Source organism: Eurosta solidaginis, chromosome 4 (assembly GCF_040869045.1).
Source record: "Eurosta solidaginis isolate ZX-2024a chromosome 4, ASM4086904v1, whole genome shotgun sequence".
Lineage (NCBI taxonomy): Eukaryota > Metazoa > Arthropoda > Insecta > Diptera > Tephritidae > Eurosta > Eurosta solidaginis.
The window spans coordinates 54,988,437-55,060,525 of record NC_090322.1 but is presented as its reverse complement, the minus strand read 5'-3'; the positions used below and the strand labels follow the sequence as shown (position 1 = coordinate 55,060,525).

Sequence of the window (72,089 nt, the reverse complement as noted above, 5' to 3'; positions counted from 1 at the left end):
GAACGGAAAGTGAAATTAGGTACGTATGATAGGTAGGTATTTATAAGGGTGAGTATATCAAGTAAGTATCATTATTGTATTATTAGTATAATTCCATTTGACGTAACTATTTATTTAATTAATATTTATATTAGGGTCCCATGTCCTCAACAGAGAATATGGAGCAGTCCCGCTGCAAGGAGCTGTTGGGGGATGACAATTTATGGGAGGGACGCAACAAATTAAATGGGGTTACACTGAAATGACAGTCCTTGGTCGGGAAAGATCCCGAGTCGCTGCGGTACATAGAACCGACTGCCTTGGAAAGCGTAAAGGGAAGTGACCTCTAGTAGGTCACATTCACCACTTACCACAGTAGAATTTGTTAAACTACCACTGTCTGTATTTATCATTTAACAATTATTTGTACACTTTTAATTCAGCTATGTGTTCAGAATTAACATTTTTACACTCTAAAACTACAATCAGTGTATTTTGTGTGCTTAGATTATGTTAAAAATTGTGTTAAAGTTTTTGGTGTGGTGGAAGTGACCTACTAGAATTTTGTGAAGCTCGGCTGCTTTCCACTGAAGTTCGCGCATGCAACATCTTTATTCTTCGATCAGTATTTGCTAGTACTACTATCGCCACGAACATTGTGTACAAGTACAAGTGTGTTGACTTATCTGTCAAGCATTCTGACAGGTACTCGCTGGATTCGGAATGACAGCGAATTCAAAATGGAAAAAAAATGGAAAAATGCGCCGAATGATTGAAAAATTGAAAAAGTCGATACGATTGGTAGTAAAAATGTTGTCGTTGAGACCAAAAATGCGACTCTAGACCTGAGATTTCCATCAGGTGAGCGAGGCTGTTTGTAGTTTTGACGTTTATCGCTTAGTGAACACACTTGTATAGGTACACTATGGCCACGAAGCGAGCAAAACTAGCTAACGCGCACAGCTGTTCGTTTTCATCACTCACTATCAAAGTGCAGTGCTTTAATTACAAATGTGATGTGTCCATATTCTAAAAAGCGGTTAATATCCGACATAGATAACAATAAGTAATATAGTAATAAAATATTGGCCCCTATTTTGAGACAAATTCGATCTTCGACTGTGGTCGAAAGAGCATATCGAGCGAATTTTCATTCGGTATTATGACACTCTTTCTATCAAGACGTGCCATTGTTTGATAATTCGATAAAATTAACCGTTCAGAAAAGCACATTCCCATCATCTGTCAAAAAAACGAAATGCCAAATTATTTATTACGAAGAAAGAGCCCATTACTGGTACTTAGCATTGGCTTCACTTGATTTGAGAACTGTCACTCACAGTTCTGTTAAATGAACAATGCATGTTACTGATTACTCAAAACTTAGCAACACTTAACTTGACTTAGCCCCTATTACTGCTACTTAGCATATACTTGACTTGACTTGGCGTAAACTTGACAACTTAGCCACGATTATACTCCACTTGGCGCATACAACCTGGCATCATAATCAGCGTAGAAATTTATTTTTAAATAAATGTCAATTTGTATGACAAAATGTCAAAATGAAATGGAAACAAACAAATGGCATCTCAAAATGTAAACGTCACTTAGAACTTACATAGAAAATCAAAATTCAACAGACTTCTAAGTCAAGTTAAGTGTTGCTAAGCTTTGAGTAATCAGTAACATGCAATGTTCATTTAACAGAACTGTAAGTAACAGTTCTCAAGCCAAGTCAAGTCTATGCTAAGTATCAGTAATGGACCCTTTAGAAGTCTGTTGCATTTTGATTTTCTATGTAAGTTCTAAGTGACGTTTACATTTTGAGATACCATTTGTTTGTTTGCATTTCATTTTGACATTTTGTCATACAAATTGACATTTATTGATTATGATGCCATATTGTATGTGCTCATTGGAGTATAATCAAGACTAAGTTGCCAAGTTTACGCCAAGTCAAGTTAAGTCTATGCTAAGTATCAGTAATGGGGCCTTACGCCAAGTCAAGTCTATGCTAAGTATCAGTAATGGGCCCTGAAAAAAACTTAACAAGCCAACCTAATATAAACGCACGCAAGTCATTTTCAGTCAAAAATGTCTCATGCACATACAACTTGTATGAGAGCAACCCAAACTGAATTTGCTGCGTGAAAACCTAACTCGATTTCCAATTTTTGTTATGCGTGACATTTATAGCGTTTTCTTTTCTGGCTATAGTGTTACGCTTTTTGTGCGCCGCGAAAGGGTTCTAAAAAAACACGCAACGCCTTTACGGGGTATTTCGTTCTTTTGTGAAAATTGTTGCCTGCTCGCAACGCAAAATCAGTACACTTTTACCCTGTATAAAATGACGGTATGGCAGTGCAACTCTGTGAAACTCTCAATTCGCTCTTGAGTCCCGCATATACTCTGTTATTATGAATGCATAAATCACTTACCCAGATTGCGCATTCACGAGTTCAAAATTGCTTCGTTCTGCGCAGCTACGTCACAGTTGACTGTTTGTGCGAATGAAAAAAAGAGCGAAAAAACAAGAGCTAAAGGAAAATGACGTAAGAATTGCCCATAAAAAAGAGATGATCTAATGTTTACATGCGCAATGCGATATCTTCTTGTGTGATTTGTGATATGAGTGAATATGGTGAGATGAAATGTTCCTTGTATGCACTATAAATCATAGTACAGGTCTACAAGTAGGATATGTAGCAGCACGCACATACACAGCCACGCTCACCTGATAAAATGCTTGTTCTTGTTCGTATTTTTTGTGGATGTTATTTGGCACTGTTGTACTTCTTAGGTCCAAGAAAAGTGTAGTAGCTGCTAACGAAAACTGCGTAAAATATTTATTTAAAATTACAAAGAAATATCCTTATTTACTTTCAAACGAGCACTTAATTACATATCTCTTTAAATCCATATGTTTTGGACAATTTTAATTAACAAATTGTGATACTTTATTACCGGGGACGATTGCTAAAACACGACCAAAACCGTCGGGGGAGGTATTAATTGACGCAGTTTTGCCTCGCTTCCAATAATTCGAATACTTTTTCGCCTTTGGACTATTGATAACATGACAAAACGCGTCTCTTCATTTCTCTTTCCACATTTTTGGACGGGTTATTGTACTAGACCTCGGTTTAAAACTGTTTTTCGCGGAGAACTTTTGAACGGGTACAAAAACTTAGCACCCGTGTTTGTATTCTTAATACTGGAATAACTACGCGTCCTCGGATACCCCCATTCAAGACTTTTGTATAATTTTCTGTAGGACCCATATATGTGCACTACATTTTCATACTAAATTCGTTCAAAAAAATTTACCATCACAGCAACCCATATCTGATATTCCGCTCCTTTTTTTGTTTCCCTGCGTCGCTTTCAACGACAGCAACCCCGGTAATTTTGACACTTCGTTCAGTGTCAAACGCATGTTCCACGCACGTTCCTCTGAGCTCCACAATAGTTTGACACTGACCGAAGTGTCAAACGGCACTGTGTTAGAAAGAGGAAGGAATTGTTTCCTTCTCATACATATCATACTTGTAAACCTGTACTATGCTATAAATGTTGACAATTTTCTGGGGTAGGAATAACACTATTAAGGCGTTGCCATTTACTTAGGCAACAATTTATTTCAGAAAAGAAAACACTATTAGATTTGACGTTTGCACACATGCTTTGCAACGCAACGCATGCTTATTTGGGTTGTGGCAAAAAACGCCGGTTGTTTGCGTGCGCTAAAAAACCGCAGTGCGTTTTTATTAGGTTGGCATGTAAGTACTGGAACTAACCAGAAGTATAAAACGCTGAAATGAATTTCAACGCGTAATTGTAGCTTTCTAAACATTGTAACTTTCTGAACATGTTACATGTAATAAGAACTAAACTTCATAATGACCATAGAAGCGTACATGGACTTGCTATCTAGTAAAGATGAATGGCTGCAACAATGCACAAGAGCCAAGTCTATTCCAATGATTTTGATATAGGCAACAATTCTCAGATTTTGCGCTAGGGATTGTCTCAACTGAGCATCGGGCACGAGAATGAACTCGGAATTTTTTCCGCCTGATCCTTTCTGCAAGTTCATTTTATTATACACGGATTTTGTCCAATTTATGAAATCAGTCTTCCAAGCAGTTGTTTTGTATTCACGACCTTGGACCTATATGTAGGGTTCTTAAATTATATTGACTAAATTATTTTTAACTTTGTTATTATGTTCCTTTGAACTTTGTAATTTTAATAAGATGGGCGTGGGTAGCTCCGTTGACGTTGTAGATGGGTTTTGGGATATGTATAGTATTCAGTGAACATCTAGGAACGCCAGGGAGTATATTAAAAAAAATGGAATATTTTTAAAAATCGACTTTTGGCCAGATAGATTGATCAAATACCCCACCGTGCAATGGTGCGATGCCATAACCATACCATATCAACCAGTTGGTTTTTGGTTTTTCGTCATATCCATTTTCTTCTTATGAAATTTTCAGATATTTTAGGTTAAGGCACCAATAATCGATCTCAATTGATATGGATAAGTAAAAATATTGTAACAAATTTTAAGAAATTCCTGATTATTTTGCAGCTTCTATTAACGTTCGAATCTCTGAACTGTCGAATAAATTACTCAAATGTCCAGTATAACAAAACGTTCTTTATTTAGAATATTTTTGGAGTAGTATTTCACAATTATCGCGTACTTCACTAAATTGTATTAAAATCAAACTGATTGATTAACGCTTCCACCACGCTGTTTTTATACTCTCATTTAGCCCTGTTGACCTATTTCTCCTAAGGTTAACACTATTTTCACACAGACGGCTTATTGAATAATAAAGGCATTTTTCTACATTAAGACGCTTATTGAGCTCAATCTTCCCTACAAAATTCGAATCTATAATTATTTCATTAGTAGCTAGTCGAATGCCTAATAAAGTCAAAAGCACAATGCAACTCTGTTGGCAGCGTTCTGCTTCTTAGTTTTTGGTGTGTTCAGTGCTTAAAAATGTCATTTGTCAAAGTAAATGTCATTGTCTGCATGGCGGAACGATACAAGGTGGCCGCATCGAACAGCTGATTATAACCTTTTTTTATTTGATTTGATACATCAACTACCGGCGCAGTACGATTTTGACATTTGTCCATCGAATTTACAAAAACAAAGTACATGGGATTTTTTTTATGTTTGTAGGTATGTCACCATGCTGCCACCTTGTATCGTTCCGCCATAATTGTCTGTCATATAGCATTGTCATTTTATTCGCTTGACATTTCATCCTTCATACTAATCGAGCAGTTACTTCTGTGTGAAAGCAAAAAATTTACGATTTCATTAGAAGGTGAAATGAGATCATTAAATTTCTGTGTGAAAACAGTATTAGACTTGCACGAACATGCCTTCTGGAACAGTTGTGTGTCATACTTGGTTATTTAGCTATACATGTGGTTTAAGTTTTTCTTCTAGCTAGATGCGTGTGTATGTGTGAGTAACAGCTTCTGCTTTAAGGGCCAATTAAACTTCCTTAACCCTAACGCCATAGTCATAACCATATTTTTACTTACCATGTCAAATTGGCATCAGTTATTGATGCCTTAACCTAAAAATCGTGAAAATTTCATAAAAATTAAGAAAACGCAAAAAATTACAAACGTGTACCACAAAAAATAAGTCTGTTAGTCAAAACGTATCCGAAACAATAAATAAAATCTACAAAAAGTTAATAAATTCTCATACTCAAATATTTTTAGATTATGGATATGGCGAAAAACCAAAAACCAATTGGTTGGCTATGATATGGTTATGGCCTTAGCGTTATGGTATAGCACCATTAATCTATTACTTTGATTTCCATAAGGTTGGTTCGATCATATGGTTACGGATAAGTCACCATTAATTGGCCCTTTAAGGTGATGATAGCGTGCTGTATGATTGTTTCCTTTCTCGCTTCCCAAGGCAGTCTATGTACCGGAGCGACTCGGGATTTTTCCCGACCAAGGACTGTCATTTCAGTGTGACCCGATCTAATTTGTTTCGTCCCTCCCACAAATTGTCATCCTCCCAGCAGCTCCTTGCAGCAGGACTGCTCCATATTCTTACTTCGGGAAGGCATCGAGTCCAATCCGGGTCCGTCTCCTGACCCCGGTCCTGAGAAATGGTTTTGCTGCATCTGCCGGAAAAGAATCTTTTTAGGACGATCATACTCTGTTCAGTGTGTCTCGTGCAAGGGATGGTTGCATCGGACAGGTTGTTCTGGGCTTGATCCCAAAACCCGAAGTCCACGTAACTTTTATAAATCTTTTGTGGCTCCTTGCTGTTCACGCCCAACGACGTCCCGTAGTCTACGCCTAAGCGCCCCCCACTACCTTCCAGCAACCCCGCTGCTCAGCAAGCCACAACAAGTACCCGCTGCTGCTCGCGCCCCACGGCGCCAACAACTCAAACAGCTGATACCACTCATAACTACTACCTTCGTAGTAGAGTTGGTAGCAATGCTCAGCATCAGCCCCTGCCCCCGTTTTCTCCCCCCCCCCTCTTTTCCGGCAGAAATCGTGCAGGTCAGGGAAACAGACTCTTAGTCCCTACCTCCGTTTGCTCCGTCTGCCAGCACAGAATATATAGGTTTGCGACATCCGCCCAATGCAGCTCCTGCCCTGGGTGGTGCCACTTTCCTAGATGTTCTGGTCTCCGCGACGGCAACCCCCCGACGGGTTTCATCGCGCCATGTTGCCATGTCGCAAACCCAAATCATCCAGGTACCCCAATGCTTGCTCAAGGACGCCCAGTCCCAGGGCCACAACAGCAATTGCGTCCTGGCCTTCCACAACCCAGGCGTAGTCACCCGTCACTTACTCCCAGAGTGGCGACGTCTCCCCTTATGCACTTCAGAATTCTGCAGTTAAACTGTAATGGACTAACTGGGAAGATTACGGAGATAGTCGATTTCATGAAGCGGCACAACATCCGCATTGCTGCGATTCAAGAGACTAAACTCACAGCAAGATCTGCATCGCAGACCTGCTCTGGATATAATGTCCACAGGAAAGACCGCGAGAGCGGAAATGGAGGCGGTCTCGCTTTTATCATACACCACTCTGTACAATATTATATATTTGATCCCGCCATCGACCGCAGGGACAATGTCTTAGAACGTCAAGGCCTATCTATCCGGTCAGGCGATGCAAACCTAGAAATCAGCAACATCTACATCCCTCCTGCCACCTGTTGCCCCAGTGGATACCGCCCTAATATCAGGGCCTTACTCACTGGCAACAATCGCATTATCTTAGGCGATTTCAATGACATCATGATCTATGGCATTCAAACTTGCGGGCGGACAGTAGGGGGGAGATGTGGCGGATCAAATAGAAGAAACGACGTTCTACACAATAAACGGAGACGCCCCCACACGTATGGTAGGAAGCTGTCACAGCTCGCCAGATATCTCAATCGTGAGCGCAGAACTCGTAAACTGCGTCAACTGGCAGCCGATGGTAACATTGGCATCCGACCACCTGCCCATACTTATTTCGCTTGAGCGTACCGCCGACTTCATCGTCACTGAAAAACGCACTTTCATAAACTTCAAAAAAGGAAAGTGGGAAGAATATAAATCCTTTACAGACAACCGCTTTGCTGCCCTCCCTATCCCGACTGATGCCCGCCAAGGGGAGCGTGCCTTCCGTAAGGTCATTAAATCCGCCTCGGCACATTTCATTCCCGCCGGGAGAATTCCCGAAATCCGGCCCACTTCCCGGCGGAGGCCGCAAACTTAGCGAGAGGACGTGACCTTATAAGACAGCTTGATCCAGGCGACCCCCAAATAAGGGATATAAACCAACGCATCAAATTGCTTGCGGGCGAAATGGGAGGAGCACCTAAGAGGTTGTAACCTCTCTACCGGTGTGGGTAAACTTTGGTCCACCGTAAAGTCCCTATCGAATCCGACTAAGCACAAAGACAAAATTTCCATCGCCTTTGGCCACAAAGTGCTGTCGGACGCGAAAAAATGCACGAGCGCTTTCTGCCGACAATATATAATGCATCCTACGGTCGACAAAGATAGACGGAGAGCCAATAGACACGCACATAAACACAAATTCAGCGCGTCACCAATCACCATCACCGCTAAAGAGGTTGAGGACGCCATTGGACGTGCTAAACCATCCAAAGCAGTGGGCCCAGACGGCATAGCCATGCCGATGCTTAAAAGCCTAGGGAGAGAGGGTTTCAAATATTTAGCGCATGTCTTCAACCTGTCTCTTTCCACCTTTGTCATACCTGAGAAATGGAAAATGGCCAAGGTGGTCCCGCTACTAAAGCCTGGGAAACCAGCTAACATAGGTGAGTCGTATCGTCCGATATCTCTCCTATCGCCAGTGGCAAAGACGCTTGAAGCCATTTTGCTCCCTTATTTCCAAGCAAATTTGCAGCTAGCCCCTCATCAGCATGGCTTCAGAAAACTCTATAGCACTACCACCGCGCTAAATGCCATTAGCACCCAGATAAATTGCGGTTTAAATCAATACCCCCACCATAGAAGAGTACTCGTAGCGCTAGACCTATCAAAAGCTCTTGATACGGTCAACCATGGCTCGTTACTGCAAGACCTGGAAGGGTCTACCCTTCCCTCATGTCTTAAAAGGGGACCGCAAATTATCTGGGTGGTCAGCAGGCATCGGTGCAATTTAGAAACGAAACATCAAAACCAAGGAGAATTAAACAAGGGGTGCCACAGGGTGGTGTCCTATCCCCACTTTTGTATAATTTCTACATATATAAGCTACCTTCAACACCGGAAGGAGTCACAATCGTTTCCTACGCCGATGACTGCACAATAATGGCCACAGGCCCAGGCCCAAAGATGGATGCGATATGCAATAAAATAAACGGCTACCTCCCTAATCTCTCTAGTTTTTTCGCCTCGCGAAACCTGGCATTATCACCGACTAAATCTTCCGCGACCTTATTTACAACATGGACGTCCCAAATGTCGACCATTTTGAACATCCACGTCGATGGCACTACGCTACCGACTGTCCTACACCCCAAAATCTTGGGTGTGACGTTTGATCAGCATCTACATTTTGGTGAGCACGCAGCCGCAATTGTTCCAAGAATTCAGAGCCGTAACAAAATCCTCAAATCCCTCGCTGGCAGTACTTGGGGAAAAGATAAAGAAACGCTCATGACTACATACAAAGCAATTAGCCATCCGATTACGTGCTACGCGTCACCCATATGGTCGCCAAGTCTAAAAATCACCCACTGGAAGAAACTACAGGCCTGCCAAAATACTGCTCTCAGAATCGCCACGGGCTGTCTTCTTATGTCCCCAGAACACCATCTGCATAATGAGGCGAGAATACTCCCCATCAGGGAGAGAAATGAGATGCTGACCAAACAGTTCCTGTTTAATACCCAGAAACCTGGGCATCCCAACAGACATCTGATTGATGAACCAGCACTGCATAGGGGCTTAGGGAGTCATCTCCGTAAGCATTTTGAGGAAACACGGCACCTGAGAACCCAGCCGTATGAAGTGAAAAAACACAAGCAGGTCCTTGGTGAACTCCATAAACAGGCGTCGGACCGTTATGCCGGGAATTGCCCGGTGAATCCAGTACTTAACGAAAATTATCCAAAACTCGCGGAAGAGGAACGCATACTCCCCAGGGAAACGCGTGTCACTCTTGCTCAACTTCGTTCTGGATACTGTAACAGGTTAAACTCTTACCTATCCAGAATCAACCCCGACATACAAAATGTATGCCCCGCTTGCAATGTGTCCCACATGACACCAACCATCTCTTCAATTGTAATGTGGAACCAACGCCTCTAACCCCCCTTTCCTTATGGCCCTCCCCTGTTGAAACGGCAAGTTTCCTTGGACTCCCGTTAGAGGATATTGATGACAATTTGTGATCGATCGCGGCTATTAGGTGGGGCGAGCATTGCTACAACAACAACAACATTGTTTCCTTTCTTCTTCGCTCTTATCTCCTGAGTACATATGTGTATGTGAAATAATCTCTTCGCTTCAAGCTGCTGGTTATGTATGTGAAATGGCTTAAGCATTGTTTACTATATAGTTTGGCAGCTTAATTCGAGGTTATGTTGCGAATAAAGTGGAAGGCACTCGCAGGCCGTGAAAATAGGCACTCGAATGGAGTGGAATGAAGAACAGTAGGAAAATCAGAGTTGCATTGGATCAATTATTGCATCAATATTAAAGATAAATTTCGAAAAAATAATTAAATACTTGAGTATAAGCAAACATTTTCTTTCAATTACTGCAATTAAGGTGTCCTAGATGCTATACATTCTAAAATTATAACATTTTATGTCTGTTTAAATATTTAACTTCAATTTCCCTAAGATTTCCGTAATATGGCCATTAGTGATGTTTGTGTATGTGTGCAAATTTTGAGCGATCAGCTGTTAGTTGCGCTACTTGGTAAAGTTTACAATGGGCTTAAGGTCGAATTAATGGTGACTTATAACCATAAAGCCATAACCAGATAAAACAGCTGATCGAACCTACCTTATGGAAATCAATATAATCGATTAATGGTGCCATACCATAGAGCTAACTCGATTACATTAATTTCCATAAGGTAGGTGTGATCAGCTGTTTTATGTGGTTATAGCTTTATGGTTACAAGTCACCATTAATTAGCCCTTTAAGGGCGAATAAACCATAACCAGATAAAACAGCTGATCGAACCTACCTTAAGCGCCAAATACACGACACGAACATTTCCGCGAACATTCCCGTTGTCATGTTTCTGCTACCTTTTCTGTCGTGTATGGTGGTGTTTGCCAGTTCGCGCAAATGTTCGCCAAAAATCAAAATATTTTAATTTTTGGCGAACATTTGCGCGAACTGTTCGTGCGTGTATGGCGAAATAGCTCATAATCGTAGTAATTTCTGAACGGAATAGACGTGCGCGGAAAAGTAAAATGGACAATAAAAAATTTCTAAGTGAATTTATTGAAATGTATAAATCTTTGCCATCATTGTGGCAAGTAAAAAGCAAAGATTATTGTAATAGATGAGGGGGAATCGCTTCTCTCATTATTGTATCCCGTTTCGTTATGAGTGGCACAATTTTTTGTAAAAGTTGGTCAAATGTTGCCTTGCTCATACGAAAGTAATTTTTAAAATCATTTTGTGACGTGAATTCCAGTTCTTTAATAAGCTCACTTTGTCCAAGAACTGATCGTTTTTTAAACCATTCTTTGCACCAAATTCTTTTTTTGCGATCTTCTCTCTTTTTTTTACGCTTAATTGCCACAGCGAGCAATATTGCAGCAGCACAATTGTTGTCCGTATTCATCGCTGTCTGAAAGAGAACTAATGTTCGGCCAAAAGTTCGTATGGTGTATGGCCAAAGCTGCGAATAAGATTGCGGAAATGTTTGTGTCGTGTATTTGGCGCTTTATGGAACTCAATGTAATCGATTAATAGTGCCATACCATAACGCTAACGTCATAACCATACCATAGCCAACCAATTGTTTTTTGGTTTTTCGCCATATCCATAACCTAAAAATATTTGAGTTGGTGAATTTATTAACTTTTTGTATATTTTATGTATTGTTTTGTATACGTTTTGACTAAGGCAAGGTGCACACGAGGCTACGCGACATAGACGCTGCAGGCGAAATTTGTACGCTTTGATGCCGAACACATGTATTTGAATGGAGAGCTGCATACGAGGCGTCAGCTGCATGGAAGCGACAAAGCATGGAATTTTCGTGTAGCTAAGCGTACAGCAATGTTGGTCGCTGAGCGTAAGTATCATTGTACAGGATTACAAGTATGATATGTATGACAGGGAAACAATTTCTTTCCCTTTCTAACACACGGCAGTTTGACATTTCGGTCAGTGTCAAACTAGCGTGGAACATGAGTTTTGACACTGAACGAAGTGTCAAAATTACCGGTGTTGCTTCGTCGAAAGCGACACAGGGAAGCAAAAAAGGGATCGGAATATCAGATATGTGTTGCTGTGATGGTAAATTTTTTTGAACGAATTTAGTAGGAAATTTGTTGTTATTCCAGTATTAAGAATAGAAACACGGGAGTTAAGTTTTTCTACCCGTTCAAAAGTTCTCCGCGAAAAACAGTTTGAAACCGAGGTCGACTGCAATAACCCGTCCAAAAAAGCGGAAAGAAAAATGAAAAGACGCGTTTTGTCCTGTTATCAATAGTCCAAAGGCGGTAAAGTATTCGAATTATTGGAAGCGAGGCAAAAATGCGTCTATTAATACCTCCCCGACGGTTTTGGTCGTGTTTTGGCAATCGTCCCCGGTAATAAAGTATCACAATTTGTTAATTATAATTATCCAAAACATATGGATTTTAAAGAGAGATGTAATTAAGTGCTCCTTTGAAAATAAATAAGGATATTTCTTTGTAATTTTGCAATAAAAATTTTACACAGTTTTCGTTAGCAGCTACTACACTTTTCTTGGACCTAAGAAGTACAACAGTGCCAAATAGCATCCACACAAAAAACTAACAAGAACAAGCATTTTATCAGGTGAGCGTGGCTGTGTATGTGCGCGCTGCTACATATCCTACTTGTAGACCTGTACTATGGTAGGTATGCTTGAAAAAAAGGAAGAACAAGATGTTTGTTTACATTTTTTTGTATGCAAATTTGTGTAATTAGTTAAAAAATGTTACTTTAGTTAATAAAAGTGCGTTAAACGTATATTACCAAAGCGAAAAAGAGTATTAAACACCACAACAGCTTGGTTAGACATTGTTGAAGCGTTTAAAAGGCTAAAAAGTGTTGGAAACTAGAAATCACCCTTTTCTCTAGTTCGCGGTGGTTTAAAATTGCCCTTCATAATTTACAAAGGCACGGGCATACAAACAACGTTTAATACCTATTTTCCTTTGGTTTCGGGGACGGATATAGCTGAAGAAATTTAATTTTTTATTTTTTGGTAATAGTCTAGTTGAGGGGTCGACTGCTAATACGCGACGCAAAAATTCGAGAGTGGTACCCAGAGACGCGTTTCGGCCCCAGGATCTCGAATCGCGGAAAACCTCTATCTCTGATACTTCTCGAGATATTTGCGAACCCCCCCCCTCCCCCTCACTCACTTCACCACTTTTAATCATTTTATTAACATGTTTTCTCTTTTTTTTTATCAAAAAATTCAACCAAAATGGTTTTATTTTTATTATTTTCTTTGTTTTATAACACTCACCACTTTTCTTATGCCCGAAAAAATTTTTACCTGAAATTGCCAGCGTTGCAACCGGATCGGCGTTTTTTAGGACCTTGGTTTTTCTTACATAGAGTCTACACTTAAAACTTGTTTGTATCTTGGTCTTAAAATCTAATTATGCAATTAAAGAAAAAACTTTATAAATTCTAATAATATCATCATAAATATTCTATACGCATTTAAATGCTACGAGTTAAGTATGACTACGGGGAATGATGAAATATCAAACGGTAAAACTCTCTTTGAGGGATATTGCACGCATTTAATTTTGATCCCACCCCATTGGTGGACCGCCCACCGTAATGTTTTATAATCGCGGCTGCCAACCCAGAAAGATGTTCTGCGCAAAAATACTGTGGATCCCACCACGGTTTCGGAAGGAACCGCGGTCATTTTTCAAGTTTTCGTTAAAATCTTTTGAACGAGTTAAGAATTTTCTTTCCAACTTCGGATTATTATTGTCAAGGTAAATACGCGTCTTTTGTCACCTCTCTCGATATTTTACCTGGGTTACGCCTCAGGGCTCAGAGCCACGTAGTCACACTTAACTCGTAGAATACTTGTCAAACTTAAGTTGATTTGAGAACTGTCACATAAGTTGCGGGCTCTAAAGGTCGAATATAATGTGTAGGTCTTACAACTTTAGGCTAACAAAGTTGCTTCTATCATTAAAAAGAGAGGGCTGTAGACTCATTAGGGGATTTTGACTGGACACTGCCGTCTGGCATCACATTCCTTTAACTTAGGCTTGGTCAGTGATAGCAGATGTAGGAAGTACGGGTTGGAGGAGGAAATGATCGTGCTCCTGCCCTGCGCTTATCAGGATTCAGCTATTAGGAGTGATACATAGGTTCTGGGTTTTATAAGGCTATTCAGTTTGGTCATTAAATAAACTTCTAGTAACACTACGGACCCATTCAGTCTATGTGAGGTATTCACGGACCGCCCAGTTCAACCTAACGTTAGTTGTTTCATAAGTTCTTTTTTAGTGAATTCTACATGGCTACTCAACACAAAGAATAATTTACTTGGTATTTCATTACCAAATATATATGGATACTCGTAGCAGACTGAAGTTGATTTGCGAACTTTCACATAAGTTCTGTTGGTAATTTTATACGACAGCATGACACCGCGTCCAAAAATATAGAGAGGTGTCCAATGACGCGTATTGACATCGACAACAATAATCTGAAGGCGGAAAAAAATGTAGTTCGTTCAAAAAATATTAACGAAAAACCGTAAAGCAGGGGTGCGATTCATAGTATTTTTGCGCAGAACACCTTTCTACATTGGTGGCTTTCGGCCGCGCTTATAAAAAACTAACTTGGGTGGGTCCAACAACGGTTTGGAAACCAAAACTATACCCGAGCAAAACACCTATGCGATCCTAGATCCAAAACACCTCTTTTGATACCCCTCTTGATGTTGTTGGACATGTATTAATAGTGCCATGCTGTCGTTAGAATTACTGTTCCGTTTAATGACTTTTGCATGTAATTGTTTACTCAACACATGGAATTACTTTACATGGTATTTTATTACCAAATATGCTGCAAAATTAAAAGTGTACATACCTAAAGCTGGAAAAATATCATCTTCATCTGTATACGTACATGGCAGGTATTGTGTAGAATATAAGCATATCTATCGTACCATTAACGAACATCATTATTTGCATGTGCATACGGGAGTAAGTACGGGAATAAGACTAAATGTCTTAATAAAAGGGAATGAAAGTGGAACCCATTCCTTTATTTTGCTCGGAAAGTCAGAATAAAAACAAAAAGAAAAAATGGAGTCTTGCAAACAACTTATTACTTGTAGGACGCTCACAAATCGCTTTTAAATGATGTAAATACCTCATTTTTCGCTGTGTATGATAGTCACGGGGGAGTCGAAGTGGCAACGTATTTCGCGGGTATGTTATCACAATTTTCCAAAACCACAATCCCCATATTAACGTGACAGACGCTATGCAGCAGTAATAGCTGATGCCACTAATGGAGGTGTTTTAGATCTGATCCAGATTCTAAGCCGCAGGGCTCTTCTACATCAACAGCAGCTATATTAGCACTTCATCATCTAAAATAGAATCAGGTCCTAGTTCTTCAAACAACGGGAATACAATAAATATGGAGACCGATGAACCAGAAGAGGATTATACCGTTCGAGTGCAAAAAAAACCCAATAACAAGAACAGCGCAACCATTGAGACGGAGAATAATACAAAATCTGAGAGCAATGTAGAAAAAACGCCAACAAATGGTCCGGCAGGCACAGAGGCTACCACTGCCAATGCAACATCAATCGCCACCAATTTTGGTGAGTGTGCTTTTTCGTATGTGCCCCCTAATTTAGTATATGCTTTATTCTTAATAATAGTACTGGCTATGACAATGGAAAATCAAATATGGATTCAATGCCTAATACTTGGCGGCCTATAAAGACACAATACACATTATGCTGCTTCTATAAATAGGACGTGTAAAGCACCGAAGATCGATGAGAGTAAGCTAACTATTTTATTCAGGAGCAAACGTTATATATGTAGTACACATGGCAGTCAGGTCTAAGTATCACAGTGGATCGGTCTGATATTTCCGGCCAAGGATTGTCACACCGATGTTATAACAACAACATTAACTTTAACGTATTATTCCTGATATTCTACTTTCATTTCTTTAGATGAAGGTCTCATAACTCCAACTAGATCTTTAGAGTCCTTGGATATTGTAGAAGCTGAATTGGCTCCGTTTTTAAAGACAGGACGATCATTTGAGCCAAATGATTGTGTTCCGAAGCATCACGTTGCAATCGTGGTTCCGTTTAGGTATAGTTACGCTCATTTGGCAGTTTTCCTGCGAAACATTCATCCATTCCTAAGGAAACAGCATATCGCTTATAGAAATTTCTTATCGAGCAAACAAATGGAAAAGCTTTCAATCGAGCTTAACTGATGAATAGTGGCTTCCTAGAAGCATTAAAAATATTTCCATGGGACTGCTTTATCTTCCATGACGTTGACTTGTTACCTTTAGATAATCGAAATTTATACACATGCCCGCGGCAACCGCGGCACATATCGGTTGCTATAGACACATTAAACTTCAAGTAATTCATAATTTACATTTTAAAACTTGCATTTTTTGGTCTAAAACTTGCAAATACGTTTTCAGGTTGGCTTATCGATAAATTTTGGGGGAGTATCTGCTATGACACGTAAACAGTTTCAGCTGGTGAATGGCTTCTCAAATTCATACTTCGGTTGGGTGGGGAATACAATGATATGTCGAACAGGTAATATTTCTTTGTTGTTTGGTATTGTTTTTAGTGTTCCAGTAAGTACATACCTATGAGTTAAAATGTGTATCAAGCAAGCGCTAGTGACTATATGGCTGATGATTGCAAATAAATTATACAAATCAAGCAGGACTAAACGGGGGAGGCAACGGATGGTGCCCTACTTCCACTTTCGTTGATTCTCTCCATCAGAAGGAGTCAATATAGTTACGCATACGATGCGCCTCGTAATTTCCAACCCTGAGATGGTCGGGCTAATACCTTAATGGTTTTTGTTACTGGAACGTACGGGAACGTACATCCGACAAAGGACCCAAAACCTTCAGGGAGCGCCTTTATCGTTAATACAACAACAACGGCAGAAGTTTCATAGCAGGCAAAATTATAAAAACGCACTTCAGACTTTAAAAGGACATTAGAAGACATTAAAGAGCTTCTAAAAGCAATAGAGTAATGACATCAATTTAAAAATAAAACATCATGCAATCAAGAACTATTACGCCTGTATTTGCAAGGATAAAAAAATCGTTTAATTATTCCAAAACACTACACATAAAATTATTCTTAGGAGCATACCGTTGTTGTTGTAGCTGTGTTGCAGGAGCATACCGCCGCAAATGTTCGTTCGACCCCGTCGAATGAGTTTCTAATTTACAAACTCAAACTTGGTACTCAGAAATGCCACGGTTGTCTCTGGAAATGCTCAATATTTTGAACCGCAGACAACTGCTTGATGCGGCTACGTCTCCAAGACTGTTAAGGCACGTCCGCTATGTTATTAAACCCAGATTTGCATCACCCTGTTCACCTTCGATCTGCACTTAGGTTAATGTCTAAATAACGTGATGTAAATCCTGTATGCGATGTGCAATCGACGCCTCAAACAGCAACTTTTTTGTCAATCTTGGTCATACTACTACTTTCCTTAGACTTCCTTTAGAGTGTTTCGAGGACAGTTCTTGAGTGGTCGTGTACAGAAAAATTAATAGAATTACTTATAGTTACAATGATTCAAAATAAATAAAAGGTAACTGTTTTATAATCGGTGTGAAATGTGCTAATGTAAATTTCAAACAACTTTTGTTGTTGTTGTAGCAGTGTTTCGCCCTATCACAAATTGTCATCAATATCCTCTAACGGGGGTCCAAGGAAACTTACTGTTTCAACAGGGGTGGCCAATAATGAAAGGGGTGTTAGAGGCGTTGGTTCCACATTACAATTAAAGAGATGGTTGGTGTCATGTGGGGACACATTGCAAGCGGGGCATACATTTTGTATGTCAGGGTTGATTCTGGGTAGGTAAGAGTTTAACATGTTACAGCATCCAGAACGAAGTTGAGCAAGAGTGACACGCGTTTCCCTGTGGAGTATGCGTTCCTCCTCCACAAGTTTTGGGTACTTTTATTTGAGTACTGGATTCACCGGGCAATTCCTGACATAAAGGGCCGACACCTGTTTCTGGAGTTCGCCAAGGACCTGCTTGTGTTTTTTTGCTTCATACGGCTGGGTTCTCAGGTGCCGTATTTCCTCAAAATGCTTACGGAGATGACTCCTTAAGCCCCTAGGCGGTGTTGGCTCATCAATCAGATGTCTGTTTGGATGCCCAGGTTTCTGGGTATTCAACAGGAACTGTTTGGTTAGCATCTCATTTCTCTCCCTGATGGGGAGTATTATCGCCTCATTATGTAGATGGTGTTCTGGGGACATAAGAAGGCAGCCAGTGGCGATTCTTTGAGCAGTATTTTGGCAGGCCTGTAGCTTCTTCCAGTAGGTAGTTTTTAGGCTTGGTGACCATATGGGTTACTCGTAGCACGTAAACGGCTGGCCAATTGCTTGTATGTAGTAACGAGCGTTTCTTTATCTTTTCCCCAGGTACTGCCAGTAAGGGATTTGAGGATTTTATTACGGCTCTGGATTTTCGGATTTGTCGAGAATGTGACGTAGTTCTCCGTTGTAAGCTCCTTTCATATTGGCGCCGTTATCGACAATCTTCAATCAAGTATGGAAAATTAGATCAGTTTCTGACCAGTTTTTTGGTTATAATTCACGAAAGTCAAAAACCGTTCTTGAATTGAAAAATTTGTTACTTGGCTTTCTTGCGTTGATCTAATATAGTTTCCCTTACGTGTTTTGCACAAATATCTGTAAACTCGTTCTGAATGTCTGGGGAAAGATAGTGAACTTGTAAACGTTTGTGCTGCTGTTGTGAAATCCTAACTTTCTCCAAATGATGTCTAAGTATTGGATCATAATGGCTTATGAGACCTTAGATGCCCAAAAAATGTCCATCGTTTCGTTCACCTTCGCCTTGAAAATTAGACCTTTTTCACCCAAAAATAAAATAGTGTCCAAAATTCTATATACAATTTCTTTCCACTTTGGAGTTTCAGTTATTAGGTGGTCATTGTTGATAAGTGTATCAATTGTAGCCTTCTTTTTTGAATAAGATTTTGTAAAGATCATCATTGAATTTAACATTTATGCTATGCATAGATGTTATTTGAGGCTAAAATACTTTTTTATTACATTTTATTACATAATATGTATACTTTTTATTACTTAATATATATATATATCATACACGTCTGTGAAATGAAAATGAATTTGTGATATTTAAAATTTATTGTGAAATCAAAAAATATGTAAATATAATAGTAAATATCAATCTAATCTAATTTAATGTGATGTTGAGTATTTTCGTGTGATGGCAGTTTATCGTATAGCTTCTTCCATACCTGGAATTTCGAATATCCGCCAGGGCAACAAATTTTAGGTCGACTTAAAGTATTGGTGCTTAACAGACGACATGGTAGGCAATAAAAAGCATTGCTACTGGCACTCCACACTAACCAGTCAGGAAATGGCTCGTCATGACAATCACGAAGTCGTTTAAATAATCTGGACTTTGATACAGAGTTGGTGGTATTGTTGGAAGACTTTTTGAAGATGAAACTTTATCAGTAAACATACATTTTTGTTTGATATTTTTATTATCTCCTCAGGCCCATGCAAAAAATCATTATCAATATTCGTTGCTTTTGAAATTAGGCTTAAAAAAACTGGGTTTTTGCTAATAGAACGTATTGATATAAGCAAAGGACATATCTTTGACATTCGGCCGAGTAGATCCGATGCTTTGCACAAAAAATTACATATCAACATATTGCACCCCCGCTTCAGAAGTGACATAAGTAGAAAAACAACAATATTGATTTAGAGAACCCCAGCGGGGTAGGGGGTCAGAATATTCCCGCGGTAGGTATGCCTGTCGTAAGAGGCGACTAAAATACCAGATTCAAGGGGCTGTGTAGCGCAACCCTTCAGGTTGCCGGCGCAATATATAGCTTCTCCAAACCCAATTGTCAACCTCACCTATCCGCGGCGAATCCTGTTTAACTAAAAGACGAGGCTCTGGCGACCCCAAACTCCTCAGGGAACTTGGGGATGGGGAGGGAGGGGATGACCTGAAGGTTTAATATGGCCACATAAATCGTTCCAGAGATGGTCGGGCTAGCACCTTAATGGTGCTGTGGTACCGGAGCGTACCGGATCTGTATCCGGCAAAGGACCATTACATGATAACACTTCCCAAAGCCTTCGGGGAGCAACCTTATCGCTACAACAACAACAACAACATTGATTTAGAGACGGTTAAATTTGATACATAATTTGTTTTGTTTCCAAAGTTACCAGACTTTTTAAATTCAAGTTGCTTTGCCTTTATCGTTACCTTTAGTAGAATATTTAGCATAATTTTAGAAATAATTTTTCCAGAAAATGTTTTAACTATTTTTTGATGAGTTGTGCCGTTTATGATTTGGTTATAAAATTTACATTATTTTTAGTTGTGTCACTTTAACTTTATTTTTTATATTCACAAAAAATATTGTAACGCACCGTAAAATGAAAACAATATAATATTTTTTGAAACATATTTATATTTGAAGTAACTTCTATAACAGGGATAACCAAATTTCAAACTGTGGCTGTGTGAGTAGAACTAAAATCATCTTATTGGTGGTGGTTTAGTTGGTGATGAAAAATCAATGAGGTAGGACGTATGCACGCATGTCTGTTAACACACAAAAAGTAATTCGTAAATGTGTCATATAAATATTACTTTATTGCTTGAGTCTAAGGAAATATTTAAACAAAATAAATTGTTAATATTAAAACATGAAAACATTCTGCGCATGAGCGTTTGTTTGCGAAGTATCTTTTTGCGACAACTAAAGACGACAGAGAATAATAATACGTGTGAAGTGGCGCCAATAATTATTCAACTAAATGGTGACCATTGTTCTAGAAGTACATAACTCATAGAGTATGGTATACATTTTAATGCATTGAATATACATTGAATAAATACATAGGTTTTAAACATGTATAATACTAAGAACAAACTGGTATCTTATTTTAGATTATTATTATATACCAGATATATATTTTAGATATTATAGATATTCATAAAAGTCAGCATAAAACTTGTTAATGTGATTAGCATGTAGGAGTGATAGAATATCTTCTTTTTTGCTATCTTTAGAGACACTGCATCTACAAAACTTACTGAATTAGGTTGAGCTATAAAAAAATAAATAATTAACTTTACTTACTTATTTCCGGAAAATCTAGTAAAGTGGATACATCTACATCATTAGTAATTTTCTCCGCTAAAAGAACATTCACAATTTGTTTATTGTTCTGCTCAATTTCCTGACATTGCTTGGGCAAAATATCCAGCACCTTTTTTGCGCGACTTTCAGATATTGCTACAAAGTAAACAAATTAAGTATAATAATAGTATAGTATTTTTCTCAATTGATTAAACGATATAAATGTTTGCCAGTTATTAGCACGAAGTTAAATTGTAAAAAGACTATTATCATATATATTTTAATCAATAGGGGAAACAGAAAAAGAAACTTACCTTTGGCTGTGGTTTAAGGATTTTTCGAAAGTGATCCAAAATTATTCCACTAAATAATTTTATCAGAAATGACCCAACTCGAATTAATTGGCTTAAAAAAATTTTAAAAATGACACAATAATAAATGTGTCGTTTCAGGACGTTTTGCTAGAGCTAAATACCAAAGTTCAAAATTGTCACTTGGGGCCGGAAAGCTTTGAACATTTAGGTTGTGTCGGTTTTCTAGCGTATGGGGCTAAAGTTATACCATTCAAAAATGCCTTAATACCAGAAATTGATTTTTTTGAGTTGTGTCACTTCTGAAGCGGGGGTGCGATATCCTAATAGAAATATCGTAACTAAGATGCCTTGTTAACAAGGAAGGTTATAACTGAATAAATGTTATTCTTTTACAAAGTTGTTTAATTTAATTAAGTTTAATATGGTTTAATTAAGTTTAATATGGTTTAGCGATACATATAAGTTTAAAATTTTAATTTGTTTTCTCTTTCACTTACAGAAAGGATGTCATAAGTGCAATGAAAGTGCCGGATTCAGAGCCTTTGGCTAATTACGAGTATCTCATTGTAAATGATCAATGGAAGCAAGAGTGGGAGAAGGGCGTGCAGGTGCCTGTCAATCCTGACTCTTTGCCAGAGCCAACCGTTTATGTGCTATCAGAACCAATTATGCCGCCTTCGCATGACTTTAAACTGTAAGTTCTACATGTTATTCACTCAAGTTTAATATGCTTAATACTTTTTTGTAATATTAGCTCCAAAAATCGCTTCCTGCGTATAAGCAAGACGATACCTGCTCGAGCGATTTGCATTGTCTAACAAATGTGGTTACGCAAGCGGAAATACATGTGCCTACGACAATGACCCGGTCGATGAATCATCGCTGCAATTACTCAATTCCGATCGTAAGCAATATGGTGCTTATTCCATAACGGAAACGCAATTTGAGCGCGTCATCGAAGAACTGGAGGTACGCTGTTACTTTTCTGTTTAATTTGTGTATATACAAATCTATACATAACATAGTACTGAAAGAAATATATTTTTATATATGTACAGATACGATGTTGGAAACAAATACAGGTGATCCTGAAGAATGAGGAAGGCCTTGGCATTGATTATGATGAAAATGTTATATGCGATGTATGTCGATCACCAGACTCAGAGGAAGCAAATGAAATGGTTTTCTGTGATAATTGCAATATTTGTGTAAATCAGGCATGTTAGGGCATTACAGCGATTACATCAGGTTTGTTTTTCTTTTACTTTTAAATAAAAAATACATATTTGAACCTAATCAAAATAACAAAGATATGAAAGCGTTTAGTAATAGTTGTTAAATGTGTAAATTAACTTCATATCCCACCTATAAATGATTTTCGCCTCTTACGAATGTTCACTTAAAAAAAATCTAATTATCAAAAGTATTTTATATTAATTGAACAATCACTAAATTTAAACAAAATATTGTTTTCTTTTATACCAGGACAATGGCTCTGTCGGACATGTTGAGTGGGTATTAATCCAGACTGTTTGCTCTGCCCAAATAAGGCTGGCGCCATGAAATCAACCAAATCAGGCAAAAATTGGGCACATGTTTCCTGCGCTCTATGGATACTTGAAGTAAGCATCGGTTGTGTTGATCGCATGGAACCAATAACAAAAATATCGAGCACTCCATCGAGTCGTTGGGCACTCGTTTGTATTTTGTGTCGAGCACGAGTCCGTGCTTGTATACAATGTTCCGTGAATACATGTAAAACCGCCTATCATGTGGTTAGCGCATTTCAACATGGTCTTGAGATGCGTGCAATTAATTAGTGTTAAATTGCGTTCCTACTGTCAAAAAGATAGCGTTAGTAAAGGCAAAAGGGAAGGTAGCGGTGGTGCTCATAGCAGTAACACAAACAAACATAATACAACACATGGAGCAGCTAATGATGAGGACGATTGCCGAAGACGTAAAAGTCGAAAATCAGATATGAGTTCTGAAGAATGATGATGAATGAAGCACGGGCGCAACGATTACAGGTAAGTTATTGTTTACGTGAAAATTTTCTTTTTCAACGAAGTCTGTTGAGGCGGCTTTTTCCAGATTTTGTAATATTACTATACCATTTTATCTTACTATACAAAAATAAAAAATAAACTAAAAGAAGTGACAGAAGAAATTCGTGAGCGAGTGGATGAAAGTTACATTGCCTTCTTAACACTTCTTGACCACTCTAAAGCTTTTGATTCTGTAGACCACACTCTGCTCTGTAGGAAGCTGGTAAACTTATTTAACTTCTCTGGTCATGCAGTTGCCCTTATAAGATCATATCTTGGCGATAGGACTCAAGCAGTATGTATTGATGGTGAAAATTCTGACTTCCTACATGTCTTAAGAGGCGTCCCTCAAGGCTCTATCCTGGGTCCTTTGTTATTTGTTCTGTATATCAATGACTTACCCGATGTCCTTAAGTATTGTAATGTTCATATCTACGCTGATGATGTGCAGTTGTTTACGTGTTGTCCTCGTGATCAAACTAGCTTGTGTATAAGTAACTTAAACCACGATTTGAATCAAATATTTTCATGGGCTAATATGAATGGCTTATGTATAAACCCGAATAAGTCAAAATGTATTGTTATTCATAGAAGGTCTTTTCCCACTAATGATTTAGAGAATGTAGTGTTCGACAATTCCGTTATAGAATACGTAGATACAGCGAAAAACTTAGGTGTAATTTTTAACAAAACATAGACATGGAAAGACCATATTTTTATAACAGTTGGAAAAGTGTATGGAATGCTTCGTACACTATGGTTAACACAGTATTTCACGCCTTTGCACATAAGACTACTTCTGGCTAAAGCGTACTTAATACCTACGCTACCCATGGTTGTGTGATTTAATTAAACTGTGACTATCTGTGCAAGAACAAACTAAATGTTGTTTACAACATATGTTTATGGGTTGAAAAGACTTGACCACGTATCACAACATGCTGAAAGGTTGCTAAACATTTCTTTCGAAAATCTTTTAAAAGTCAAAACACTGTCCTTCCTCCATAAATTGATACACACGAAGGAACCTGACTATCTATATTTAAGTAATGCTCTGCACTTCAAAAAAGAGCTAACATCATTTTTAACGACTCTTAAACTGGATCACAAATTGTTGTTGTTAAAATGTTCATTTCTAAGTCCTTTTCCTTTCTCTGTGTCTTCTTCCTTTATTTGTTAAATACTATTCGATCTATAACCAGCCAAAGGTTATCATCACTACTGCTGTCTTCTAATATTTATTAATTACTTTTCTTTAGTTTTAAGATTTACATTTACATACATAAATATTTCACTATTATCCGTTATATTTAATTTAATTTGATTAATCTAAATTTTTTATTATTATTAATGTTAAATTTTTATAGCTCATGCTATTCATGACTAGCACTGTTAAATAATTTGTCAAAATTGTTGTGCTAGGAACAAATTTTCAAATAAATACATACATACATACATACAAGTAGCTACTGAAATTTATTAATTAATTAGAAGACAAATAAATTCTAAATCTTTTGTTGCAGTTATACTTTGTTGTATTTTCGTTAAACATAGAACTTTGCTAAATATTTTTTTAAATAAAATTGTTTACTTTGGCAGAACTTTTTTTTAATGAATGATATACATTTTTTAATTAAAATTTTATCTCTTCAACAGCATGGCGATTCCACTAAAAGTTTAAATCGAGAGAAACAACAAAATAAGGAGTTATATACTGAAAATGAACGCCTAAAATTGCAAATCAATGAAATGACGGGTGAAGGTAAAAAGAGTGAAGTTATTAACATGGAAAAACGAGCCTTAGAAACACAAATAGAAACTCTTACATTTGATTATAAGAAGTTAGAACGCGAACATGAATAATTTTAACAAGTAAGGAAGGCTAAGTTCGGGTGTAACCGAACATTACATACTCAGTTGAGAGCTATGGAGACAAAATAAGGAAAATCACCATGTAGGAAAATGAACCTAGCGTAACCCTGGAATGTGGTTGTATGACATGTGTATCAAATGGAAGGTATTAAAGAGTATTTTAAGAGAGAGTAGGCCATAGTTCTATGGATGGACGCCATTTAGGGATATCGCCATAAAGGTGGACCAGGGCTGACTCTAGAATGTGTTTGTACGATATGGGTATCAAATGAAAGGTGATAATGAGTATTTTAAAAGGGAATGGGCTTTAGTTCTATAGGTGAACGCCTTTTCGAGAAATCCCCATAAAGGTGGACCAGGGGTGACTCTAGAATATGTTTGTACGATATGGGTATCAAATGAAAGCTGTTAATGAGTATTTTGAAAAGGAGTGATCCTTAGTTCCCTAGGTGGACGCCGTTTCGAGATATCGCCATAAAGGTGGACCAGGGGTGTCTCTAGTTGTACGATATGGGAATCAAATGAAAGGTGTTACTGAGCGTTTTAAGAGGGAGTGGGCATTAGGTCTATAGGTGGACGCCTTTTCGAAATGTCGCCATTAGGGTGGGCCAGGGGTGACTCTAGAATGTGTTTGTACGATATGGGTATCAAACGAAAGGTGTTACTGAGCATTTTAAGAGGGAGTGGGCATTAGGTCCATAGGTGGACGCCTTTTCGAGATATCGCCATTAGGGTGGGCCAGGGGTGACTCTGGAATGTGTTTGTACGATATGGGTATCAAATGAAAGGTGGTAATGAGTATTTTAAAAGGGAGCAATCCTTAGTTCTATAGGTGGACGCCTTTTCGAGATATCGCCATAAAGGTGGACCAAGGGTGACTCTAGAATGTTTTTACGATATGGGTATCAAACGAAAGGTGTTACTGAGCATTTTAAGAGGGAGTGGGCACTAGGTCTATAGGTGGACGCCTTTTCGAGATATCGCCATTAGGGTGGGCCAGGGGTGACTCTAGAATGTTTGTACGATATGGGTATCAAACGAAAGGTGTTACTGAGCATTTTAAGAGAAAGTGGGCATTAGGTCTATAGGTGGGCGCCTTTTCGAGATATCGCCATTAGGGTGGGCCAGGGTGACTCTAGAATGTTTGTACGATATGGGTATCAAACGAAAGGTGTTACTGAGCATTTTAAGAGGGAGTGGGCATTAGGTCTATAGGTGGACGCCTTTTCGAGATATCGCCATTAGGGTGGGCCAGGGGTGACTCTAGAATGTTTGTACGATATGGGTATCAAACGAAAGGTGTTACTGAGCATTTTAAGAGGGAGTGGGCATTAGGTCTATAGGTGGACGCCTTTTCGAGATATCGCCATTAGGGTGGGCCAGGGGTGACTCTAGAATGTTTGTACGATATGGGTATCAAATGAAAGGTGGTAATGAGTATTTTAAAAGGGAGTAATCCTCAGTTCTATAGGTGGACGCCTTTTCGAGATATCGCCATAAAGGTTGACCAAGGGTGACTCTAGAATGTTTGTACGATATGGGTATCAAACGAAAGGTGTTACTGAGCATTTTAAGAGGGAGTGGGCATTAGGTCTATAGGTGGACGCCTTTTCGAGATATCGCCATTAGGGTGGGCCAGGGGTGACTCTAGAATGTTTGTACGATATGGGTATCAAACGAAAGGTGTTACTGAGCATTTTAAGAGGGAGTGGGCATTAGGTCTATAGGTGGACGCCTTTTCGAGATATCGCCATTAGGGTGGGCCAGGGGTGACTCTAGAATGTTTGTACGATATGGGTATCAAAGGAAAGGTGTTACTGAGCATTTTAAGAGGGAGTGGACATTAGGTCTATAGGTGGACGCCTTTTCGAGATATCGCCATTAGGGTGGGCCAGGGGTGACTCTAGAATGTTTTTACGATATGGGTATCAAACGAAAGGTGTTACTGAGCATTTTAAGAGGGAGTGGGCATTAGGTCTACAGGTGCACGCCTTTTCGAGATATCGCCATTAGGGTGGACCAGGGTTGACTCTAGAATGTGTTTGTACGATATGGATATCAAATTAAAGGTATTGATGAGGGTTTTAAAAGCGAGTGGCCCTTAGATCTATATGTGAAGGCGTTCTCGCGATATCGACCAAATGTGGATCAGGTGATCCAGAAAATCATCTGTCGGGTACTGCTAATTTATTTATATATTCAATAACACTAACAGTATTCCTGCCAAGATTCCAAGGGCTGTTGATTTCGCCTTGTAGAACTTTTTCATTTTCTTCTACTTAATATGGTAGGTGTCACACCCATTTTACAAAGTTTTTTCCAAAGTTATATTTTGCGTCAATAAACCAATCCAGTTACCATGCTTCATCCCTTTTTTCGTATTTGGTATAGAATTATGGCATTTTTTTAATTTTTCGTAATTTTCGATATCGATAAAGTGGGCGTGGTTGGTTATGGTCGGATTTCGGCAATTTTTTATACCAAGATAAAGTGAGTTCAAATAAGTACGTGGGCTAAGTTTAGTAAAGATATATCGGTTTTTGCTCAAGTTATTGTGTTAACGGCCGAGCGGAAGGACAGACGGAGGACTGTGTATAAAAACTGGGCGTGGCTTCCACCGATTTCGCCCATTTTCACAGAGAACAGTTAACGTCATAGAATCTATGCTCCTACCAAATTTCAAAAGGATTGGTAAATTTTTGTTCGACTTATGGCATTAAAAGTATTCTAGACACACTAAATGAAAATGGGCGAAGCCACGCCCATTTTGAAATTTTCTTTTATTTTTGTATTTTGTTGCATCATATCATTACTGGAGTTGAATTTTGACTTAATTTACTTATATACAGTAAAGATATTAAATTTTTTGTTAAAATTTGAATTTAAAAAAAATTTTTTTTAAAAAGTGGGCGTGTTCTTCATCCAATTTTGCTAATTTTTATTTAGCACATATAAAGTAATAGTAGTAACGTTCCTGCCAAATTTCATCATGATATCTTCAACGACTGCCAAATTACAGCTTGCAAAACTTTTAAATTACCTTCTTGTAAAAGTGGGCGGTGCCACGCCCATTGTCCAAAATCTTACTAATTTTATATTCTGCGTCATAACGTCAACCCATCTACCAAGTTTCATCGCTTTAACCGCCTTTGGCAATGAATTATCGCATTTTTTCGGTTTTTCGAAATTTTCGATATCGAAAAAGTGGGCGTGGTTATAGTCCGATATCGTTCATTTTAAATAACGATCTGAGATGAGTGCTCAGAAACCTACATACCAAATTTCATCAAGATACCTCAAAATTTACTCAAGTTATCGTGTTAACGGACGGACGGACGGACGGACGGACATGGCTCAATCAAATTTTTTCTGGATCCTGATTATTTTGATATATGGAAGTCTATATCTATCTCGATTCCTTTATAGATGTACAACCAACCGTTATCCAATCAAACTTAATATACTCTGTGAGCTCTGCTCAACTGAGTATAAAAAGAGGAACAAAAACACGCTACAAATAGAACTAACGAAATAGCTGAATCAACTGCTAAAATACGCTTACAAACATTTCCAACAATCAGCGCTGGACGTGTCACTTACCTTGCGTGAATTCAAAAGCTTCGTGGCAGAAAGCACCACGGGGCTAATTAGTTGGCAAGCATCGGTTGCCTTAGCTGATTATCTTGCACATAATACGGATATAGTAAAAGGGAAAATGTGTATTAGAGTTAGGCGCTGGTACCGGTTTCTGTGGGATGATACCAGTGCAATGCAGCGATGTGCGTCACGTGCTTATAACTGCGTTAGGTCGATGAAAGAAAATGCGCGACGAAATTTCGTTCATGCCGAAACTTGACACGATTTATTTATTTATTTATATAGTATACAACATAGCTGCAAATAATGTATATAAAAAAACAGGTACATATGTACACTCAAAAGTGATGATTAATCACAATATATACAACACGAACATATTCACTGCGAAAACTTAGAACCAACCCAAATTTAGAGAATGCATTTGGGGGACACATCGTACACAAGCTTGCCACCGAATGTCAGCGCAGTTATATAAGACAAACTGGAAGTCATTAAAAAATTAGAACACAAAGGCTAATACACGGAGTTCCACAATCATATAACATGGTGGGAAATATATATTGCTAGCAAATATCTATAAAACAGTCTAGTATGACTTGACGCCGAAATAGTGGTGTCCCCGCACCAAATATGGGAAAGGATGTCGCGAAATCCCTAAAATATTCATCAACGGCAAGTGGCTAGTACGTAAGGAAGTATTTATTACAAAAACAAAAATTTTGTAAAAACGTAATACATACAATTTTAGCTTAAATAATTATATAGGAATACATTTATTACAGTTGCAAACAGAAATACTTGCAATTTTTGTATGTACATATTATGTTTCCAATACTTTATAAAGATCATTCGTTTGTTACCATGCTATTTTACTATAGGGGAGTTCAGGACTTTGTGCAAATGGTCTAGCATCATAGTATTTGCAAACTGGTGTAGTACTTTTACACAAAACGACAAAAAATTATATGGATATGCATTTGCTACGTCATGGCAAATACGCTACATCAAAAACCGTAGTTTATTTTTTCAACATTGAATAGCAAATCAGCACCTGCCAATACAAAACAAAATGTGAAAAAAAAATTTTGAAATGAAAAAGCTGCTCACAATCCATAGCTTATAATTGCTATTGCTACGTTTCCAATATCAAATGCACAAAACTCTTGTACTGCCTTTATCTTTATTTATTAATTTCTGAAACTCAAATAAATTTGTTCCATCTCTTTTTTAGGAAAACTAGAAAATTGTAAAAAATCTCGAAAACGAGAAACGTTTGAATATGGAAAAATTACAAATATATTACATTCCTGCTAGGAACTCTAGGAAGTACATAGAACCGACTGCCTTGGGCAGCGCGGTTACATGGGTCAAATTATGCCACCAACACAACCTCGACAGGCGCCAATGCCCAGTCGGCCACCCATGCCGGGTCAACCTCCAATACCCGGACGTCCTGGTTATAATGTATGCTAATACAACTAATATATTTCAAATATTGCTGATGATTTTTTTTATATTATTTTCTTTAGCAACCACCTGCACCTGGTACTGGTATGTATCAACAGCCGCAACAGTATGCTCAAGCCCAACGCCGTTTAGGTCCCGATCAGATGCCAAATCCTATAAGCGTTATCATTGAAAATCAAAGTATCGCTGGTGGTGCTTTTATTATTTATTAATATAACTATTTTCATTATCATAAACAAATCTTATGCACGGGCTGTCTTCTTATGTCCACAGAACACCATTTACACAGTGAGCTGAGAGTACTCCACATAATGGAGGGAATTCAGGATTTCGGTAGTATGCATTCAGAAATACCAATTTATCTTACATTATAAATTAATGTATTGTCTTTCGTTAGATAGCATATCCAAAATTTTACGTACTTCTTCAACATGGATAGAGGGCCGCTCTCCACTTTATCGTAACGCCAACAACGAATCACATTTTGGTGAATCGCATTATTCGAACAATTCACATTTCAGTGGACGTCCTCGTGACCATGTTCGCTCAAGAAAAAATAAAATTTTAGATCAGTTATTAAATATAAATTTTTGCTCTTTTTTTATTTTTTGGTGGCCCTGATAAGGGCCTCTTATGACGTCCCGAAAGGACGAAAGTAATATCAATTAGTTAAATTTAATCTCTTTGTTAATTTTTTGGTGGCCCTGATAAGGGCCTTTTGCGACCTCTCGAAAGGACCAATAAATGTATGCATATATCTGAAAGAATAATAAATTTGACATCTTTTTTTACATATATACTTTTTACTCACCATGCTAAGGTTGCGTTGCTCAGCTTAGGGACCATGACCGCGGCGGGAATTCCTAGCGCCTTAAGAGCCGCTTGGAGCATACACAACCCCGATGTGTTTGAATAAATAGTGAATGCGGTCCCCCATATTGGTATTCTTTCTATTGAATAGAAATTCCGCTATGTAACCGTCGAAATTTGTATCTGTTCGGCCATAATCGGGAATAGAGGACCGGAATTCCCGCCAGTTCTGTTCGATGTTTTGGGTGTGGGCACCAGTCACCGGGTCAACAAAATTTTGGGAGTGATTCACCGAAAAATGGGTGTACCCATGCTCCTCCAGGCTATCATATGCTTTCCATCAATCGCTTATTATAGTAGTTCCAGGCGCTATTTTTTCCCTAATAACCTGGAGAAGTGTTTCCCTGGTCCTGTCTGCGACAGCCGAGACAAACATTTTGCGAGACCCTCTCTATGCCACCAAAAACCCATTGGCCCTCTATCATTCGGCCGCGATTGTACTTTCTGCGACCCATTTTGGCCTCGTCTATTTCCACGGTTTTTCCGGGACCGCCTATCGTACTATCCCCGTTGTGTATGCTCCAGTCTACCAACACCTCTCTAATGAAGCTTACCCAGTCATTGCAGCTTTGCTTTGATATACTAAGGTCTTCCATTATTGCGTTTACCTTCGGGTAGGGCGACGTTATAAAAAGCACCACAAGCTTGCAAATGGTTCTTGTGCTGAGCCTGGCTCCCGAAAAGAAGGTGTTGGCTTTTCGGCTCTGTTTAAAAGAGCAAACGACCTTACGTTTTTTATTGGTGGTTGTGGTCATGGTCCTCTGCCGAGTGCATACCCACATGTCGTCTACCAGTCTACATGGGTTGGAGCACTGGCCGCATGCCATGGCCCCAGCCAATACGCCATGCGCCACCAAAAAATCGTCCAAGTCCTCGTCATTTAATTCCATAAACGATGACCGCGTAAATTGGCACAATTGGCAGTCCATTATTCTAAAAAAAAAAGTAAATTTACCAAAGATCTTTATTTTCGAATAACGTATTCGAATAGTAATGTAAGGTATTTTAATTTCATTTTATTTATTAAGAGAATTATATTATTCGAATAAAGAAATAAAAATTTCTAATAAATATCATTAGACAACATTTCGATGAAAAATTAAATTTAAAAAATAAGCAAAAACATCAATTATTGTTTTCAATATTTTATTTATATGTCCTTGTATGTGTATGTTACATAATGTTCATGAACTTTGATTTTGAAATTTTTTGTAAACAGTTTATCAAAAACAAACAAACATTTTGTTTATTAAATAGAACAACTTAATACATTTGTGGGGAGGATCCTTAAATCTAGAAAGTAAAATTTCCAAGTTTTTTAATTAGAAAATTTTGAAAAAATATATGGGCTATTCACGTTAGCCTGCTTATCAAGCAATTTGTTTTGTCTAATATATTTTATTTTTGTAATATAGTAAAAAAAAGTACTAAATGAGCTGATAACTTGTAAGGCACGCTTCCGTACATGTTTTAAGTTGAATTAATTGATATGACAGGGGTGAAGAAATTACTATTCATAGAACAAAGAAGTGAAATAACAATTAGCTAAAAACAAAGATATTTTTTTAGATGAAAATAGCGTTGCTTTTTCGAGTATTTAGTTGGTTATAATATTACAAAAAGAGTAATTATAGTTATAACAGTTCGTTACAGGATTCATTTAAAAAAACTCAAAAAAAAGCTGGGTTAGATATTAAAGATAAAATTATCGAATTTTAATTACGAATAATTTGCAGCAAATCCATGGCCATAAGAGCTCATAATTTAAAAAGGTATATGTGCTGAACTACCGGTTTCGAAAGGTCCTTAATCCAGAAATGGTGCCGGAAGATACTCCAAACGATCCCCAAATAGCCCCGAAATGGCACCGACGGGATCCCGGACGGATCCGAAAATTATCCAGAAATGATGCCGGAAGGGACCCCAAAAAATCAGGAAAAAGTCCCGAAATGACAACGACGGCATCCCGAATGGATTCCGAAAACCATCCAGAAATGATGCCGGAAGGGACGCCAAAAAATCCCGAAATGAGTCACAAAGACAAACGTCTGGACAAACATCCAAACTTTCCCATTTATAATATACTAGCCTTTACCCGCGGCCCCGTCCGCAAGGAGAAAATGAGATGTATGGGCTATTCACGTTAGCCTGCTTATCAAGTTATCTACTTAAAAATTTTTTTCTATCTAATGCATTTTATTTTTGTAATTGAGTAAAAAAGAGAACTAAATGAGCTGATAACCTGATATGTTCCCCAAATGATCCCGAAATTATCCAGAAAAAGCCACGAAATGATCTCGACGCTATCGCGAACGGATAACGAAAGCCATCCAGAAACGCCCCGGAAGGGTCTCCAAAAGTTCCCGTAATAGTCCCAAAAAAACCCGAAATGACAACGACACGATTCTAGACTTATCCAGAGAACCACACAGAAATGTTCCCTGAAGGGTACCAAAGTGATCCCGAAAAAGTTCCGAAATTACCCTGACGGGCTCCCGGACGAATCTCAAAAACCATTCAGGAAGGGCTCCTAAATTATCAAGATCGCGACAACCATAGAGAAATGATTCCGGAAGGGTCATAAAATGTTCCCGAAATAGTCCGAAAATGTCTCCGATGGGATCCCGCACGGATCCAGATGTGATCCCGGAAGGGTTCCAAAACTATCCCGAAAAAGTAACAAAAAAAAATCTCTAAATTACTCCTCCGGCATCCTCTACGGATCCAGAAATGACCTCGGAAGGGTTCCCAAATGATCCCAACATGGTCCCGAAATGACCCTGATGGATCCGGCAAACGATCAATAATTGATGCCGGAAGGGTCCCCAAATGATCCCGAAATAATACAGAAAGTCATGGAATGACCCCTAAGGGGTCCCCAAATGATCCCGAAATAGTCCAGAAAAAGTCCCGAAGTTACCCTGATGGGTCCCCGTACAGATCCCAAAATCCATGCAGAAGTGATGCCGGAAGGGTCCCCAAATTATCCCGTATTAGCCCCGAAAAAGTCCCGAAATTACCCCAACGGGATACCGGACGGATACCGAAAACCATCCAGAAATGATGCCGCTAGGTACCACAAATGATCCCGAAATGACCCCGTCGCGATCTCGGACGGATCCCGAAAACTATCCAGAAATGATGCCGGAAAGGTCCTCAAATGATCCCCTAATAGTCCCGACATGACCTTGACGGGATCCCGGACGGACCCCGAGAACCATCCAGAAATAATGCCGCAAGGGTCCCCAAATGATCCCGTATTAGTCAAGAAAAAGCCCCGAAATGACCCCGACGGATTAGATTAGATATTTGATTAGATATTAAATAAGCTTAGATATTAGATTAAGATTAAGATGTATTTAAAAGACCCTATACGAGTAGACAATATATTTGCTAACGTGGTTATTCGTCGAAACACTTGATAATATTTAGAACAGGGGTAGAGATAAAATTTTTATTTTCCGGTGGGATCTACAGTATTTACACAGAAACTTTTCTGTTTTGGCGGCCACATGAAAATTTTCAACTTAACTATTGTATAATAATAAAAGTAGAAAATGAAATTTCAAACTTACCAAAACTTCACAAAAATGGTATAAAATGCAGTAAATTGGCAAAAAAAAATCAAAAACGGTTTTACGACGCTCTAATGAACGAAGTATCGAGTTGGAAAAAACAGAAATTAGTTTTATATTTATAAAAGTAGAAAATGAAGTTTCAAATTTACCAAAACTTCACAAAAATGGTATAAAATGCAGTAAATTGGCAAAAAAATCAAAAACTGTTTACGACGCTCTAATGAACGATGTATCGAGCTGAAAAAAACAGAAATTAGTTTTATATTTATAAAAGTAGAAAATGAAATTTCAAACTTACCAAAACTTCACAAAAATGGTATAAAATCCCTGTAAATTGGTAACGAAATGAACAATGATTTACGACGCTCCAATGAACGATGTATCGAGCTGGAAAAAAAACAGAAATAAGTTTTATATTTATAAAAATGTGGTAAAAGTCTAGTTGAGGGGTCGACAGCTAATACGCTACCAAAAATATCGAGAGGTGTCAAACGACGCGTCTTGACATTAGTATTAATAATCCGAAGGGGGAAAATAAAAACTGCTAATACGCGTCCAAAAATATCGAGGGAGGTGTCAAACGACGCGTCTTGACATTGGTATTAATAATCCGAAGGCGGAAAATAAAAATTGCAACTCGTTCAAAAGATATTAACGAAAAACCGAAAAAAGACCCGCGGGTACCTCCGGGTAATAGTCTAGTTGAGGGGTCGACTGCTAATACGCGTCCAAAAATATCGAGGGAGGTGTCAAACGACGCGTCTTGACATCAGTACTAATAATCCGAAGGCGGAAAATAAAGATACAGAGTTGCGTTAGCGGCAGTTTTCAGTTGAAAGTGAACCGGCACCAGATTAAGACGCACAATTTTGAAAACGCACAAAACCAGTGGACAGTGGTGAAAAATTAAAAAGTACACTGTACCAGAAAGTAAAAATAAAAAAGTTTATAGACATAGTGAACCAGGAAAGAAAGTTTTTTGTAAATATAGTTTAACTTAGGAAGAAAAGTTGTAACGAACTAAGAGTGGAAAAGAACAAAGTTTAAATTAAAGAAACTAATATACTTTGGAAACTAAAACAAATCTACTTTATTTGAAATAACAAAAAGAAAGCCGAAAGTATGTGCGTGTGTGGGGCGTGAGCGCATTAGAGCGCTAGTTTCCCCTGGATCTAAAATGGATCCTCGATAATAATACAACCCCATATACGGTTTTTGATAACAAATATACACCATTTGAGCTAATATTCGGTAGAAAAGCTACTTTGCCAAATGAGTTAACAAAAGAAAAAATCGATCCAATTTACAAACTTTGAAAATTATGCTAACGAAGTAAAATACAGAATGCAAAAGTCTCATATTTTATCAAAAGAACTTATTGAAAAACATAAACAAAGAAATAAGAAAATGTACGATAGAGATGCTCGCCCAGTAAATGCAAATAAAAATGATATGGTACTAGTTCAAAAAGAGCCTCGTGATAAACACAAAAATGTATATAAAGGTCCATACAAAGTGACTGAGGTAGCAGATTTTAATGTAAAGATTTTTGATAAAGCTAAAAACAAAGAAAAAACCATTCATAAAAATCGTATACAAAAAATTACTTAAAGAAATTAATAAATGAGTTCTAATTATATTTAATCAGATTTAAGATTTTATAAATATTAAAATGTTCTTTTTCAAACCATGAAAAAACGGTTATGTACTTTTAAGCTATATAATGAAAATTTAACGCCTATTAGTAATATAATTAATAATATAACTAGTAATATAATTAGTAATATAACTAGTGATATAATTAGCAATATAATTAGTAATATAACTATTAATTAAAGATTACAGTGAGCTATAATAAATTTCTAGAAAGATTAGTAATAAAATAGCTAGAGTAGAAAATTAAACTTACTACAAAATTGATTCCTCCAAATCAATTTACATCACTGCAGGGTAAAAGGATTTTTGTAAGACTGATCACCTTAAAAAAATCTTTTCCCTAGGGGGTGGTGTAATGGCACCACTAACGATATGGCAACGCATATTAAAAGAATGCAATATCGATAGTGGGCTGGCAATACCGTCATTCCGAATGGAATGCATATAACGGCATAGCCAAAATTAGGATTGAATTCAATATCGATACACGTTTGGTCAAGTGCGGCTCACTTAAACAGTTTAGTTCTAAAATACTTTAAATACAATTGATAAAAGTTTTAGAATAAAGTTTGTAATACACCAGTGAGTGACCAGTAAAACCAATTATATTTTCATTTGGTAAATTTGGTGATTTGGGCTGTACCAGCGAAGAGAGCATCGATTGCGGAACTATTGAACGCCAGCACTTACAAGTGGGCAGCAACGTTGGACATGATAGGAAAGCGTAAGTTACAATACAGTTTATACGAAAATCAACTGCGTAAAATGTATAACTACCTTTGCACATACATACGTATATCGCTTTAACACAAAATATCCGAAAAACCAAAGATCGTTACTCGACAACTACTCTAGCTCAACTGAAATGTGTCGGCACTGTTGCAAAAAATTTGCACGTCATAACGAGTGGAATAACGGCATTTATTTAGCTCAAGCGCTTAATTTTCTACGAATCGTAGAGAATTTTTTACACAATATCCGTCATAATATTGGCACCTATACTATTTCTTATATACATAAATGACATAGTCAATGCTATCGAGGGTTGTGAAATTAGACTTTTTGCGGATGATGCATTAATTATGATAAGTGAAAATAATATTAATACTGCACTTGCCAAAATGCAACATGAACTAAATAACTTGTATAAATGGTTGTGTGGTAATAGACTGAAACTAAATATTAATAAAACTAAATATATGATAATAACAAGTAGGAATATCAATGAGGATGATATAGCCGAGCTAAAAATAAATGATGAAATTATACAAAGAGTTAAAAGTATAAAATACTTAGGAATAATAATTGATAATAAACTCAAATTTGAAGATCATATAAATTATACAATTAAAAAAGTTGCTAATAAAATAAGAGTCATGCAGAGAACAACTAAATTCATTCAAAAAAAGTACAAAATAATTTTATATAAATAAATTATAGAACCGCACTTCGTGTACTGCCCGTCCATTCTATTCATAATATCGGATAAAGAAGTAGACAAGCTCCAAAAGCTTCAAAATAGATGCATGAGATTTATTCTTCAGAAACCTAGAGAAACACGAACGGCTGACATGTTGAAGACTTTAGACTGGTTAAGTGTGAAACAAAAGATTTGTTTCCACTCCATGAAATTCATATTTAATATCAAACATGGAAATGTACCTGAGTATTTAAATAAAAATATACCATTAGTTGAGCAAACTCACAACATAAATACGAGGAAAAAACATAATTTCAAATTGCCGTTTTTTAGTACTGAAATTGATCAACAGAACATTTTCTACAAGAGTCTGAAAAGTTACAATGATCTGCCTATGGATATAAAAAGTTGCAACCAAATAACAGTATTTAAAACAAAATTATATGAATATTGTAAAACCTTAGCTATAAGATAAAAAAATGTAATATATTCTAATTTACGAATTAGGCTTCTGGCCGTAATAAATAAATAATCTAATCTTATGATGAGAACATTTTTTCGTATTTAACTCAAAAATCGTGTTTTTTGAGCTATGACACTATTGAAGTAAATGAGCGATATATGGACGTAATAGTTCAGCACGGCCTTACTTGTTGAAGCCAACAACAAAGATACCCAAATAATGAATCTCTGTATTTAAATCCAGTAAAGGTGCATCGATATTCACCTACTAGTTTATGTAAAAAAAGCTGGTTGAACTGGCCGGTCCATGAGGACCTCACATAGACTGAATAAGTCCGTAGTGTTGGAAAAAAAAATACTAAAATAATCATATTTTACTCCTGAAAAATGCAAAAAACAACACTTCTTTGGGGACAACATTGGTCAAAAATTTTCAGATAGCCGAGTGACAGAACAAAGAATTTAGAGCGATACAATTGACGGCTTACTTCACTTGGTTATTCCGCCATGGGGCACAAATATAAATATTTGTATTTTGACATTTTTTACTTTTCCAAATAAAAAAATATAATTTAAATAAACCGAAAATTTGGGTTTAATTTTTGATTATTCGGTTTCATACTATCTTGTGCATTAATAAACCGCGTTGGATATGGCTTTCCCGGCTGACCACATTTTTCCTACACCAGCAGATAGCTTACTTGACACATCTCCAGCATATGTAGATGTTGCACGTTTTCGCAACTGACCGATAAACTTCCACCAGTCAGCGAGCGTTTGTTCCTAGAGAATAGATTTGCCGACTGTGGTATGAAAGACACATCTTTTTCACCTGGAGGGCCATGCACCAGTTCAAAGTTGAGCCAAGTGACGCTCGTTTGCCTGTAAAGTATGTTTTCTTTTCCTGTGATGCCTGATTGATAAGGGGGTTCACCGAGCGTGAATTGTGTTTATACGTTTGCGGACCAGCTCATGTTATTCTGGATCATAGGACTATGTTGTACGGGGCCGCATCTCAACTATTAAGCAGGAACTACTTATTCAAATTGATGTTACGCTCTTCAAGATATAGCACTTCTGCTCCGCTGTGTAAATGGTGTTCAGATGTCATTAGTGGGAGATCGAATGCGGAGTTTTAGCAGAAATGCAATTGCGGATACTTTTGTTGAAGCAGATGCAATAATCGGGTACTCAAGTATTCCAGCGGGTTAGGGGGTCAGAATATTCCCGCGGTAGGTATGCCTGTCGTAAGAGGCGACTAAAATACCAGATTCAAGGGGCTGTGTAGCTCAACCCTTCAGGTTGCCAGCGTAAAATATAGCTTCTCCAAACCCAGTTGTCAACCTCACCTATCCGCGGCGAATCCTGTTTCACTAACAGATGAGGCTCTGACGACCCCAAGCTCCTCATGGAACTTGGGGGTGGGGAGGGAGGGAATGGCCTGAAGGTTTAATGTGGCCACATAAATCGTTCCCGAAATGGTCGGGCTAGCACTTTAATGGTGCTGTGGTACCGGAGCGTACCGGATCTGTATCCGGCAAAGGACCATTACATCGATAACACTCCCCGAAGCCTTCGGGGAGCAACTTTATCGCTACAGCTCAGAATGATGATCGGTCGCAAAACGGTACGGTTGTGTTTATTTCTGCTCCTCGAATTTTACATTTTAAAATGGTAAAACTATATTCAAATACTTTTTAACGATAAATAATGTGTGAGACAGAGACTCAAAAAGCGGAATCAGAAGTTGGTTTCAAGAATATTATACCAAATAAAGTTTGATTTTTTAAATTTAATATATTTGCGAGAAAGTGACTCTAAATAAAGAAAGCAAAACGCATACACTTACAAAGTTTGATACATACATATACATATATTCATTCTATATAAAAAATGGAGAGTAAATGCGACAAGTGCAAAAGTACAATACGTGGAGAAGTCTCAAAAATTCGTTGCGAAGGGGTGTGTGGGAAATATTATCATTTAGCACCAAAATGCTCTGGCATAGACCAATACAGTGTTAATAAATTAGAAGAATGTGAAGTGCTTAGATTTATGTGTACTGATTGTGTGCAGTTTGTGCATAATGTAGATGACATTTTAAAAGATATGCAGATGGTAGTGAGCAAAAATGGCAAACAACTATCTGAGTACAGGAATGAATTTGATAATGCTCTCAAGAAACATGAAAGAGAAGTAAAGCAAGTTTTAAAAGCAGTGGAAGTTGCATTTAGCGGCATTTGGCGACCACCGTGGTGTGATGGTAGCGTGCTCCGCCTATCACACCGTATGCCCTGGGTTCAACTCCCGGGCAAAGCAACATCAAAATTTTAGAAATAAGGTTTTTCAATTAGAAGACAATTTTTCTAAGCGGGGTCGCCCCTCGGCAGTGTTTGGCAAGCGCTCCGGGTGTATTTCTGCCATGAAAAGCTCTCAGTGAAAACTCATCTGCCTTGCAGATGCCGTTCGGAGTCGGCATAAAGCATGTAGGTCCCGTCCGGCCAATTTGCAGGGAAAATCAAGAGGAGCACGACGCAAATTGGAAGAGAAGCTCGGCCTTAGATCTCTTCGGAGGTTATCGCGCCTTACATTTATTTTTATTTTTTTTAATAAAAAAATGTGCAATGACATAAAGAAAAATGTTAATAGTGTTGAAGCCAAAGTGTCATACGCAGCGATAACAAAAAATTATGGACAAAAAAAGAAGTGTTGCCAGACATTAGAATGAATCATCCCTTAATTGTCAAGCCGAATAAAAGGCAACATATAGAAATAACCAAAACTGACCTAAAATCGAAAGTTGATCCTAAAGGGCTGCAAATAACTAATATAGTAGCAAGGCAAAGCGGTGTTGTTATTGTTGAAAGCGAAAATGACCATGAGCGTGAAAAAATAAAAAATGCCATTGAGAACAATCTGGGAAATAACTATGAGGTTAAGATTCCCAAAAAAGTGAAACCAGCAGTCATGGTGACTGGTGCAAAGAATTAAACGACAAAACATTTGTTTAAGTGAAACGGACATCAAAATTGTTAAGCAATATGAAGTGAAAAAGAACGCGAAAAAATATTATAATGCTGTGATAGAAATGAATATTGAAGCGTTCGCAAATGTACTAGCTGGAGAGAGACTTAATGTAGGTTGGGAACGTTGCCGATTATATGATGCAGTGCAGGTATTGTGTTGTTTTAAATGCAAAGGCTTCAATCACAAAGCGGCTGACTGCAAGGAAAAGGAAGTATGCACAAAATGCTTGGGTGAGCATAAACATACACAATGCATAAAGGATGCAGTAAACAAGTGCATTAACTGCATACGAGCAAACAAGGAGCTGAATATAGGACTTGACGAAAACCATGATACTCTGGATAGAACTTGTCCCGTATACCAACAAAAGCTAGATGCAAGGAAAAGGAAAGTTGTTTATTAGCAACCAAAGAAAATCCTTACTGCAGCGCAAAAGTCAAAATATTATTTAAATAGAGATAGCAATATATACAACTTGGAATGCATTTATCTTAATATTAGTAGTATTATAGCAGATAAAATCGAGCTGGAACGTCTTATTGAAATAAGAAGACCAAGTATTGTGTTATGTACGGAAACGTGTACAACAGAACATATCTTGGATTCTGAACTTAGTATTCCGACCTACAAATGCATTCGTTGCGACTCTGAAAGTAGGCATACTGGCGGTGTTGTCATGCATGTGTATGAAAATATACAATTTAGCATAGTTTGTAATAAAGCTATCAACATGAATGTGTGGTGCATTATTGTAAAAATAAACAAATGCGCGTTAAAATGGAAAATCGGTGTACTATATCACTCACCAAGTAGCAGTGACTCCACCTTTATTACTTATCTAAATGAAATCATCACTGAACATCTCAAGGAGGCGGATAATAATTTAATAATTGGTGATTTTAATATCAATGGTAATGTATCGTCAACATACTCAAACCAGCTAACAAGTTTATTTGCACAAATGGCAATGACACAAATGATTAACTTCGACACGAGGATAACAGAGTACTCGTCTACAAGAATTGATTTGCTATTCAGTAACAATGATAAAGTTAAAGCAGTGGATATAGGTGAACATCGCATTTCTGACCATGAGACATCCACTTCGAAGTGCCAACAACAAAGCTTTGTAAAATGAGAAGGTATGATACTGTTACATGTTGGGAATACTATAGTGCTGAAAATCTTTTAACTTTGCTACGAACATGCGATTTCAGCTTTATGTCAATTTCCGGAGTAGAAACTAAAACTAAAGCCCTGAACGAAGTTTTAACTGAGGCTATGCAAGCACTGACTTATATAAAGAGGACCCAAATACAGAGAAGAAATAAGTGGTACGACCGAGAATTAACAAACCTGCATAAAAGAAAAATAGAATCTTATAAAACTGCTCGAAATACTGGATTTTGGGACGAATATAACGTCATTAAGAAAATATATAAAAGAACCATAATTTATAAAAAAAAGAAATACATGGAAGATAGAGTAAATAATAACAATGGCGATATGAAACGTATGTGGAAGTGTCTAAAAGACCTCGTCGAGCTTAATGATGTTAAAAAACATTTCACTAAAATTGTAATTAACGGTGAATGCCTGGAAAATGAATATGATATAGCTAATGCCCTAAATAACTTGTTTCTACAAAGTATTGTTGAAATTAATGATAGCATCGAAGATATTGTAAATGGGGATGAAATAAGCTCAAATCATAGTAATCCATTTGAAACATTTAAATTTACTGACATTGTAGTGGACGATATTATTATTATCACAAAATCACTTAAAAACAAATATGGCGGCTACAAGCTTTTATCGGAGGGTGTCGTTAAAGATGCCATGACATATACTGCTAATTTCTACAAAGATATAATTAACGAATCCTTAAACAGCGGCATTGTACCTAGTTACTGGAAAATTTCAACAATAATACCTGTGGAAAAAGTAAAAAATACAATGAAACCTGAGGAACTACGTCCAATTAACACGTTACCTATAGATGAAAAAATTATGGAGACAGTGGTGAAGGATCAACTTGTGGCATACTTAGAGAAGCACAATGTGATTATCCCAGAACAATCGGGATTCAGGAAGAGCCATTCTTGTGAAACAGCGTTGAATATGGTAATTGCAGATTGGAAAGAAGACATGGCGGACAAAAAATTTACGGTGTCTGTCTTCTTGGATTTAAAACGGGCTTTTGAAACTGTCGATAGATCTGAGCTATTGGACGTTATATTTAAAATTGGTATAAGAGGAAAGGCGTTGAAATGGTTCCGGAGTTATTTGGGTGACAGAAAACAGAGAACGATAATTGGAAAGGAAGTTTCATCAGTGGTGGATGTTAACATTGGTTTACCACAAGGTTCGGTCTTGGCGCCAATATTGTTTACATTGTATATCAATGATATCAAAAGATGCTTAAAATATTGTAAAATACGTCTATTTGCGGATGATGCATTGCTTATCTTAAGTGAAAAATATGCAGAATGTGCCATGCTGAAAGTACAAGAAGACCTGGACTCCTATACAAATGGTTATGCCTTAGAAAACTGAAATTAAATGTCGAAAAAACTAAGTTCATGATTTTTTGTAAAAACACTAATATCATAGGTAACAATAGTTTAAATAATATTACGCTGAAGGTAAAAAACATGGAAATCCAAAGAGTAGACAAAATTAAGTATTTAGGAGTTTTGATTGATGATAATCTAAATTTTGGAGAGCATGTAACTTATCTGGAAAGGAAAATTGCACAGAAAATAGGCTTCATGTATAGAACATGTAAACATATCAGTCAAAGTCATAAAATATTAGTATATCGTTCAATCATTGAACCACACTTTATTTATTGTCCTACTATTCTGCTATTAAGTAATGATATATATATTAAGAAACTTCAAATACAGCAAAACAAGGCAATGCGATTTATTTTAAAATGTCTTCCAAGAACGCCAAAAATTGTAATGCTCAATAGATTAAACTGGCTTAGTATTAAACAGTCAGTCAGTTATTTCACATTGAAATTAATACACCAACTTAGGTTAGGAATGTTACCGAATTACCTGAGTAGTAAAATACATTATAATCACGAAATCCACAATTATGGAACTAGAAATTGCAATAATATAAGACTGCCTAGAATAAGAACTGAGTTCGCCCAAAGATCTCTTGAATATTTAGGGTATAAAATGTACAATGAGTTACCTTCTGATTTGAAAGACTGTGAAAATATTAGTAAGTTCAAAGAAAAACTGTTTTTATATTGTACGTCACTAAATGGACATGAGTATTTATGTTAATCTCTTATTTTAACCTAAACTAGGTCTTAAAGACCGTAATAATAAATAAATTAAAAAAAAAAAAAATACAACAACAACATCGGGTCAAGTAGGGTATTTGAAAATTGGTTACGTTATTCCGCCAATGCGGCTGTCCAGTTTATATGTCATTAAGGGAGATTGCAGTTCATTTTGGAGCAAGGTGATGCTAGCCTTGGCATTCATAACCGTTTAAACGGTTAAGCGCCAATTAAGTAAGTAAGGCTTATAATTAGGTTATAATATAGCATACTATTCCTTCATATATGTAATACATAATATGTGTATGTATTACATATGTATATGTATTCCTTATTCTACCTCACTCATGAACCATATCATTTATTTTTTTATTGTACTCAATGTATTATCTTATTATTACGTTTATGTAAGCCTGATTTTGAGTTGGTTTTGTCTTATAAAAAATGGTCTTATAATAAGGCCTTTGTAATTCCCATTTTATTTGACCTGTAAGCCTTATAATAAGGTTGTTACACGCTACCTAATGACTTATGTTGTTGTCGTTGCTGTATTACCGATAAAGACACTCCCCGAAGGCTTTGGGGAGTGTTGTCGATTTTGATGGTCCTTTGCCGGATATAGATCCGGTACGTTCCCGTAACAAAACACCACCGTCCATCTCGGGAACGATTTATATGACCATATTTAACCTTCTAGGCCGTCGCGTTCCATGATTAACTTGGGGTCGCCTGTGCCTCGCCTGCTAAATAAGTGTATGATACATTCATATTTGTAACAGGATTCCCCTCGCGTAGGTGAGGTTGACAATTGGGTTGCGGAAGCTTTGAAGCTATAAAGTTTGGTGTTGCGCTTATCAACCCCTTGACTTATAATAATTCCTTCTGTAAGATTTATTTAATATGGGGTGTAAGCCTTATGCATAACGTTATCTTTCGGATAAACCTTAGGCCCGATTACATATAAATAAGGAGTATTATAAGGAATATGCCGTACAACTTATATTTCTTTCAAAATGAAGGCCTGATGTCATAAGCCTTTTGGCCATATTTAACAAGCCTTATATCGCACGTTTTATTGTAAACTGATGTAAATCAAAATTTTGTTTTTTCTAGATTCTGTTACCCTAAAACAGATGGCCGGTGAGATTATGTTCACATACATACTTCTAGGGATAAAACTGGACCCCAGCGGGTTAGGGAACTTAGAATATACCCGCGGCAGGTATGCCTGTCGTAAGAGGCAACTAAAAATACCAAATTGATTCAAGGGGTTGTGTAGAGCAACCCTTTCAAGGTGTTGGCAGCGCAATATATAGCTTCTCCAACCCAATTGTCAGCCTCACCTACCCGTTGCGAATCCTGTTTCTTCAAAAGCAGAATGGCTTCAAGTGTCTTGGCTACTGGCGATAGGAGAGATATCGGACGATAAGAATCTATGTTAGCTGGTTTCCCAGGCTTTAATAGCGGAACCGCAATGGCCATTTTCCATTTTTCGGGAATGACGAAAGTGGATAGGGTAAATAATGTAATAAAACTTGGTAGGAATTGGTTTAATGCAGCAAATAATGCTCTTTAAATAATGTTAGAAAAATTATAGGCGGCTTTGCACTTTCAGCAGCGATAACATTTTGAGGAAGTGCTGTGTGCGGCAGAAATTGGGAGAATCAACTGACTACTGAAGGAAGAGTATAATATTTACAATGCGAGGTAACATAAGTATCCGCTAAGCACTTGCACTTCAATATGCGTACCAGGTCGATGGTCATGGGAATCATGTGATTTCTCAATTTTATTCGGCTTTTAAACCCTCAACAAGGCCGAACACACGGAGATATACACAGGAAAAGGGAGATGTGAAATGAGATGGAAATACCTGCAGCCCCGCTGCTCAGCAAGCCACAACAAGTACCCGCTGTTGCTCGCGCCCCACGGCGGCAATTCACACGGCTGCTCCCACTCATACCCCGTCTTCTTCCCCCCTCTTTTCCAGCAGCAATTGTGTAGGTCAGGGAAACAGACTCTTAGCTCTACCTCCCTTTGCACCGTTTGCCAGCACAGAATATATACGTTTGCGACATCCGCCCAATGCAGCTCCTGCCATGGACGGTGGCACTTTCCTAGATGTTCTGGTCTCCGCGACGGAAACCCCCGACGGGTTTCATTGCGCCATGTTGCAAGGCCGCATACCCAAATACACCGGGTACCCCAATGCCTACCCAAGGACGTCTAGTGCCAGGGCCTCAACAGCAATCGCGTTCTGGCCTTCCACAACCCAGGCGTAGTCACCCGTCACTTACTCCCAGAGTGACGACGTCTCCCCTATGCACTTCATAATTCTGCAGTTAAACTGTAATGGATTAACTGGGAAGATAACGGAGATAGTAGGCTTCATGAAGCGGCACAACAAATCTAGAAATCATCAACATCTACATCCCTCCTGTCACCTGTTGTCCCAGTGGAACCGCCCTGATATCAGCGGCGTACTCACTGGAAACAATCGCATTATCTTGGGCGATTTCAATGCCCATCACGATCTATGGCATTCAAACTTGAGGGTGGACAGTAGGGGTGAGATGTTAGCGGATCAAATAGAAGAAACGACGTTCTGCACTATAAACGGAAACGCCCCCACACATATGGTAGGAAGCTGTCACAGTTCGCTGGATATTTCAATCGTGAGCGCAGAACTCCCAAACTGCGTCAACTGGCAGCCGATGGTAACATTGGCATCCGACCACCTGCCTATACTTATTTCACTCGAGCGTACCGCCGACTTCATCGTCGCAGAAAAACGCACTTTCATTAACTTTAAAAAAGGAAAGTGGGCCAAATACAAATCCTTTACAGACAACCGCTTTGCTGCCCTCCCTATCCCAACTGATGCCCGCCAAGGGGAGCGTGCTTTCAGCAAGGTCATTGAATCTGCCTTGGCTCGTTTCATTCCCGCCGGTAGAATTCCCAAAATTCGGCCCCACTTCCCGGCAGAGGCCGCAAGTTTAGCGAGAGAACGTGACCTTATAAGACAGCTCGATCCCGGCGACCCCCAAATAAGGGATATAAACCAACGCATCAGATTGCTTGTGGGTGAACACAAGCGGGCGAATTGGGAGGAGTACCTAAGCGGCTGTAACCTCTCTGCCGGTGTAGGTAAACTTTGGTCCACTGTAAAGTCCCTATCGAATCCGTCTAGGCACAATGACAAAGTTTCCATCGCCTTTGGCGATAAAGTGCTGTCGGATGCGAAAAAATGCGCGAGCGCTTTTTGCCGACAATACATAATGCATTCTACGGTCGACAAAAATAGACGAAGGGCCAACAGACACGCACGTAAACATAAGTTCAGTGCGTAACCAATTACCATCACCGCCAAAGAGCGCTTCCCAAGGCAGTCGGTTCTATGTACCGGAGCGACTCGGGATTTTTCCCGACCAAGGACTGTCATTTGAGTGTGACCCCATCTAATTTGTTTCGTCCCTCCCACAAATTGTCATCCACCCAGCAGCTCCTTGCAGCAGGACTGCTCCATATTCTCTTACTCCGGGAAGGCATCGAATCCAATCCGGGTCCGTCTCCTGACCCCGGTCCTGAGAAATGGTTTTGCTGCATCTGCCGGAAAAGAATATTTTTAAGACGGTCATACTCTGTTCAGTGTGTCTCGTGCAAGGGATGGTTGCATCGGACAGGTTGTTCTTGGCTTGATCCCAAAACCCGACGTCCACGTAACTTTTATAAATCTTTTGTGCCTCCTTGCTGTTCACGCCCAAGGGCGTCCCGTAGTCTATGCCTTAGCGCCCCCCACTACCTTCCAGCAACCCCGCTGCTCGGCAAGCCACAACAAGTACCCGCTGCTGCTCGCGCCCCACGGCGCCAACAACTCAAACAGCTGATACCACTCATAACTACTACCTTCGTAGTAGAGTTGGTAGCAATGCTGAGCATCAGCCCCTGCCCCCGTCTTCTCCCCCCCTCTTTTCCGACAGCAATCGTGCAGGTCAGGGAAACAGACTCTTAGTCCCTACCTCCGTTTGCACCGTCTGCCAGCACAGAATATATAGGTTTGCGACATCCGCCCAATGCAGCTCCTGCCTTGGGTGGTGCCACTTTCCCAGATGTTCTGGTCTTTGCGACGGCAACCCCCCGACGGGTTTCATCGCGCCATGTTGCCAGGTCGCAAACCCAAATCATCCGGGTACCCCAATGCTTGCCCAAGGACGCCCAGTCCCAGGGCCACAACAGCAATTGCGTCCTGGCCTTCCACAACCCAGGCGTAGTCAACCGTCACTTACCCCAGAGTGGCGACGTCTCCCCTTATGCACTTCAGAATCCTGCAGTTAAACTGTAATGGACTAACTGGGGAGATTACGGAGATAGTCGATTTCATGAAGCGGCACAACATCCGCATTGCTGCGATTCAAGAGACTAAACTCACAGCAAGATCTGCATTGCAGACCTGCTCTGGGTATAACGTCCACAGGAAAGACCGCGAGAGCGGAAATGGAGGCGGTCTCGCGTTTATCATACACCACTCTGTGCAATACTATATATTTGATCCTGGCATCGACCGCAGGGACAATGTCTTAGAACGTCAAGGCCTATCTGTCCGGTCAGGCGATGCAAACCTAGAAATAATCAACATCTACATCCCTCCTGCCACCTGTTGCCCCAGTGGATACCGCCCTAATATCAGGGCCTTACTCACTGGCAACAATCGCATTATCTTAGGTGATTTCAATGCCCATCATGATCTATGGCATTCAAACTTGCGGGCGGACAGTAGGGGTGAGATGTTGGCGGATGAAATAGATGAAACGACGTTCTGCACAATAAACGGAGACGCCCCCACACGTATGGTAGGAAGCTGTCACAGCTCGCCAGATATCTCAATCGTGAGCGCAGAACTCGTAAACTGCGTCAACTGGCAGCCGATGGTAACATTGGCATCCGACCACCTGCCCATACTTATTTCGCTTGAGCGTACCGCCGACTTCATCGTCACTGAAAAACGCACTTTCATAAACTTCAAAAAAGGAAAGTGGGAAGAATATAAATCCTTTACAGACAGCCGCTTTGCTGCCCTCCCTATCCCGACTGATGCCCGCCAAGGGGAGCTTGCCTTCCGTAAGGTCATTAAACCGTCTCGGCACATTTCATTCCCGCCGGGAGAATTCCCGAAATCCGGCTCACTTCCCGGCGGAGGCTGCAAACTTAGCGAAAGAACGTGACCTTATAAGACAGCTTGATCCAGGCGACCCCCAAATAAGGGATATAAACCAACGCATCAGATTGCTTGTGGATGAACACAAGCGGGCGAAATGGGAGGAGCACCTAAGAGGTTGTAACCTCTCTACCGGTGTGGGTAAACTTTGGTCCACCGTAAAGTCCCTATCGAATCCGACTAAGCACAAAGACAAAGTTTCCATCGCCTTTGGCCACAAAGTGCTGTCGGACGCGAAAAAATGCGCGAGCGCTTTCTGCCGACAATATATCATCGCGTCACCAATCACCATCACCGCTAAAGAGGTTGAGGACACCATTGGTCGTGCTAAACCATCCAAAGCAGTGGGCCCACACGGCATAGCCATGCCGATGCTTAAAAGCCTAGGGAAAGAGGGTTTCAAATATTTAGCGCATGTCTTCAATCTGTCTCTTTCCACCTTTGTCATACCTGAGAAATGGAAAATGGCCAAAGTGGTCCCGCTACTAAAGCCTGGGAAACCAGCTAACATAGGTGAGTCGTATCGTCCGATATCTCTCCTATCGCCAGTGGCAAAGACGCTTGAAGCCATTTTGCTCGCTTATTTCCAAGCAAATTTGCAGCTAGCCCCTCATCAGCATGGCTTCAGAAAACTCCATAGCACTACCACCGCGCTAAATGCCATTACCACCCAGATAAATTGCGGTTTAAATCAATACCCCCATCATAGAACAGTACTCGTAGCGCTAGACCTATCAAAAGCTTTCGATACGGTCAACCATGGCTCGTTACTGCAGGACCTGGAAGGGTCTACCCTTCCCCCATGTCTTAAAAGGTGGAACGCAAATTATCTGGGTGGTCGGCAGGTGCAATTTAGAAACGAAGCATCAAAACCAAGGAGAATTAAACAAGGGGTGCCACAGGGTGGTGTCCTATCCCCACTTTTGTTTAATTTCTACATATCTAAGCTACCTTCACCACCGGAAGGAGTCACAATCGTTTCCTACGATGATCACTGCACAGTAATGGCCACAGGCCCAGGCCCACAGATCGATGAGCTATGCAATAAAATAAACGGCTACCTCCCTGATCTCTCCAGTTTTTTCGCCTCGCGAAACCTGGCATTATCACCGACTAAATCTTCCGCGACCTTATTTACAACATGGACGCCCCAAATGTCGACCATTTTGAACATCCACGTCGATGGCACTACGCTACCGACTGTCCTACACCCCAAAATCTTGGGTGTGACGTTTGATCAGGGTCTAAATTTTGGTGAGCACGCAGCCGCAATTGTTCCGAGAATTCAGAGCCCGTAACAAAATCCTCAAATCCCTCGCTGGCAGTACTTGGGGAAAAGATAAAGAAACGCTCATGACTACATACAAAGCAATTAGCCAGCCGATTACGTGCTACGCGTCACCCATATGGTCGCCAAGCCTAAAAATCGCCCACTGGAATAAACTACAGGCCTGCCAAAATACTGCTCTCAGAATCGCCACGGGCTGTCTTCTTATGTCCCCAGAACACAATCTGCATAATGAGGCGAGAATACTCCCCATCAGGGAGAGAAATGAGATGCTGACCAAACAGTTCCTGTTGAATACAATGAAACCTGAGCATCCCAACAGACATCTGATTGATGAGCCAGCACCGCCTAGGGGCTTAAGGAGTCATCTCCGTAAGCATTTTGAGGAAATGCGGCTCCTGAGAACCCAGCCGTATGAAGCGAAAAAACAGAAGCAGGTCCTTGGTGAACTCCACAAACAGGCGTCGGACCGTTATGCCGGGAATTGCCCGGTGAATCCAGTACTCAAAGAAAAGTATCCAAAACTCGCGGAAGAGGAACGCATACTCCACAGGGAAACGCGTGTCACTCTTGCTCAACTTCGTTCTGGATACTGTAACAGGTTAAACTCTTACCTATCCAGAATCAACCCCGACATACAAAATGTATGCCCGCTTGCAATGTGTCCCCACATGACACCAACCTTCTCTTTAATTGTAATGTGGAACCAACGCCTCTAACACCCCTTTCATTATGGTCCACTCCTGTCGAAACACCAAGTTTCCTTGGACTCCCGTTAGAGGATATTGATGACAATTTGTGATCGGTCGCAGCTATTAGGTGGGGCAAAACATTGCTACAACAACAACCTGCTATGCTATTATGTCTGTATAATTTGTGAACACTACTTTAATGTATAAACTGTATTCACATCAAAGATTGATTAAAACTTACCATATTTTCTTCTTTTTTGGCATCCTGTGAGAGCTCTCCTAAGTCAACCGCAAAGCTTATGCCAACTTGGTTACCGTGGGAATCGTTAGGTAAAAATACATAGTCTTCAGATTCCTGCAAATAACAATATCTTACTGCTTGTACACGTCCAAAAATGTCGTGTTGTAAAGACACGTTTTTATCTCTGTATCAATAGTCCGCAGGCGAAAAGGATGGTTGGATTTGCATTAGAAGCCACTTTTTGAATGCAATGAATTTTTCGAAACATCTTTTGATAGAATATCCGCCTTCGGATTAATGACAGATGTCTACACGCGTCTGTTACGACTCTACCTCTTCAATATCCAAGTTCTCCTGTTTGTATTCCTGTGGACATATTACTTCAGCCAACGGCTCCGGCTTGATACGACTCTTAGAAAACTCTAGTAGATGATAGTCATAACTGTGCTGAACAAAGACATTTAGTTGAAGATAAGTGAATTCGCAAAACGCACAGTTCAGATAAAATTCTGGTTTATCTTCTGACACTAATGCCGAAATTTCCCCGCATCTTCTATAATCAGCGCAGTTTAATTCAGATCTTTTTTTTTTTTTTTTGGGGTTTGGTTGAATGGCACGGACGTTAGTCCATAACGCCAGGTTATATATCAGATTGTTTTTTCTTCAGCTTGTTGTTGTCTTCAGATTGTTCCTGTTTTCCGTTTGTTGTTTTCTTTGTAGAGGTTGGTTTAGTTTTGCCAGGATGAATCTTTACAATGATTGCTTTGCCTTTGTAACGAAATTACAAAGATTGTATGTTGAACGATGGCTTTCATGTACTAAGTAGGGTTGCATTTTTTATATCTGTTTTATTGATTTGGTTTTTGTCTTAAAGCGAAAGCACATATGTTGACTTTTAAGTGCTTTGAATTTATACTGTATCGCGAATGAGATCAGTGGATACGTATGAATGCCCATTTTGGCATGTTCGTTTAAATGAAAGTTTTGTATGTACATATACATATAATTATCGATATTGGTATCTTGAAGTTTTATATTACAATAATATAATTAAAAATGAGAAAAGTATACAAAAGTGTATATTGCTCTTGTAATTTTTGATCACAGATTTTAGAATTTAACTTGTGCCTTTTTTAAAAATGAGGCAAGTTGAGTAATTTTGGTTGTGTTGTTACCACTAAAAATATCTTCAAAACTGAAGTTGTTGTTAAATAAATTGAATTCAGATCTTATATCATTTAGGTTTCTGCATAGGAAGGTTTGGTGATAGTAGCTGTCTGTTTGACCACAGCTACACCGTGTCGAGTTGATTGCCTTTATTTTTTGTAAGTATTGCTTGTCATAGGTATGACCGGTGAGGATTCTATTTATTGTTTTAATTTCTGTAGTAGGTATATCTATGTTTTTGAACCAAGTTTTGTTTTTTCTAATGGGGTATGTGTTTGCGAATAAGTTGAGTTTATCACTCGCATAATTTAAAAATTCTTCATACCAGTCATCATGAATATTAGTCTTTATTAGCTTGAGAGCTTCGTCAATTGTAAGTTTAAAATTTTTATTCGGACTATTAATCGTTGCTTTTTTGGCTATTTCATCAGCTTTTTCGTTGCCTGGGATACCTTTATGGCTAGGTATCCAGACAATGTGGATCTGTCTAAAACTATAATTCATGATGTCTTGATGAATATTATATACAATGCTATTGGTTGCTTTTGGGTTTAGGAGTGCTTGGCACGAACCCAAACTGTCCGTAAATATCACCAGTTTATCACATTTGTTATTTATGGCTATGTTGATGGCTTCTTGTATAGCCATCAATTCGCCAAAAATAGATGAGGATTTAAAATTAACATTAAAGCTATGTTCTAGATTCGAGGAATAGTTATATATGCCACATCCAGTCGTGTTGTGTGAAAGAGATGTATCGGTGAACATTATGTGAAAAAGATTGGCTTTGTAGTCGTTTAGAATGCTTGAGAAATTGGCCTGAACACTTTCACTTGTCATATTTGCTTTCTTTCCAGAAAACAATTTATCTAGTACCACCAGGTCAGAAATAGGACACAGTACATGGGGATTCACCACGTCAAGGCTGTCAAGAATCGCAGAGAAATGATTGTAGGTTTTGGAGTAGCTAGAATTGAGACTAGCATTATTGCAAATGGAATCCTTGATAGGATCCTCATATGCAAAAATTTTTACCAACTCTTTAGCAGTCAGCCACGTTGCACGTTCAGAGGCAGGAAGTTCATTTGCAATTGCATAAAGCAAGGGAATGGGTGTGGAAGGGGTGACTCCTAAACACCTTCTTAGAAATTTATTTTGCAAAGTAATTATTTTCTTGGTACTTGAGTTAGGGCTATTGGATGCCGTGGTACCACAGTATTCTATTTTTGATCTAATTAACGTTTTATAAATATTTAAAGCTTTTTGTGGATGTAGCCCTGATTTAATATTGGTGAGATATTTGAAAAAGTTAATGTTGTTGTCTGTTTTTTTAATTACAGAATCGTAATGATCTTTGATTGTGAGGGAACTGTTTATGATTCTTCCCAATATTTTTAAGTTTTGAACTTGTGGGAGTGTTTGGTTGTGAACACTAATTTGAATATCTTTTATCGGGCCTCTATTTAGGTGCATAATTTTTGTTTTACTTGAATTGAAGCTTAGGTTCAGTTCAGAGCACTTGTCTGCAAACCGGTTTAGGGTATATTGTAGATTTATCTTGGCGGCATCTATGGTTTCACCAGAAGCAACAAAGAAAAAATCGTCTGCGAATTGATATATTTGAGTGTTGGTATTAGTAGTATCATGAAGTTTGGATGTATAAATGTTGAACAGTATGGGAGATAGACAGCTACCTTGGGGAATTCCATTGTAAATATTAATGACCTCCTTGCCTATGTTAAGAGTTCTGAGGGCTAGGAAGTTTGTTATCCATTCAATGTATAGCTGATCAATTTGTAGTTCAGAAAGCATATCTTTAAGAGCGCTTATGTTGACGCAGTTGTATGCGTTGGATATGTCGGTGGAGCAGAGAATTAAATGTTTTTTATCATTTTTTGATACACTGATATTGTGTAGGATGTAATTTAGACATACAGAGCATGATTTGTTTTTCCTGTAAGCAAAGGAATTTTTGGGAAGGCAATTGTTGGTTTCTAGAAAGTTGTATAATCTGTTTTTTATACATGAATTAATAATTTTTAAGAGTACAGGTATTAAGGAAATCGGTCTGAAATTTTGATATTGACTGAGATCAGCATCTTTTTTTGGAATCGGAACTACTTTAATTGCTCTCCAATGGTCAGGAATTTGATTTGATAAGAAAAGGTCATTTAGTATTGTTTTTAAATTGTTTAGTGTCAGCTCTGGTAACGCTTTGATCATATTGTATGAGATGCCGTCAATACCCGCAGCAGAGTCCTTTTTTTTATTGGCCAAAACTAGTTGGATTTCTTCAAATGTGAAAGCTAAGTCAAGGTTTGGTTCCACTTCGGTGTTTATTGCAAGTCTTACAGAGTTACTTGGTACTTGGTCATTTAACATATTCAAGAAATCTTTATTGTAGTTATCACACCATGTTTGAGAGATATTTTGACTGAAGTCACCTCTAAGGGCCTTTACAAATTTCCACGCACCTTTGCCTTTACTCAGATCTAATTCTTCAATTTTATTATTGAAATTGTTTTTTTTTGCCCTTTTCACATCTTTTTCCCATTGTTTTTTGGTTGTGATTAAATTTTCAAAATTTTCGGGATTGGGGATGAGTTTGGCCTTCTTGAATGCCACAATAAGAAGTCTGTATGACTTGTTTATTTCCTCATTCCACCAAGATTTGGGGATTCTGTTATTCTTAACAACATATGTAGCATCTTTGATTTCATCTTTGATTTTTTCTTCAAAAACACCTAGAGACGAGTCGCATTCGAGTTCACTTAGTGACTTGATAAGTTTTTTTTTGGAAATGAATTTAGTGATGTATGTACTAATGTTGTTAGTTTCTATTGTAATAGGAAAGTGATGGCTTCCTCCAATTCTGGTTTGATCTACAGAAAATTTGTATATGAAATTGTTATTGACGAAACATAAGTCGAGTACTGATCCGTTGTTTGTACGGATGTCACTTTTAAATGTGTAGGTGCCATCATTTATATTGGTAAAGTTGGATTGTTGTATGAGATGATTTAAGTGCTTTCCCTTATTTGACTCACATGTGTCACCCCAAGCAGTGGATCTTGCATTAAAATCACCAATTAAAAAAACATTGTTGTATCGTTCTAAAAAATTTAAAATTCTGGAAATTTCACCAGTGAAGTTACTGGTATTTATATTTGGAGGGAAGTATACGCTGCAAATTATTATGTTTGGACTTAAGTTTTTTGTTTGTATAATTAAAACATCATATTCACTATTGAAATTAATTTTGCGGAATTTGATTTCTCTTTTGACAGCTATGGCTACGCCACCATAGCCATCATTCCTATGTTTTTTACATAAATTAAAATTGAGTATTTTTCTATGAGATGTGTTTCTGGATAAAAATACTTCGCTTAAGCAAGCGAAGTCAAAATTGTATTTGTTTAGGTAAAATTCTATTGTGTTTATATTAGCTTTTAATGATTGACAATTATATTGCATTATTTTCATGATTTTTGAAGGGATTTGATTGTTGAATATGGAGGGTATCTTTTTGAGCAATTATTGCTTCAAATTGGCCTTTGAGGCCTTGAATTTCTTCAAGAGCGTTGGAATTGTTATGTTCTAGAGATATTTTTTGGGAGATTTTAATTAATTGATTTATGAACTTTTCAAATTGGGATACTAATCCTTTTTGGTATTCAGGAGAGTTGAATACAGGATTAATTGGATTTTTTTGTCTAACTATTTTGGGAGGAGATTCTCTGGGAGGTGGGGTTTTGTATCTTTCATTGCCCTTTTTGGCCACATGGCTATATTGTTTTTTGGTGAAATTTCTATTTATTTCAGTGTCTTTATCAACAATATTTGAATATTCATTTTCCAACGCAGGGAAGTCTGTTTCCTCAACTTCAAGAATTTCAAATCTGTTACCACCACGAGGGTAGTACAAATCCAGTGCCTCCTTTCTTGTTAGCTTCTTGACAGCCCTGACACGGGCAATCTTTGCTTCTTTTTCCCACTGTGGGCATATATTCCTATCTCTGGCAGAGTGGCCCTGATTGTTGCATAGAATGCAGGTGTTAGATACACATTTTGGATTTTGACATTCAGCTTTACCACATGTTAAGCAACGTGTCTTCGTTTTACACGACATCTTTGTGTGACCAATTCTGCCACAATTTTCACATTGTCTGAGGGGAGGGATGAAAAACTCAACATTTAGCTTTGTGTAGTTGTATATAATGTGGGTAGGAATGTTATTTCCTGAAAACCCAATTTTTAAAGTCATAGTCGCAATATACTTGTCAGTGTTGGGGTCTTTTCGTGTAAAGCGTTTCACCGACACTATAGGTATAGTCGTGATTGCTTCTTTGGCAACATCATCATCTGAGAAGCAGAGTGGTACTCCTTTTACAATTCCGTATATTTCCAAGGCAGTTCTTGGAATGAATGGTTTCAAGTCTCTTTGGATGACACGTTGGTCTATAACAAAGTTATTAGCATGATATGTACTTTTGAAGATAATTTTATATAACGTTCTTCCAATGGCTTGGATGTGGTCAATGTCTTTTATACGCAAGTCTCTTATTTGACTGAATAGTGTGAGACCATTTGTCATTTTTTCATTTTTCAATGTGGCATGTGACGAAGAGTCTACTAGCACAAAAATTTCACCTTGGAAATTTTGAGGGTATTGTATTAATGGTCTGTCCTCATATTTTTGTCTTGCACTGTTTTGTGCATTACCTATATTTGTGGTTGTAACTGTACTTATGTTTGGGTTCGTGCCCTTAGCTGTGTCTGTTTCATTTCCTTCCATTTCTACACTACCACTAGCATTGCCTAATGTCACACTACTATTGTTGCTTTCTTCTTTCCCGCCATTTTTGGCGTTTTTGGCGCCTTTTTTGCTTTCATCATCCCCAAACTTCAATTCTATATCCATGGCTTGAGCCATGTTGAAATTAACATTAGAATTTTCATTTGCTTTGATGGATGCAACACTCGATTTTTCATTGATTTTGGACATTGCCTTGCACATGGAATCCTCACCTTTATATTTCACCAAACCCTCACTACTAAGCTCAAAGAAACCAGTTACATTTTCATTTTTTTCTATTTTAGGTTTTTTGTTAGCTCCGGTTGCACTAGGTACATCCTTTGCATCCGTGGACGTCACCGACCGTCGGGTCGGCGACGTCATAGTGTCTTTAAGATTTCTAGGTGCCTTGTAAGACACCTTTGCCTTTTTTTCTTTGGGCACTGTAATAAATTGCTTCTTTCTTTTTTTTTGTTATTAATTTATCCAAAAGTATACTATATATTTTTTGTCACACAACCAAAATACTCACCAATTTAATATATGTATCGTACACAATAAATTCAACTTGAGAACAGTTCTAAATATATTTGTCACACACAAAACTTGTCAGTCACTAACACGCAACACTTAAAGAAAAACGCGGGACGATCCACTTTACTCCACGATTAAAGTCCGAATGTAATTCAGATCTTATCAAAAATTTAGCCATAATGAACAATTCGATTGCAGTTTTGTTTACAGCGAAGTACTTTATTTTTGGGATTTGGGATTATTGGCAGGGTTTTATGACATACCACCAGGTACAAAATTAAAATGGTCTTTCTAGATTGTCGTTTCATTTCACATGTTCCACCGTTATTCATAATAAGTGTCGCCAATTTAGCATTTTTCAAGCTAAATTTGACTTTTTTCTCCGGTTAGCTGAAAAATTGGCATTTAGGTTTAAGCTTTTCTTATAATTTGTCAGTTCTTTTTAGCTTTTTTCAAAGTTTTAAACAAATTTAGGTAAACAGTTTGGCATAAAAAATAAAAATGTAAGGCGGAATAACCTCCGAAGAGGTCTAAGGCCGAGCTTCTCTTCCAATTAGCGTCGTACTCCTCTTGGTTTCCCTACAAATTGGCCGGACGGGACCTACACGTTTAATGCCGACACCGAACGGCATCTGCAAGGCAGATGGGTTTTCGCTAGGAGCTTTTCATGGCAGAAATACACCCGGAGAACTTGCCAAACACTGCCGAGGGGCGACCCCGCTTAGACAAATTTTCTTCTAATTGAAAAACCTTATTTCTAAAATTTTGATGTTGCTTTGCCCGGGGTGTGAACTCAGGGCATACGGTGTGGTAGGCGGAGCACGCTACCATCACACCACGGTGGCCGCCAGTTTGGTATGCCTCTACAAAAAAGCACATAGCAGCTGCTGCTACATTTTCAAGTGGAAATTAGCCGATAATACTTTTTAAAGGTGCTAGTACCAAAGACTAATCGATGAATAAAGATGTTGCAGGGACGAAAAATAGTGTGGAGCAAGGTTCACAAAACTTCTAATAGGTTGATGTTGTTGTTGTTGTAGCAGTGCTTTGTCCCATCCAATAGGTGCGGCCGATCACAAATTGTCATCAATGTCCTCTAACGGGAACTTGCTGTTTCAACTGTGGACCATAATGAGAGGGGCTTAAGGCTTGGTTTCCTCGGAAAGCGGTGCCGCTTTATTACGACCACTACAGAACGCCCGGTATACTCACCATTTTCAGCGGCACCGCTTTGTTGGAAACTACGAACACTTACAGCAGACGATCCACAAAATTTTATTTGGCATTTTCCTTTTTTTTTTAGTTTTTCCACTTATTTTTTTAACTGCACATACAAAAATAAAACCTGTTCAAAAAAATTTTAATTCAAAAATGTTGTTTATTTTATAAATATTTGACAAAATCTTCACCGCTTTGACAATAGCGGTTGCAAAAAACGGCAATGAACGAGTTTCTACCGTCATGACGGCCGTAATATTTTATGCCTGCCGCTATATTACGTTACGGTGAACTTCACCGTCTTTTTAATTTACACATAATTACTTTTACACTGCAACAATTTTGACAACATATCCTACCGCTTTGTAACGGCCGCTAAATAGCGGCACCGCTTTCGAGGAAACCAAGCCTTTAGAGGCGTTGGTTCCACATTACAATTAAAGAGATGGTTGGTGTCTTGTGGGGACACATTGCACGCGGGGCATACATTTTGTATGTCGGGGTTGATTCTGGATAGGTAAGAGTTTAACCTGTTAAAGTATCCAGATCGAAGTTGAGCCAGAGTGCCTCGTGTTTCCTTGGGTAGTGTGCGTTCCTCTTCCGCAAGTTTTGGGTATTGTTCTTTGAGTAATGGATTCACTGGGCAATTCCCGGCATAAAGGTTCGACGCCTGTTTGTGGAGTTCACTGAGGACCTGCTTGTGTTTTTTGGCTTCATACGGTTGAGTTCTCATGTGCCGTATTTCCTCATAATGCTTACGGAGATGACTCCTTAAGCCCCTAGGCGGTGTTGGCTCATCAATCAGATAACTGTTGGGATGCCCAGGTTTCTGGGTATTCAACAGGAACTGTTTGGTTAGCATCTCATTTCTCTCCCTGATGGGGAGTATTCGCGCCTTATTATGTAGATGGTGCTTTAGGGACATAAGAAGACATCCCGTTGCGATTCTGAGAGCAGTATTTTGGCAGGCCTGTAGCTTCTTCCAGTGAGTAGTTTTAAGGCTTGGCGACCATATAGGGGACGCGTAGCATGCAATCGGCTGGCTAATTGCTTTGTAAGTAGTAATGAGAGTTTCTTTATCTTTTCCCCAAGTACTGCCAGCAAGAGATTTGAGAATTTTATTACGGCTCTGGATTTTCGGTACAATTGCGGCTGCATGCTCACCAAAATGTAGATCCTGATCAAACGTCACACCCAAGATTTTGGGGTGTGGGACAGTCGGTAGTGTACTGCCATCGACGTGGATGTTCAAAATGGTCGACATTTGGGACGTCTAAGTTCTAAATAAGGTGGCGGATGCTTTAGTCGGCAATAATGCCAGGTTTCGCGAGGCGAAAAAACTGGAGAGATCAGGGAGGTAGCTGTTTATTCTGTTGCAAAGCTCATCGAACTGTGGGCTCGGGCCTGTGGCCATTATTTTGCAGTCATCGGCGTAAGAAACGATAGTAACTCCATCCGGTGGGGAAGGTAGTTTTGATATGTATAAATTAAACAAAAGTGGGGATAGGACACCACCCTGTGGCACCCCTTGTTTAATTCTTCTTGGCTTTGATGTTTCGTTTCTGAATTACACCGATGCCTGGCCGGCAGGCATCTAATTGCAGGCAGATAATTTGCGGCCCACCTGTTAAGACATGGGAGAAGGGTAGACCCCTCCAAGTCTTGCAGTAACGTGCCATGGTTGACCATATCAAAAGCTTTTGAAAGGTCTAGCGCAACGAGTACTCTTCTATGGTGGGGCTTCCGATTTAAACCACAATTTATCTGGGGCTAATGGCATTTAGCGCGGTGGTGGTGCTATGGAGTTTCCTAAAGCCATGCTGATGACAGGCTAGCTGCAAATTTGCTTTGAAGTAGGGGAGCAAAATGGCTTCAAGCGTCTTGGCTACTGGTGATAGGAGAGATATCGGGCGATATGACTCACCTTTGTTAGCTGCTTTCCCAGGCTTTAGTAGCGGGACCACCTTGGCCATTTTCCATTTTTCGGGAATGGCAATGGTGGAAAGAGACAGGTTGAAGACATGCGCTAGATATTTGAAACCCTCTTTCTCTAGGCTTTTAAGCATCGGCATGGCTATCGTCTGGGTCCACTGCTTTGGATGGTCTAGAATGACCGATGGCATCCTCAACCTCTTTGGCGGTGATGGTAATCGGAGGCGCGCTGAATTTATGCTTATGTGCGTGTCTGTTGGACCTCCGTCTATCTTTGTCGACCGTAGAATGCATTATATATTGTCGGCAGAAAGCGCTCGCACATTTTTTCGCATCCGAGAGCACTTTATCGCCAAAGGCGATGGAAATTTTGTCATTGTGCTTAGACGGCTTCGATAGGGACTTTACGGTGGACCAAAGTTTACCTATACCGGCAGAGAGGTTACAGCCGCTTAGGTACTCCTCCCAATTCGCCCGCTTGTGTTCATCCACAAGCAATCTGATGCGTTGGTTTATATCCCTTATGGAGGTCGCCGGGATCGAGCTGTCTTATAAGGTCACTGTTGAGTAAACGAACCTGTAACCGACTCTTTATTTGGTTTTACTGTATCTGTTTTACACTGCGTTAAAAATTTACAATCTAAATTTGAATCAAACTGAATTTTTATATTTTATGTTTTCTATGCCACCCTGCAACATGATCCTTGACATTCTCGGACAACTACTTTAAAGAATGTTAACAATGGTATCAAAGAACAAATGTTGGTGGAATAATAATAGCAAATAAGTAAGTTAAATTACTTGGAAACTGTCTTTTGTTAATTTGCATTGTTTAATACAGATAATAAACTCCACTCCACATATTATACATACTTTATTGGGTCTTTTATTTTTCAATATTTGGACATAAAACGTGGTTCTGTTATATTTGCATTGAATTCCTAACAGTCACGTTCTGTCGCTAAATTTGCGACCTCCGCCGGAATAAGCGAGCCGATGCGGATTCAATGGCCTTGCGGAAAGCACGCTCCCCTTGGCCAGCATCAGTGGGGATTGGGAGGGCAGCAGAGCGGTTGTCTGTAAAGGATTTGTATCCGTCCCACTTTCCTTTTTTTAAATTTATGGAAGTGCGTTTTTCTGTGGAAATGAAGTTGGCGGTACGCTCGAGCGAAATAAGTATAGGCAGGTTGTCGGATGCCAATGTTACCATCGGCTGCCAGTTGACGCAGTTTACGAGCCCTGCGCTCACGATAGATATATCCGACGAACTCTGACAGCTTCCTACCATACGTGTGGGGCATCTCCGTTTATTGTGCAGAACGTCGTTTGTTCTATTTGATCCGCCAACATCTCACCCCTACTGTCTGACGGCAAGTTTGAATGCCATAGATCGTGATGGGCATTGAAGTCGCCTAAAATAATGCGATTATTGCCAGTGAGTAAGGCGCTGAGGGTGGTATCCACTGGGGCAACAGGTGGCAGGAGGGATGTATATGTTGTTGATTTTTAGGTTTGCATCGCCTGACCGGACAGATAAGCATTGACGATCTAAGACACTGTCCCTACGGCCGATTTCGGGATCAAATAAATGATATTGCACTGAGTGGTGTAAGATAAACGCGAGGCCCCCTCCATTTCCGCTCTCACGATCTTTTCTGTGGACATTATACCAGAACAGGAATGGCTGTGAATTTAGTCTCTTGAATCGCGGCGATGCGGATGTTGTGCCGCTTCATGAAATCGACTATTTCCGTGATCTTCCCAGTTAATTCATTGCAGTTTAACTGCAGAATTCTGAAGTGCAACGGGGAAGACGTCGTCACTCTAGGAGTAAGAGATGGGTGACTACGCCTGGGTGGTGAAAGGCTAGGACGCGACTGCTGTTGTGGCCCTGGAACTGGACGTCCTTGGGTAAGCATAGGGGTACCCGGTGTAATTGGGTTAGCGACCTGGCAACATGGCGAGATGAAACCCGTCGGGGGGGTTGCCGTCGCAGAGACCAGAACATCTAGGAAAGTGGCACCGCCCAAGGCAGGAGCTGCATTGGGCGGATGTAGCAAAGATATATATTCTGTGCTGGCAAACGGTGCAAACGGGGGAGGGACTAAGAGTCTGTTTCCCTGACCTACAGGATTGCTGCCGAAAAAGAGGAGGGAAGACGACGGGGGCAGGGGCTCATGCTCGGCATTGCTACCGACTCTACTACGGAGATAGTAGTTGTTACGGTCTGCTGTTATGGTCTACGGTTACGGCCCACTTGGGAGCGTTTTCGTGTGAACACACCTAGTGACTGGTGATGGGGCGAAAGTTGCGATACAAAAGTATCGAAAACAAGAAAAAAACAGACCGGCGATCACTAGCGAAAAAATGTCATGAGTTTCCAGCCATGGAAATTAGAAGAACGTGAAAATTTTTGAGAAACGAAAAAAAAAAATAAGGAAACACATGGCTAGTTTCCGAACTTAAAACAAAAAAAAGCTAAAGAGAAACATTAAATTACAAAGAGAAAAGCGGCATTCACTGAAAAAGGGACGAGAAGCGACACATAAGGGCGACAGCAGTGAAAAACCACCAATACGGAATGGTAAAAGTGCTCCTACTAATTGCACACTGCTTGCTGTTTAACTGAGCCCCACATGCTTATCAACCAACTACCCGCTAGTATCGAACCGTTTGGAATCTTCCGTCTTTTGTTGCAATTTCCTGCGGACCAAAAAGGACATTTAAGAAACATTTAACGAATCTTGCTTATACGACAGCATTGGCAAGTCCGAATTCAAATAACCATTTTTATAATAGTACCAGCACAAGCGAAATTGCTGGAAGACTCTTATACCAAGACCTCCGCCTCCTCGGGCCAGCAGTACGCTGCAGCGTAATACAACGACCGCCAAATTAGAACAAAATCATCCAGGTCGTAAAAGTCAACACGATGTTTTATTGCCACCAGGTTCACTCGATCACCTCGGACCAGAGCGCAACAACCACCAACAGTACCAACACAGCGCGCCCAAGACCGCGCACCACAACCAACAACAGCGTCAACTTCACCAGCAAAATCAACATCACCAGTAACCACGCCGGCAGAGGCCCATGGTACGTACTCTGGCGGTACGTACAAGCTCAGCCAGACTTAAGTATTCATATTAGATTTCGTTTCGATTTCGGCCCAATAAAGTGTGAACCGTTGGATCATTTTTTTTCTCTCACTTTATACACTACACACACTTACATACATTTTCATAGTGTAAATAGCTATTCGTAGTTCAACAATGCTGTAGCCCTGGTTAAGAAACCTGCACTATCTTATTTTTTTTTGTTGCATACATACGTTAAGATGAATTGTCAATAAATTGTGTATTCTAAAATGGGAATGCTGACAGTCTTCTGATTTAGAAGGCACTAGGTAAATCAGGTAAGGGGCCACCGAAATATAGGTGCGTCGGTGGCCATGGTTTTTGAGGGTGGGTATATGCACCGGGCGTCGCAACAACACCCGCGGCGCCCGCAAGTTATATTCGACCCTTTTTGTTTTTCTTATTTTAATTTTCAGCGTTTTTTTTTGCATTTCAGCGTTAGTAACCGGCCATGTCCGGTTCGGTAAATTTTTTTTTTGCGGTTATTTCTTTTTGGATTTTAAATTTTGAATGTTAACGGTCTGTCCGTGACATCCGGTTCGGCCGGATGTTGTTTTAGTTTGAATTTATAAGCGTTTTGAGTCGGTCTGCGCTTCTGTCGGTTGTTTTGAATTTGACAGCTTTTAGTTTTGATAGGCATGATAAAAAAAAAAAAATAAATGTAAGGCGCGATAACCTCCGAAGAGATCTAAGGCCGAGCTTCTCTTCCAATTTGCGTCGTGCTCCTCTTGATTTTTCCCTACAAATTGGCCAGACGGGACCTACATGTTTTATGCCGACTCCGAACGGCATCTGCAAGGCAGATGAGTTTTCGCTGAGAGCTTTTCATGGCAGAAATACACTCGGAGCACTTGCCAGACACTGCCGAGGGGCGACCCCGCTTAGAAAAATTTTCTTCTAATTGAAAAACCTTATTTCTACAAATTTGATGTTGCTTTGTCCGGGAGTTGAACCCAGGGCATACGGTGTGATAGGCGGAGCACGCTACCATCACACCACGGTGGCCGCCAATGATAGGCATGATATGACTTTTTTTTGTTATGGCGCAGGAACAGTAAGGTTGGCAAGGACCCGCCCCAGCCGACAATTACTAGCCACTGTGCACCACCACATCATGCCGACCGCCTTCCTTACTGCTTCCACCGAAAATGCGATACCATAACATAGTTGTGAGTGGTAGCGGCCGTTTGAGTTTTAGGCGCCGGGGGCGCGAGCAGCAGCGGGTACTTGTTGTGGCTTGCTGAGCAGCGGAGCTGCTGGAAGGTAGTGGAGGGCGCTAAGGCGTAGACTACGGGACGCCCTTGGGCGAACAGCAAGGAGCCACAAAAGATTTATAAAAGTCACGTGGACGTCGGGTTTTGGGATCAAGCCCAGAACAACCTGTCCGATGCAACCATCTGTTACACGAGGCACACTGAACAGAGTATGACCGTCCTAAAAAGATTCTTTTCCGGCAGATACAGCAAAACCATTTCTCAGGACCGGGGTCAGGAGACGGACCCGGATTGGGTTCGATACCTTCCCGGAGAAAGAGAATATGGAGCAGTCCCGCTGCAAGGAGCTGTTGGGGGGATGACAATTTATGGGAGGGACGCAACAAATTAAATGGGGTTACACTGAAATGACAGTCCTTTGTCGGGAAAGATCCCGAGTCGCTGCGGTACATAGAACCGACTGCCTTGGAAAGCGTAAAGGGAAGTGACCTCTAGTAGGTAACATTCACCACTTACCACAGTAGAATTTGTTAAACTACAACTGTCTGTATTTATCATTTAACAATTATTTGTACACTTTTAATTCAGCTATGTGTTCAGAATTAACATTTTTACACTCTAAAACTACAATCAGTGTATTTTGTGTGCTTAGATTATGTTAAAAATTGTGTTAAAGTTTTTGGTGTGGTGGAAGTGACCTACTAGAATTTTGTGAAGCTCGGCTGCTTTCCACTGAAGTTCGCGCATGCAACATCTTTATTCTTCGATCAGTATTTGCTAGTACTACTCTCGCCACGAAGCGAGCAAAACTAGCTAACGCGCACACTGTTCGTTCTCATCACTCACTATCAAAGTGCAGTGCTTTAATTACAAATGTGATGTGTCCATATTCTAAAAAGCGGTTAATATCCGACATAGATAACAATAAGTACCTCGGAATAGTAATAAGATATTGGCCCCTATTTTGAGACAAATTCGATCTTCGACTGTGGTCGAAAGAGCAGATCGGTTGAATTTTCATTCGGTATTATGACACTCTTTCGATCAAGACGTGCCATTGTTCGATAATTCGATAAAATTAACCGTTCAGAAAAGCACATTCCCATCACCTGTCAAATAAACGAAATGCCAAATTATTTATTACGAAGAAAGAGGCCATTACTGGTACTTAGCATTGGCTTCACTTGATTTGAGAACTGTCACTCACAGTTCTGTTAAATGAACAATACATGTTACTGATTGCTCAAAACTTAGCAACACTTAACTTGACTTAGTCCCTATTACTGATACTTAGCATAGACTTGACTTGACTTGGCGTAAAGTTGACAACTTAGCCACGATTATACTCCACTTAGCGCATACAACCGTCCGAGAACATTTATATTACAATTTTGGAAAGATGCGGTGCGCCCGTATCTATAAAAATAAAAACAATACAATTTTGATAAAAGCGGTGCGTCCGTTTAAAGCCTGTACAAAAATATTTGCCATTCTATAATCTTTGCATTTAAATTCAAATAAAATTATAATTTTTGCCATACATTTCAAATTAAATCATTTTTTTTTTCACATTCTGTACAATTAAAATTCTTACATTTCAATAAATATGCTCGTAAACAATATTCAACATCTTTTAAATTGCATGTTAATTCCAATTCCCACTTCCCGTTTTGCATGAAAAATTTTCAGCTAATTCCAATCATTGGGTTTGGATTTGCGGATAACAAAAGCGTAAAGTAAATATTTTATAATCTTTCTTTTCACTAAATAAACACTAACTTTAGTATTTCAATAAAATTCACTAACTAAGGTTTTTTTGCTATAAGCATTCGCTAACCAATTGTATAATTATAACTAAAATCTAAAAGCTTTCAAAAATACATACTTTCACAAATTTCTTTTCAAATATTTTCATAAATTCCCTTTAAGAATACTTTCATAATTTTCTTTTGAGCTCAACTCAACTCGCTCCAATTTAATTTCCTTTAAATTCAATTTTCTATTCAAGCTTCATAAACAAGTTCCACATATGTATCTAGCAACAAAAATTTTAATATCTTGTCTATTCGTTTCAACGCATATGGACCTAAGAAGCGGGAAGGTTGTTTCTAAAGATTCCCATCCGAGTTCAAGTTCCAAAAATTCAGAGCAAAATTTAGATTCCAAAAACTTAGACCAAGATATAGATTCCAATAATTCAGATTCTGATTCATCTTCAAGTGCATCGTCAACTGATACCTTAACAAGTGAACATAATTATAAATTATCCCTGAGCCCAGACTTTTTAGGACTTGCTGATCAACCTGTAATTCCAAATTCTAGTTTTTCTATTCTAACTCCGATTCTTAACATTACAACCATGGCCACAATCGAGGAGAAAAAATCGTTTATTAATACTTGTGCCTCGATTATGCGAGACAACTACAGTGGAGACCCGTTAGCACTTGGCTCGTTTATAAATAAAGTTGAATTAATGGAAGTATTCTCTAACGAAAACTTAAATCCTACTTTTATTGCATTTTTAAAATCCAAGCTCGAAGGCAAAGCTCGCGAAGCCCTACCAACGCATATAGAATCAGTCAACCAAATTAAAGAAGCGCTATGTAGTGAAATTAGGCCAGACAACTCGAAAGTTGTCACGGGAAAAATTGCAGCCTTAAGAGTGACCAATAACATTTTTTCAGAATTTTCAAAGCAGGTAGAAGAGCTTTCTGACTCGTTAGAGCGCTGTCTAATCATTGAAGGTATGACGAAGGCAAAAGCCCATGAGATGGCAGTTGAACAAACCATTAGCGTTTGTAGATTAAATAGTAGGTCAGATATGGTGAAATCAATCCTTGCGTCAACAACCTTCAAAGATTCAAAGGACGTAGTAGCGAAAATGATTATAGAGCGAGAATAGGAAGTTAAAGAGCGGCAAGTGTTAGCGTTTCGGTCACGTCCAATAAGATATAATAATTTCCGTGGAAATTCTAGAGGTAATAGTAATTTCAGATATAACAACAATAGTAATTTTCGATTTACCGGTAATGCAAATAAGCAACACAGTAATACAAATTTCCGACATAACAATTGTAACAGAGGCAATAATCGCAATTACAATAGAGGCAATAGCAATTCCAACAATAACAACAATAATCGGTCCGGAAATAACAGAAATTCCAATAAACAGGGTTCAAATTCTAGAAACTCAGTCAATGTTCGTTCTTTAAATGCCGAAGCCCCTCCGGCGCGAACACTGAGGGAGCAGGAGCAATTCGACTAAATACTTCTCAATCAATATATTGTCTAAATTTAAATTTTTCCGATTTCGTCGAAGTCGCTTGTAGCGATTCTCATAAAATATATTCTTTTCTAGTAGATTCACAGGCAGACATTTCATTAATAAAAATTTCCAGTTTGGCGAACGATGTAGAAGTAGACGATACTAACGTAATAAATATAAAGCCCCCATTACTGATACTTAGCATAGACTTGACTTGACTTGGCGTAAACTTGACAACTTAGCCACGATTATACTCCACTTGGCGCATAAAATCTGGCATCATAATCAGCGTTGAAATTTATTTTTAAATAAATGTCAATTTGTATGACAAAATGTCAAAATGAAATGGAAGCAAACAAATGGCATCTCAAAATGTAAACGTCAGTTAGAACTTACATAGAAAATCAAAATTCAACAGACTTCTAAGTCAAGTTAAATTTTGAGTAATCAGTAACATGCAATGTTTATTTAACAGAACTGTAAGTGACAGTTCGCAAGCCAAGTCAAGTCTATGCTAAGTATCGGTAATGGAGCCTTAACAGGCGTAACAACAGACACGGTAACGACACTAGGAACAGTTAATACAAGTATAATCGCATCAAATACATTTTTTCCTCTGACTCTTCACGTTGTCAATGACAACTTTAATATTCCTTCGGACGGTATAATAGAGAAAGATTTTCTAAAAACGAACAAATGCATAATCAATTATGCAAATGACACAATTACATTCGGACAAGGGACAGAAAAGGTAAATATTTCAATTTTGCATAGCACTTCAACAAATACTCTTGTAATTCCACCAAGATGCGAAGTTTTTCGTGTTTTTAGTTTGAAAAATTCGACAAGTCCAGTTTTTGTTGATTCTCAGGAACTTTTTAACGGTATTTTCACAGCAAAATGTATCGTTGATACAAAAAATCCAATAATAAAAGTTATCAACACCACCGACGAGGTCAAGTACGTAAAAGATTTCAATATTCAAACTGAAGACATTAAAAACTTCAATGTCTATCGCATAAATGATACACCTATCGATTCAAAACGTATAGAAGAGCTTAAATCAATTTTGGCAAAACAAATGCCTTCTTATGCTAAAAAGAAATTACTCGATGTATGTTAGAAATATTCTGATATTTTTGCATTAAAAACCGACTTAATGACGCTTAATAATTTCTACGAACAAAAACTTAGATTAACTGACACCCTTGTCTATATTAAAAATTACCGTTTGCCATACACACACCGCGAAGAAATAAATAAACAAGTCGAAAACCTATTACAGAATGATTTAATCGAACCTAGTTTTTCAAATTATAACAGTCCTTTAATTTCGGTACCGAAAAAAGATCCAACAGGCAAAAAATCGTATCGCATGTGCGTAGATTTTAGAGCAGTCAATAAAAAGCTTATAGGCGACAAATTTCCACTAGCACGTGTTGATGACATACTCGACAATCTTGGCAGAGCCAAATACTTTTCAACTTTAGACCTTTTTTCTGGTTTTCACCAAATACCCCTTCACCCTAAATCTAGAGACGTAACTTCTTTCAGTACAGATCGAGGAGCTTTTCGTTGGAAAGTTTTACCTTTCGGGTTAAATATTGCACCAAACTCTTTTTCTCGTATGATGTCAATAGCATTTTCAGGCATTTCTCCAAATCAGGCTTTTATGTATATTGACGACGTTATCGTCATTGGTTGTAGTGAGACACACCACCTTGAAAATTTAGAAAAAGTTTTCGAAACCTGTAGAAAGTTTAATTTAAAGCTGAATCCGAACAAATGCAATTTCATTCGTTCCGAAGTAACTTTTCTAGGCCATAAATGTACGTCAAAAGGTTTGCTGCCAGACGATTCAAAAATAGACGCTATTAAAAGGTATACTAAGCCCAAAGACAAAGATGCGGTGAGGCGATTTGTCGCATTTGCAAATTATTACAGGCGATTTATACCGAAGTTTGCGTCACTGGCAGCGCCTTTAAATCGTTTAAATCGGAAAAAAGTTGAATTTGTTTGGGACGAAGCGTGCGAAAACGCTTTCGAAAAACTAAAACTAGCAGTAATGTCTCCTCAACTACTACAATACCCTGACTTCACAAAAGAATTTATAATTACAGTAGATGCTTCTAAGAGTGGGTGTGGTGCTATATTAAGCCAAAAGCATGGTGATAACGATTTACCAATTTGTTTCGCGTCAAAATCTTTTAATAAAGCAGAACAGGAAAAAGCAATTATCGAATTAGAACTCCTAGCAATACATTTCGCTATAAAGCATTTTCGTCCATATGTTTACGGTACAAACTTCACAGTAAAATCCGATCATAAACCACTAGTTTATCTTTTTAACACGAAAGACCCTTCGTCTAAACTTTCTAGAATTCGATTAGAACTATCAGAATATAAATTTACGATTGAATATATAAAAGGAAAATCTAACGTTGTGGCTGATGCTCTTTCACGCATTAGTATAGACGAAATAAAAGAATCTACAAAGCATTTTTAGCAGTCCAAACGCGATCACAAACCAAACAAAAGGAATTACAAAATAAAGACGATAACTTTACTGATACTTTTTGCGAAACGCCTAAAATACAAGTTTATGACAAATTTTCATACAATTT

General features: G+C 38.8%; 1 protein-coding gene across 13 annotated transcripts; it reads left to right on the top strand.

The window, feature by feature from the left end:
• Positions 1-14,951: 14,951 nt before the first annotated feature.
• Positions 14,952-31,467, top strand: LOC137249783 (uncharacterized). Of its 13 annotated transcripts, XM_067781679.1 has the most exons (15): positions 14,953-15,157; positions 15,219-15,561; positions 15,622-15,747; positions 15,925-16,350; positions 16,416-16,536; positions 21,966-22,160; positions 22,221-22,435; positions 22,525-22,714; positions 22,952-23,496; positions 25,171-25,276; positions 28,813-29,669; positions 30,218-30,450; positions 30,516-30,537; positions 30,727-30,789; positions 30,851-31,464. In XM_067781679.1, the coding sequence occupies exons 12-15, from the start codon at positions 30,349-30,351 to the stop codon at positions 31,072-31,074; spliced, it is 411 nt and encodes a 136-aa protein (XP_067637780.1). In that variant the 5' UTR covers positions 14,953-15,157; positions 15,219-15,561; positions 15,622-15,747; positions 15,925-16,350; positions 16,416-16,536; positions 21,966-22,160; positions 22,221-22,435; positions 22,525-22,714; positions 22,952-23,496; positions 25,171-25,276; positions 28,813-29,669; positions 30,218-30,348; the 3' UTR covers positions 31,075-31,464. The 13 variants fall into 13 exon arrangements, 10 of the variants coding, with proteins under 10 accessions (XP_067637786.1, XP_067637780.1, XP_067637781.1 ...); XM_067781685.1 differs by having other exon boundaries at positions 14,952-15,157; positions 15,622-16,350; positions 30,727-30,786; positions 30,851-31,465; XM_067781680.1 differs by lacking the exon at positions 15,925-16,350.
• The last annotated feature ends 40,622 nt before the right edge of the window (positions 31,468-72,089 follow it).

What these genes read in the sequence shown, in the direction of transcription:
- LOC137249783 (XM_067781684.1), top strand. Translation starts at nt 30,349, where the DNA reads ATGGGTCAAATTATGCCACCAACACAACCTCGACAGGCGCCAATGCCC. An exon ending in CCGGACGTCCTGGTTATAAT is followed by an intron (nt 30,451 to 30,515) that starts GTATGCTAATAC and finishes TATTTTCTTTAG; the next exon opens with CAACCACCTGCACCTGGTAC. An exon ending in ACCACCTGCACCTGGTACTG is followed by an intron (nt 30,538 to 30,726) that starts GTATGTATCAAC and finishes TTATGTCCACAG; the next exon opens with AACACCATTTACACAGTGAG.